The sequence below is a fragment of the Antechinus flavipes genome, chromosome 4, assembly GCF_016432865.1.
Source record: "Antechinus flavipes isolate AdamAnt ecotype Samford, QLD, Australia chromosome 4, AdamAnt_v2, whole genome shotgun sequence".
NCBI lineage: Eukaryota > Metazoa > Chordata > Mammalia > Dasyuromorphia > Dasyuridae > Antechinus > Antechinus flavipes.
Genome location: NC_067401.1, coordinates 218654642 through 218711620, shown reverse-complemented (window position 1 = coordinate 218711620; position 56979 = coordinate 218654642). Strand labels below are relative to the sequence as shown.

The 56979-nt window shown below is 34.3% G+C and overlaps 2 protein-coding genes across 2 annotated transcripts in view; both read left to right on the top strand.

Annotated features, from left to right (window-relative positions):
- Positions 1–4779, top strand: part of LOC127561853 (glutathione S-transferase-like) — an 11953-nt gene extending 7174 nt beyond the window's left edge. Inside the window, exons 4-6 of the mRNA XM_051997153.1 lie at positions 1620–1761; positions 2409–2540; positions 3738–4779. Of these exons, the coding sequence (XP_051853113.1) occupies positions 1620–1761; positions 2409–2540; positions 3738–3890 (427 nt within the window). The 3' untranslated portion in view covers positions 3891–4779. The remainder of the gene's footprint in view (positions 1–1619; positions 1762–2408; positions 2541–3737) is intronic.
- A 32264-nt stretch (positions 4780–37043) lies between these two features.
- On the top strand, positions 37044–51978 carry LOC127561852 (glutathione S-transferase-like). Its single transcript, XM_051997152.1, has 6 exons — positions 37044–37219; positions 40064–40115; positions 43144–43276; positions 45656–45797; positions 50129–50260; positions 51261–51978. Exons 1-6 carry the CDS (start codon positions 37133–37135, stop codon positions 51429–51431), a joined length of 717 nt encoding a protein of 238 aa, XP_051853112.1. The 5' UTR covers positions 37044–37132; the 3' UTR covers positions 51432–51978.
- Positions 51979–56979: the final 5001 nt, after the last annotated feature.

Sequence of the window (56979 nt, the reverse complement as noted above, 5' to 3'; positions counted from 1 at the left end):
TTAAAATATCATTCTAAGAAAGAGTATTTGGTTATAACTAGATTGCTAATGAAATTTATAATTAAAAAGCAGGTTAAAAATCTTTGGATTAGAGAAAAAGCAGAAAGTGTTCAACATAATAGGATCAAAGATGTAGAGTTGAAAGCAACCTTAGAAATCATCTACTCCAATTTCCTTATTTAAGATGAGGAAAATAAGTTTCAAAGGAATAAATTTCCTATTCAATTTGAATTGCCAGTGCTAACTGCTCTTGAAATGAATAAATATATTTCAAGGGAAAAGCAATAAGAAGTAGGTAAATAGTAAAATAGAGTACCAGCTCTGGAGTCAGAAGAGCCCTCATTCACATCTGATCTTGGACACCAAACACTTACTGGCTGTGTGACCCTGGGCAAGCCACTTAACCCAGACTCCTTTGGGAAAAAAGAGAGAAGCAATTTTTCATCTAATTTTTTCTCTGTGGGTAGGTTTATTCTTCAAGAGATAAAAAGTATTTAGAACTTCTCTAAGAAGTCTTTGGGCAAGTGCCTGGTAGAATGAATATTACAATTTTGGGACGCCTATGATTTCATTGGCAGAGGGAATTCCAGTAAGAAAATCTCTTCTAATAATACTAATTAGCAACAGTTATGTCTTAAGAGTCTTAGGGACTTGCTTTCAGTGACTTCTCGAGTCATACAGCCAGTGCGTGTCAGAGATGAGACCTGAACATAGGCTACCTGATTTGAAAACTGGCTCCATAATGAAAGGTATATTTCATGGGTATTAATTATATTCTCTACATTTATTAATCACTGAAATTGACATCTTTTGAGATCCATATTTCTTAATATTTCTGGAGAATGGACATTCTTTTTCACACGCAAAAAAAAGCCAAAACTGGTTAGAGATAGGAGAATGCCTTTTAGGGAGGAATAAAGTGAAAATATGGAATAATAGATTGAGGATCATAGTTTAGAGAAGTAGGAAATCTTGGGGATTTTTAGTCCAAACACTTACTTTTATAGATGAGGACCCTGAGGCACAGAACCTTTAAATAACTTAGATTACTTAGCATAGCATAACTAGGATATATTTTAGACTTGAAATCAGGATACTTAGGTAGAGTAGTGGAAAGAGTGCTGGCCCTGGAATCAGAAAGACTCATCTTCCTAAAGTCAAATTGGACCTCAGACACTTTGCCTCAGTTTCTTCATCTGTAAAATAAGCTGGAGAAGGAAATGGCAAACCCTAACCTCCAATGCAATCACAAAGAGTCAGATATGACTGAAATGACTGAACAACAAGGAATACTAGGAAAACCAAGTTCACACTTTGCCCCTGATTCATACTATCTTGGGCAAGCCATTCTCTGAACCTCAGTTTCCTCAACTCTAAAATGGGAATAATAATATCTATAATATTTAACTTATATTATTGAGAGGCTCAAATGAAATCACATAGGTAAAGAACTTTGTAAATTTTAAAGCTTTTTTTTCTGTATCAGTTATTATTAGATCCTTCTTCAGTCATTTTCCCTAGTAATCATATTTTTATTTTACTTTTCTATTTTTCTATTATTTTTCTATTTTTATTTATATTTATTAATATTTTCTATTATTTCTATTTTTCTTTTCCAGTATTGACATGTATGTGGAAGGGATGAGGGATCTGAATGACATGATTATGTTCTTCCCATTTTCTTTGCCTGAAGAAAAGCAAAAGAATCTCAGCTACATCCTCGAGAGAGCCACCGAAAGATTCTTTCCAGTATATGAGAAGGTATGGAAAAGTGAGGCAATGTGAGATACTTCTGAATAGTCACTGAATTCCACATTCTAATATCTGCTGGGGTTTTTTTTCTTCCACTGAGATTCCCTTTTATTGCTAATTTGGTATCTCTTGTAAAATTCCATATATATTACACAACATGACTGCCTGTGGGTTATTACCTACATGGTATTGACTGCTGTTAAATGATACTACTTAGAGTTCTGTTATTGATTACACAGTTGTTGAATGTAAAGCGGCCCTGAATTCGTTGTTATTGTCTGCTTTATTGCATGTTGTTGCTTGGGTATGTGTATCTGTGCTCCTTGATTATTATTACCCAGACAAAACTATATATTTTTTGTTTGCATTTGTATTATTGCTCTATTGAATACATTTTAAAATAGAATTTGAGCCAACTGGAAGTCAATACTTTAGACATTTGGTGTGTACTCACTGAAGATTTTTAATTTTAGTAATAATATTAGCTGTTCACTTTACAAATTTCATTTCATTTGATTCTTACAATATTCCTGTTTAGATAGTCTAATATGTGATGGGCAGAGGTTAGTGAGTGTACAAACTGAAATGTCTGATCAAGCTTGAAAAAAGTTTTAAAAAAAAGTCAAGAGGTTCTCTCTTTGTCACTGGTCCTACAGGCATTAAAAGATCATGGGAAAAATTATCTTGTTGGCAACCAGTTGAGCTGGGCAGATATACAGCTGCTTGAAATCATCTTAATGGTTGAAGAAATCAAGTCTGATGTTCTCTCTGGATTCCCTAAGCTTCAGGTAATTCCATCAAAAGTGTATCATGTACATATCCTTTATTTACATGTTTCTTCCCCTTTAGATGTAAGCTTCTTAAGGGCAGGAATGGGTTTTATTTTTTCTTTTTATTTCCAAAATTTAGTATAGTGCCTAGAACACAAAAAATGACTAATGTATGCTTGCTAATTACTTGACTTAAAAGATTTCCCTTGTGTGGATCCTTTTTCTACTGAACCTAACACTATCTTACAAAGTCTCCTTCATAGATGGTATTCATAAGCTGCTGTGACCCAAAACAGTCATCAATTATTGAGCATACTTCTGACAATAAGTCTTAATGAATTTAGCTGTAGGTGTTATCAGATAGTGAGCAAATAGTCCAGGAGTAGGCCCAAAGCTCAAAGTATTTCCACCTAAAACTTTCATTTTACAAACATTTTTGAGAATTATTGGTCTCCTCCATGCCACTTTGAACAAAGAGAAGAAAATTTTAATGGAAGACATGCTAAGGCAAGACCCTAAATTTGAGAAATTTATCAATTTATATACTAATCAATCAATAGCACCAATAATGCACAAAATACTGTGCCGGTGTCTGGGAGGATGGATAGGTAAGTATAAAAATGAATTTCATGATCTTTGTTCTCCAGGGGACTACTGTCTATCAAATTTTGCTAAAACTTTCCTTTTAGATTTCCTGTGTAGCTGTTTTTATTATGGGTAGGAGTGGTTTCAAGCCATTGTTAATTGGTGTAGGGAAATCCTGTTGGACAAACTCAGTCTATAAGTGAAAATCAACATTCTGTAGTTTATAATACTAGAAGACTGCTGGGAATAATAAGAGTTTAAGTGACATGCTCTGCATTTGGAGACTAATAGGTATTCCAATCCACTACCTCAAGTTACTTCGAATTTGGCTTTTAACAAGCCCATACAAACAATTAAGAAGGAAAAAAAAACCATGTGGGATACACATTTTTTAAAAAAAGAAGGCTGTTTCTTCATGTATTACATTAAATAACTGAAAAGTGGCCTTCCACATTTGTAGAGCAAGGAGTTCCTGGACTTTCAAACTGCACTATCCATAGGGTGAAAATGCTTGTCATATCTTTTCCCCAGGATGAAATGGTTTCCAAAGGGTCTTGACAACTGCATTGTGGGGACCCTGCTTCAATGTACAAGGCTTTATAGATGGTGTCATTTCTTTTTTCATTTTAGGAGTTCAAAGCTAGAATCAGCAAACTCCCCAGGATTCAGAAATTCCTTCAGCCTGGTAGTCAAAGAAAGCCGCCAATAGATGAGAAAGAGTTTGAAGCTGCAAAGAAAATATTCAAGATTGATAAAGATTTGTTTCTTAAACACATGAGCTGAATATTCTCAAGTAAAGAATTCTAAAGAACACAATTAATACTTTAGTTTCCATCTATAGTCATGCCCATAGAAATATTAAGATATGCATCTGTCACATTCCTAGGTTCAATAACTAGCAAATATGATTCCTTCCTATAGAGCTAAATGAAAATCAGAAAAAAAATTTTGCTTATTATAAAACTTCATTTAATTAGAACCTCACCTTACTCAGGGCTATAGAATCATAGATTATCTTCTCATTTTTATTCAAAATTTAATAAACAGCTAAATTTAAAGCCAGAAGAAATCATAGAGATTGTTGAGCATTCTCCCTGCCCCAACCCATCAGAGTGCTTTTTATTGGAACAGAAATTGAAGCCCAGAGTTAATAAAATGATTTACTCCAAGTCACACAAATGGTAAATGATAGAACAAGGAATTCAAACTCAGGTCAACTATAAAATGTGGATAATAATAGCATTTACCTCCCAGGATTATTGTGAAGATTAAATGAAAAACAATTGATTAAGTACCTGGAACAAGATGCTCGAGAAATGCTTGTCCCCTTCTCTGATCTCTACCCCTCTTTTCATTCCAAGTATTCCACTATAATGATACTTCCCCTCCAATTAATCCAACATTTTCTGCATTCTACTTTTGGGGGAAAGTTACAAATCATGAGTATATAAGATAATAAAATTTATTTTAAAAATTATCTGATGATTGATTAGGTTCAATATAGATTTGAATGTTTAATACTTGTCCTTAAGGACTCTCCACAAAAGAAAAAAATATTCAGTTATATTCACTCGACAGGATTTAGGCAGGAAAGTAATCTGATAATATTTTTTAAAGATTTTCAATTTTTAAAAAAATGTTACTCTATTAAATAGAAATTTCAATGAAAGAAGATGCCCTTGTTTCTCTCTCATTAATTAATCATGGTTTTATTTGTATAAAAAAAGATTATTTTTAAAACTATCAAGGAAAACAAGTGAAAATTAAATTTGAAATTTTCCTCTTTTAAAATAGCTATTTACTTGTAAACTTAAGTGATAGTTTCAGGGAAAAAATCCAGTGTTTTCATTTTTTCCAAGCAGATAATTTATCTGTGCACCATTTTGTTATTACAAAACAAATTAAGTAATACTTAGAAGTAGGATCAAGGGAAGTCTAGGTTTTTATTTGGGTTATCTAGTTTTTTGTTTGTCTACTTATTCAGTGTTATTTATTAAAGTTCAATCTTGTAAGCCCAAAGTAAGTGTAATAATGGTAGGGTAAGATCGAAAAGGGTTTGGGAGGAAAGGGCTAATGACATGAACTTCAGGCTATGCTCAGATTTCAAATTTGGAGCCAGAAAAAGTTGAGACAATAATGTATATCTCCTTTGGGCTCCTCCAGCTCTTGGAAATTAGTTGGCCCTCAGCAGATACATCAAGGCAGATTTACAGACTTCCCCAGGGGACATGTGGAGCATCTAGTTGGGGAGAGATCAATGCTCATTTCATCTGTCCTACTTAGAATGATTAAAATAGATTTTGTCATAGGTAGCCTTATAAATACATTAGGGACAGCAGGAAAATTTACCTGACCATTATATCAAGCCTCCCTATCTGCTTTGTGTTATCTGAAATCCTTTTAATAACACAAAAGGTTTTCAACAGTTAGAGGGTAAATGCCTATAATCATTGATCCAGCAATACAACTATTAGGTCTGTATCCCAAAGAGATAATAAAAAGGGGAAAGAACATATATGTACAAAAATATTAATAGCAGTTCTTTCTTGTGGTGGCAAAGAATTGGAAGTTGAGGGGATGTCCATCAGTTGGGGAATGGCTGAACAAATTGTGGTATATGAATATAATGAAATGCTATTGTTCTATAAGAAATGAAGAACGGGCAGATTTCAGAAAATCCTAAAAAAATTTACATGAACTGATGCTGAGTGAAATGAGCCGAATGAAGGGAACATTGTACATAGTAACAACAGCATTGTTTAATGATCAACTATGATAGACTTAGTTCTTCTCAACAATACAATGATCTAAGACAATTTTAAAAGGATCATGATGGAAAATGTTATCCACATCCAGAGAAAGAACTGTTGGAGTTTGCGCACAGATTGAAACACAGTGTTTTCATTTTTGTTGTTTTTTTTTTCACGTTTTTTTCCTTTTGTTCTATGTCTTCTTTCACAACATGACAAATGTAGAAATAAGTTTTACATGATTACACATGTATAATTTATATCAGATTACTTGCTATCTTGGAGGAGGGGAAGAAAGGGAGAAAAATCTGGAACTCAAAGTTCCTTGCCATCACTGTCCATTTGTACAGAGAGATAGGAACATCTTTGAGCTTTTAATTTAATTTGTTTAGTTATTCTTACATGCAAAGCACCTTCAAAATTGCTAAGGAATCAAAGGTGGTAATATTAGTTGTAGTAATTAAATTGTAATTGATTGCAATAATTTAAAAAGGAAGGATACCAAAATCTTAGAAAATATTTCAGTTGTTATTCTTCCATCCATCTCCCAGTAAAGTGACCAAGAAAACATCAATGACTCAAATCATAGACCAAAAATTTTTTTTGGAAGAACCTCTCTACTAAGGCAGATTAGCAACTATCTTTGAATTCATAGCTTTAGATCTTATCTGAGGCAGTTTAACTAAATGATTAAATGATTTGCCCAGCTCAGATCAATGGTATATGTCAAAGACAGGACTTGAACTCAGATCTTATTCAAGCTCTGCCCACTGCACTTTATTCCCTACTTTTATAGCATTATATGATTTTGAATGATAATGATTTATGTTAAGCACATCTTTTATTTAATTTTTTTTTGATGAAGCAATTGGGGATAAGTGATTTGCCCAGGGTCACAGAGCTAGGAAGTGTTAAGTGTCTGAAATCAGATTTGAACTCAGGTCCTCCTGACTTCAGGGCTGATGCTCTATCCACTGAGTCACCTAGCCCAAGCACATCTTTTATAAGGTTGGTATGCAGACCCCATTATTACAGTTATATAAATGACTGAAAAATAGAGCAAAAAAGAGCTCTTGTTGTGCTTTCTGTTTATCAACTACCATCACATTGCAGTGGAAAGGACACTAGAGGGAAAATCAGGGGAGCAGCTCTGCCCCTTACTACCTGAGCAACATAGGGAAAGCTATTAAATCTCCCTCAGCCTCAGTTTCTTTATATAATGAGGGGTTTGAACTAAATGGCCCATGAGATCCTTTCTAACTCTATGATTTCATTAAATTCTATATGCACAAAGTAATTGTAAACCCAAGCTTGGCCAGATCCTGGCCTGTCTCCAATCTGTTTATCACAAAATCATGATTTCAGTTTGTTTCTCACGGACATCAAAAAATAAGCTGAAATTCTACTTTGTATTCTAATGCTCCATATGGGCAAACCCCATTGTGCATTCACCAGAACAGATATACCTTGATGTGCCCAGGCCATAACCATTCCAACCCTACACTCAAATTTCCTTCCATGAAGGGGATTGGGCCATAACAACATGCCAAGGATTATAGCGAAAGGATTACAGCTTTCCTAGTTTAGGAGATTATTTGCACAAAAGAGCCATATGAGGACTCAGTGCTGAGTCACCTTGAAAGTCCAGCTGTGGGGAGCAAGAGCTGGACCTTGCTATTGCCAGGCCACTCAGATTACCAGCTTTTAGCTAACGGACAACCCAAGCCACCATCATGTCCAATCCAATTAAAACGGAGCCAGAATGCCTCATGATTCATTGTTCTTATTAACTGTTTTTCCTGACTTGGAAGGATGTGTAATTTCAGATCTGTGGGAGTGCATGGACCCAGGCTTTTAGAAAAACAAACATATCACTATATCAGTCCATTTTGTGATGTCCCACTAACAAGTCCATGGGTTTAATTATATGTATGAGTCACTATTGTGCTCAATTGAATATATATGCTTTTTGAAAAAAAAATTGTGTAATGAAAGTTCACATTTTCTTATACAGTTCTCTTTTTTTGTCATTTGAATGCTAGAATATTCATGTTTGATGTTAAGTTGTTAAGTTCATAATAGAAAATGCTAAAAACAAACAAACAAATAAACAACAACAAAAAAACACTAATTGGTGCAGTGGATAGAGCCCCAGCCCTGAAGTTAGAAGGACCTGAATTTAAATGTGAACTCAGACACAACGCTTCTTAGCTGTGTGACTGTGGGCAAGTTGTTTAACCCCATCTGCTTCAGCAAAAACAAAACAACCCCCCCCAAAATAATGGGGAGGTGGTAGGCTGGATTGAGAAGAGGATCTGGGTTTAAATTCCAGCTTTGACATTGTCCAAATTAAGTTTCCTAGATGCCCCCAGGGTTCTATCTCTCCTATTTATAATTTTATTTGGTGATTTCATCAGCTCCCATGAATTAAATTATCTTTTCTTTGCTGTTGATTTTCTGATATCCAGCCCTAGCCTCTCTCCTAACCCCTACACTTTTATATAGTTTTATATAGTTTATAGTCTTTTATGTAGTTGGAGATGTCTCCAACTGCCTATTGAACATAATAAAACAGCTGTCCCATAGACATTATTCAATTTATCCTAAATAGAAGTCCTTGTCTTTCCCTTGACTTCCCCTTTCACTCTTTGCAAACTTCCCTTTTACTACTGAGTGCATCACCATTCTCCCAAACCCTAATCTAAGTTACCTTTGTCTTTGTCTTCTTTGTGTCATCTTTGACTTCTCACTTTCATTACCTATAATCCACTCTTTTTCCAAATCCTGCCAATTTTACCTTCTTATATTTCCCATACATGCTCCCTTCTCTCTGACATTTCACTACCCTGATATAGGCCCCTATAACCTCATTCTTGGACTATTGCAAAAGACTGCTTATTTTCCTTGTTTCAAGTCTGTCCTCTCCTCACCTTCCACTTGGCTCAAATCAATCTTCTTGGCTTCTAGCCTACAATTCTCTTATTTAACTATTATAAACCACCCAAAGGAAAGCTCGTTTTCATATCTGTTGAGTTTAAGCATAATTAGCAAGAGAGTTATATTCAATTCCCCAGATTACTTTATTTAAAAGTCAAATGGCATATTCAAGTCCTAACTGAAATCCCACTCTCTACAAGAAGCCTTTATAGATTCCCCCTAATGCTGCATTCCCTGTGTTGATTATTTCTGGTTTATCCTTTGTGTATGTGTGTGTGTATGTTGTGAACACCTCAAAAACAGGGATTCTTTTTCCCTTTTTGTATCCCCAGGATTTACTACAGTGGCACATTGTTGTTCAATCATTTCAGTCATGTCTAACTCTTCATGATCCAATTTGGGGTTTTCTTGGCAAAGATACTGGAGTGGTTTACCATTTCCTTCTCCAGTTCATTTTACAGATGAGGAAAGTGAGGATCACCCAGCTTGTATGTGTCTGAGGTTGGATTTGAATTCAAGAAGAAGGCCATGAATTCAGACCAGCTTCCTATCCTCTATACCTGCCCAGCCTGGCACATTAGTAGGTGTTTTTAATCATTGCTTGTATATTTGGCTAAAAGTGACTTTGGAAAATGAGGAGGCTGAACTAGATGCACAAGTTCTTTTCAAGTTTTAATGTTTTAGCCAATCTGACATGAAACTCTGGATTTTTCTTTCTCCTGACCCTAATCTACCCTACTTCCCACTCCATCTATCTAATCAAGTCATTTTGATTCTATCTTCACAATCTCTTTCACTTAATTTTTGTGATCCACATTCAGGATTGAATTATCTCCTGTTGGTACTCTCCAAGGGGTAGGGACCTTGGACTTGAGGAGCTGGAAGTACTTGTAGTTCTTCAGCTATTAGGAACATCATGATTAAGAAGCATTTTTCTCTATATATGATAGACACCTGCAGGTGAGATTCCTGTTCTCTGCCTGACCTAAGATTGATGAGGGAGAACTGAAATAATTTATCTACCTTCTTTTTTACATTCTCCTTGTCATCCCTCCCCTGTTTTTATTAGCCTGACCCCCTGCATCCTTTCCTTTCCTTCTTTCCTTTCTTCTCCTATGTTAGGGCAACAGAATACTAATTAAATTTATACTTCTCAATGCATGCAAAATTTATTAATCAAAACTTACTTTTGCTAAAAAAAACCACTACCACCACCACCATTTTATAAGATTTTTAAATTTCCTTTTTTCATTTTAGTCCTTTATTTGATCTAAATGAAGTAGCGAGTATTAATTCATTCTCAATAATCTTTAATATAAATTATTTTACACAAATTATCAATCTCAGGGTAATTTCTTCTAAACTTTGACAAAATTTTAGTCTACAATTCTCATATTTAATTATTATAAATCAACCAAAGAAAAGCTCATTTTCATATCTGTTGGGTTTAAGCATAATTTGCAAGAGAGTTATATTCAATTCCCCAAAATATTTTATTTAAATGTCAAATAGAAATTACTCAGAGATTAATGACTAATTGGGATTATTCATGGATTGGCTACATTCCATAGCAGTAAATCCTAATTTCAGTCAATACTAGAATTTTTGTTCTTCCTATATGATTTCAATTTAAAATCTTAAAATACATATACAAAGGCTTTTATGTGAAAATGAGACTATTTACATAAAGGTCTACTCAGAGTCAGGATGAAGCATCAATTTGCCTTAGGCAAGGTTTAAAACAATTTTTTTAAGAGTGAAAATATTATGTTGTAGTCCACATTTAGTTCCCACTGACCTTTCTCTGCAGATGGCTTTTTTCATCACAAGATCATTGGAACTGGTCTGATTCATAGGTTTTTTTGTTTTTTTGTTTTGTTTTGTTTATTTTTTAAGGCAATTAGGGTTAAGTAAGGTCCAGAAATGTCAAGTTCCTGAGGCCACATCTCAACTCAGATTCTCCTGATTCTAGGATTGTAATGCTCTATCCACTATGCTAACTTGCTGCCTTAGGTTCACTTTCTGCCCAAAGGTGAAGTATATCTTTCCTTAGTGATCTTCTGCCAAGTCTCCAAATCAGTATCAAATAATCAGAATTGCTCTGTAGCTATCGGATTTGCTTCATTGTCAAGAGTGGAATAGACAGAAGCCAGTTCTACTAAGAAGTAAGATAGTAACTGGGATCTCAAGTGGGTTTTTCTATATTTAATTAGTTAAAGTTGTTCATCAAAAATTTGATTGGTGTTTTACTTCTAAATTATTAATAAAATTGTATCTAATATTTTCTCATTGGTAGACTGACTTATAGCAGGGTCTCCAGATGTTAATGATTATTATTATTATTTTTTTTTTTTGCCGAGACAATTGGGATTAAGTGACTTGCCCAGGGTCACACAGCTAGGACGTGTTAAGTGTCTTAAGAACAGATTTGAACTCAGATCCTCCTGACTTCAGGGCTGGTGTTCTATCCATTGAAACACCTAGCTGCCCCTAATTATCTGTTTTTTAAGAATAATTTGTTGTTCAGGTGTGTCCAACTGAATATGTCAGCACTTCATGACCCTATTTGGATTTTTTAAGGGCAGATTCTAAATGCTTTACCATTTCCTTCTCCAGCTCATTTTATAGATGAAGAAACGGAGGCAAACAGGATTAAGTGACTTGTCCAGGGACACACAGATAGTGTGAGGCCAGATCTGAACTCAGGAAGATGACTCTTCCTGACTCCAAGTTAGGTATTCTATCCACTAGCTGTCCCTTAAGTTTACACATGTATTGTTTATTATATCATACCATACTGATGTTAAAAACAACAATTTATAGAAAACTAGCTTACTAAAAACAACACAATTATAAAACCAAATAGAATTAGTTTTATTAAATCTGTGAACTATTTTATTAAAGTAATAAAACTTATTTTCATGAATCTTTCTTTCCCTCTATTCTTTCTCCTCCCCCTTCAAGTTAGTTAGGAAAATGGTTTCCTCAAGCATGTAAAGATGACCCTCAACAGAATAGATAAATAAGAACAATTTGTTCCAATGGCTATGAAAACAACTGAAGCTCTGTGGAGCTCTTAGAGCTTGATAAGGCCCTGAAGATGCAAGGCCATCCATTGCATTCCAGGCCATTGCCAGTCATTCTGACTTCTATCTTATCCTTGGACTTCAGCGATTGGAAGAAAGAATGAAACTGATAACTTTGTACAACTCTGTCTCACTCAAGTCCAAATCACATGTAAGTCAAGGCATCATCCTTATGATGTCATCGGTCCTCTTAGAAAATGAAGGCTAAATCACAATAACAAATTTTAAAATGAATTGTCATCATCTCTTCGCGGTATTCATACTCCCCAATGTTTAGCTTGGTGAAATGCAACAATTGCCATAGTATTCACTTTCTGAAAGTTCTTTGCAGATTATTGCCTTCCCCTTTCCAAAGAGACATCTGCCATGTAGTATTCAAGAATTCCCAAAGTCTCTTTTATTTCTTTTTTTTATTATTATAGCTTTTTATTTACAAGATATATGCATAGGTAATTTTTCAGCATTGACAGTTGCGAATCCTTTTGTTCCAACTTTTTCCCTCCTCCCCACCCACTTCCTCAGCTGGCAGGTTGACCAATACATGTTAAATATGTTAAGGTATAAGTTAAATACAATATATGTATGCATGTCCAAACAGTTATTTTGCTGCACAAAAAGAGTCAGACTTTGAAATAGTGTACAATTAGCTTGTGAAGGAAATAAAAAATGCAGGCAGAAAAAATAGAGGGATTGGGAATTCTATGTAGTAGAATTCCCTAAGTCTTAATGATATTTTCTGTGATTCAATTCAAGCAAAGTTTTATCACATGATTTCTATATAAGAAAAATTGCCCTTCTCCAGGTTATATACATATATACACACATATATGATATATATATAATATACATATCACATACACACATATATAACATATATATAACACACATTTATATATATGCTTTCTGCTTTGAAAATCAAAGAAAGTGATATATGATCTGAACTTCTGGGTCTTAATGAATTTCCCACAGCATCACTTCACCAGTTCTGCTCAGAAAAAACCCTCAATTTGAGTAGCTACAGTAGGAGCCACAAAAGACTGTATATTTCAACTGTGAAACATAAGATAAACTTTGATTTGCCAAGTGATATCTTTTTTTTAATAACTTTTTATTGATAGAACCCATGCCAGGATAATTTTTTAGAACATTATCCCTTGCACTCACTTCTGTTCCGATTTTTCCCCTCCCTCCCTCCACCCCCTCCCCAGATGGCAAACAGTCCTTTACATGTTAAATAGGTTACAGTATATCCTAGATACAATATATGTGTGTAGAACCAAACAGTTCTGTTGTTGCACAGGGAGAATTGGATTCAGAAGATATAAATAACCCGGGAAGAAAAACAAAAATGCAAGCAGTTTATATTCATTTCCCAGTGTTCTTTCTTTGGGTGTAGCTGCTTCTGTCCATCCTTGATCAATTGAAACTGAATTAGCTCTCTTTATCGAAGAGATCCACTTCCATCAGAATACATCCTCAAACAGTATCGTTGTTGAGGTATATAATGATCTCCTGGTTCTGCTCATTTCACTTAGCATCAGTTCATGTAAGTCTCGCCAGTCCTCTCTGTATTCATCCTGCTGGTCATTCCTTACAGAACAATAATATTCCATAACGTTCATATACCACAATTTACTCAACCATTCTCCAATTGATAGGTATCCATTCATTTTCCAGCTTCTAGCCATTACAAACAGGGCTGCCACAAACATTTTGGCAATACAGGTCCCTTTCCCTTCTTTAAGATAAACACTGCTGGATCAAAGGGTATGCACAGTTTGATAACTTTTTGAGCATAGTTCCAAATTGCTCTCCAGAATGGCTGGATGTGTTCACAATTCCACCAACAATGTATCAGTGTCCCTGTTTTCCCACATCCCCTTCAACATTCCACATTATCTTTCCCTGTCACTCTAGCCAATCTGACAGGTGTGTAGTGGTATCTCAGAGTGGTCTTAATTTGCATTTCTCTGATTAATAATGATTTGGAGCATATTTTCATATGTCTATAAATAGTTTTAATTTCTTCATCTGAGAATTGTCTGTTCATATCTTTTGACCATTTATCAATTGGAGAATGGCTTGATTTTTTATAAATTAGAGTCAATTCTCTATATTTTAGAAATGAGGCCTTTATCAGAACCTTTGATTGTAAAAATGTTTTCCCAGTTTATTGTTTCCCTTCTAATCTTGTCTGCATTTGTTTTGTTTGTACAAAAACTTTTCAATTTGATATAATCAAAATTTTCTATTTTGTGGTCAATAGTGATCTCTAGTTCTTCTTTGGTCATAAATTCCTCCCTCTTCCACAGGTCTGCAAGGTAAACTATCCTATGCTTTTCCAATTTATTTATAATCTCATTCTTTATGCCTAGGTCATGAACCCACTTTGACCTTATCTTGGTGTACGGTGTTAAGTGTGGATCAATGCCTAGTTTCTGCCATACTAATTTCCAATTTTCCCAGCAATTTTTATCAAATAATGCATTCTTATCCCCAAAACTGGGGATTTTGGGTTTGTCAAACACTAGATTATTTAAAGTTATTGGCTGTTTTGTCCTTTGAACCTAACCTATTCCACTGATCAACTAGTCTATTTCTTAGCCAATACCAGATGGTTTTAGTAACTGCTGCTTTATAATATAGTTTTAGATCTGGTACAGCTAGGCCACCTTCATTTGATTTTTTTTTCATTAATTCCCTTGAAATTCTTGACCTTTTGTTTTTCCATATGAACTTTGTTGTTATTTTTTCTAGGTCATCATTGCCAAGTGATATCAAAGAATATGTTAGTTTTATGGGTTGTGTATAGATCCCCTTAGTCCTGCCACTTCATTCTTCATTGGGAAGAATATCAAGATTACCAAGGATTTGGTAGGTTTTCTTGTTGAAGTTAAAGAAGGGGAGCCATCATAACTAGAAAGCATGGCTTACCCACATCACCATAAGGGCAGCAGCTGTGGACATTCTAAGAATGGTAGATTAAGCAGAGGTTTTGGTACCAGAGAGTATTGACAAAGTAGTAACAATACCAGTAGTTCTAGTTTTCATGTAGTTAAGAAAGCAAGAGTCACAGTGGTGGGTGATGGTGGTCATGGCAACAGGAATATTTGCTGGAAGTGGCCATCCATGATGGATATGGAGGAAATTATTATTCCCAAGGTTTAACTGATGAGGCAATTGACTCTGCACACAGCAGGTCACCCTACTAAACAGATATATCTTATGTAGTTTCAAGAATTCACAGCATATTACCATCTATGATTTGACACTGAAATCTTTAGGAAAGCTCAATGTCACAAGACAAAATGAACGTAATTATCATCAGCTCTATTCACAAACTACTTTGAAGATTTCATTGCTATAGCTTGGATTAACTCTTCTTCCCCTGCCCTTCAGCATTTATAAATTTGTGATTGAGGATTGTTTGTTTATTAAGGTACTGTGCCTTTAACTTTAGACAACTTTTATTTTTGTGACCCATTGGTCATTGAGGCTCAAGATAGCAATTGTTTGGACAACATAAATTTACCACGGTTTGATTTTAGTCTAAATGCAGTAAAATTATATTGTCCAAACAAGTTTCTGCAGGTTAGTGACATTCTTTTTTGAAGCTGGGGTCCTCATTATTTAAAAAGGCATCTCTATAATGGGGAATAAGTCATCTAAAAAGAGACATGCTTCTGTGTCTGAAAAAAGGACTCCCACATTATTCACTCAAATTCACTATTGCTATAAGACTTACAATTTCTTATACAGATGACATTTTTATACTAGAAATGGTCTTGCTAAGCATTTTCCAAAAGAAAGAATTCTTTTATTTTGATAAAATAGAATATTTTAGAAATACCCTTGAAATCCTGCAGCTTTAAGATGAAAAAGGGTGAGTCAGAATCTATTTTGATCAGTGTACAGCAGCTGCCATGAAATTTCCACAGTCAAACTTTGGAGGTTTTAATGATTCTACTCAATTCCAAGGGCTCAAACAAAAATATGCTTCTAGCCAATCTGTTCCTCCTCTGCTGGCTGGAGAGAAGGAAAGAAGGGAGGATCTTTTAAAACTTTACAAAGAACCTCAGCAGATGAGAAAATTTCCTATTGCTCCTTTAGAGCCTCTTTCTATTTTTTATTTTACCTTCTTCCTGGACATTTTCTCTGGTTGCAGGTCACACTAGGAATTACAAAAAATTTTCCCCTTGAAAATGAATTAATAATAAATGAATGCTAGATGGCATAGTGTACAGAGCACCAGCTCTGGGGGCAGGAGGACCTGATATTCATTTGACATATACTAGCTCTGGACAAATCACTTAATCCCAATTGTCTCATAGAATCCCCCCCCCCCAAATTAATTAAATATATATATATATATATGTATCCATAAAAGGAACCCAGTATAGTTTCTATCTCTTTGGCCCAGGTGAATTTAGTTATGGAATTTCCTAATATTAGGGAAGCACCTAAGAAACTAAAAAGAAGTAACAATTGTCATGAATTGTTATAATCCCTTGTTGGCAATTATGAAACAAGTTTTACATGGCATGTAGCCCAAAAGGCAAAAGATTAATGGAAAGGCTGATGCTGTACAGGGTCAGAACTTTGATCAGGCTCAAGAGGAATTGCTCAATGGTCTGTCCTAAGTCAACAAGTTAGGAAAACATTAATAACTGCAAGCAGAATGAAAATGAGCAGCCAACAAGCTACTTAAAATGTGTAAGGACATTTATTTTTGAGGCAATTGGGGTTAAATGACTTGCCTAGGGTCTCATACCTACTAAGAGTTAAGTGTCTGAGGTCACATTTAAATTCAACTTCTCCCAACTCCAGGGACGTGCTCTGGCCAATATTCCAGGACACTTTTTGAAAGGCACTTTATCCCTGATGAACCAATTGACAATGCCAAAGAAGTGGTGGCAGACCCATATATCCAAGGTCTCTTCCCAAAATTCAGAAGCAGCTGTGTAATTGGGTAGCAGACTAATAGTCTCCAATAATTTTTAGTAGTAGCAGACCAATCTACCTTGTCACTCCTCAATTTCTTTTCATTTTCTCTCTCTCCCCCCATTCCATATCCAATTAGTTGCCAAATCTTGTTAATTCTATCTTCACTGTTATTTGGTCAATTAGTCATGATTCTCTGTGATCCTATTTGAGATTTTCTTGGGAAAGATCTTAAGTCATTTGCCATTTCCTTCTCATGCTCATTTTATAGATGAGAAAACTGAGGCAAACAGGATTAAATGGCTTGCTCAAAGTAACATACCTAGTTAAGTGTCTGAGGCTGGATTTAAACTAAGATTCTCCTGGGTTGAGGGCCAGTCCACACTGCACTACCTTGCTACCTCCGTTATATTTCTCATATGTGCCTTCTGTTCCCTGACACTGCCAGTGTCCTGATGTAGGCCCTTTTCACTTCATCCTGCATGATTGTAATAACCTTTTGATTATCTTTACACACTTGAGTGTAATCAATTGTCAGATTGGCAATATTCCTAAATCAAGAGTTTGACCATACTGCCCCCTTATTTAAAAACTCCAGTTACTCATCACCTTGAAAATCAAACTTAAAACCTCTGTTTGGCTTTTAAATCCTTCCAGATCTGTCCTAACTTTCAAATATTATCATATTCAAATATTCCCCTCCATGTATTCTGCAATCCAGTGACACTGACTTCCTGAATGCTTCTCACATCTAAATTTCCATGAATTTTCCGATTCTGATTCTACCTTATGCATCCCAATATACATCTTCTGATTTTCCTGTGTTCTTTCAGGTTTCAACTAATATCTTATCTTCTTCACAGAGCAGAACCAGGAGAACATTGTGCACCGTAACAGCAATATTGTATGATGAATAAGTGTAAATGATGACTATTCTCAGCAATACAATAATTCAAAACAATTCCAAAGGACTCAAGATAGAAAACATAATCCATGAACTGATGGAGTCTGAATGGAGATCAAAGATTACTATTTCTTTAAGCTTTCTTTCTTTTTTCCATTTTTTTCCTTTTAGTTGCATCTTTTTTTCACAACATGACTGAACATGTGGAACTTATATCAAATTGCTTAGTATCTCAGGAAAGGGGAGAATAAGGATGAGGGGGAGAAAATTTGGAGCACAAATTTTTTTTTAATGAATGTTTAAAATTGTCCTCACATATAATTGGGGAATTTTTTTTTTAAAAAAGAAGCCTTTCACAGACTAATCTTAATCTTTCCTCACCTCCATTTTGTCCCCAACACATTTTGTTTACACATAATTAGTTGCACATTATCTCCCCAGTTAAAATGTGAGCTTCTTGAAAAAAGGGACTAATTATTTTTCATTCTTTGATTCCCCACCAGCACTTAATGCAGCCCTTAGCACAAAGTACTTAATAAACTTATTTACTTAACTTAGCAGAATAGAAAAAGGAGTATCTAGTGATTCTTAAAGTCCTGAGGCTTCCATTCATCTGATCCAATGGCCAAAAAATAAATAAATAGAAAAAAAATTTAACACAAATTGGAGCCAGAAACAAGAGTATCTTTTAAATACGTCCCACCCTGTTGTGATCCCAAGCATGTTACTGAGATAAGATGCATTTTAATGCAGTACCACTTATGATACCTTTGCCCTAGTTCATCCTTATCCACTGTGCCTAAAAACAGAGAAAGATATCAGCCTGATGATTATTATTCCAGCCACTAGACCTTGCAATATTCCATCTATCATGAAATCTGGAAGGAGCCCTATTAATCAGTTAAAGACATAAAAGATGTAAATTCTGTAGTTTTGCATGGCTTTCTACTTGTCCCAAACCTAGTCACCATATAATGTTGCATTATCCAAATGAATATTATTTGGGGATTATTAATTTAGATTCTGCTTTCTTTTCTATCTCCACCCAATACTTGTTGCCTTTCACCAAGCAGAAGCTGTAATATACTTTCATGAGGCAGTCACAGGATTCTATAGAATCCTCTTCTCTTTTTTCACAGGTACTTAAGCTTTCTTTAATGATACCCTTTCTGCTCTTATTCAAAATGTTGATAGCCTCCTTCTTGGCAAGATTAATTCTTTGCATTTCATTGGCTCTCCAATCTAGCCACTTTTATGAAGGCAAATAAGATCCTCTTTTGCCACTGACCCCCAATCATTCTAGAGGAGAGACCAATGACTTTGTTTAGCTGTCTCACTTCAATCCAATTCATTTGCAAATGAAAACATCACTCTCCTGATATCATTGGTCCATAAAGATTCTAAAGGAAAAAGTTTCCTTAAACCCTCTTGGGCAAGTCCCATCATCATCTATAAGAGGAAAGTTTAAAGAATAGTATCATTGCACTCTAAAATAATGAGGTTTTAGAATGTGGGGCTACGTGAACAAAGCTACAAAATTAAATAGCATATTTTGTGTGCATGTATTTAAAAACTGAATTATTTTAAAAGGCCTAAATTAGAGGTAAGTGATAGAGAGCAAGGAAGGTTGACCTCCAAGTTAAGAAGATCTGCTTTCACATCCTGCCTCTGACAAGTACCTCTGTATGACCTTGAACAGGTTACTTGGACAAATTCCAGGGATTCCTTGTAGGTTCACATAAAAAATCTTCTGTTAAGCATTTCAAATCCTTCAAAATCTAGTTCCAATAACTTTCTAATTGCATATTTTTTTAAATTTTTTATTTAATAATTACATTATATTGACACTCATTTCTGTTCCGATTTTTTTTCCCCTCCCTCCCTCCACCCCCTCCCCTAGATGGCAAGCAGTCCTTTATATGTTGGATATGTTGCAGTATATCCTAGATACAATATATGTTTGCAGAACCGAACAGTTCTCTTGTTGCGTAGGGAGAATTGGATTCAGAAGGTATAAATAATCCGGGAAGAAAAACAAAAATGCAGATAGTTCACATTCGTTTCCCAGTGTTCTTTCTTTGGGTGTAGCTGCTTTTGTCCGTCATTTATCAATTGAAACTCAGGTCTCTTTGTCAAAGAAATCCACTTCCATCAAAATATGTCCTCATACAATATCGTTGTCGAAGTGTATAATGATCTCCTGGTTCTGCTCATTTCACTTAGCATCAGTTCATGTAGGTCTCTCCAAGCCTCTCTGTATTCATCCTGCTGGTCATTTCTTACAGAACAATAATATTCCATAACATTCATATACCACAATTTACCCAGCCATTCTCCAATTGATGGGCATCCATTCATTTCTAATTGCATATTGATTCACCTGATATAATCTGCCTTCCAGGAAAAAATGGCATGCTTACTATTCCTGAACCACAATGTTCTATCTGCCCTCTCTGTAGATTGAAAATATTGTCCCTTATGCCTAAAATGAAATCCTCTTCATCTTTACACCTTAATTCCCTCCTTCCTTCACCCTCTTATGATCCTAGGCTTCCTTCAGAGTTCAGCTTGAATGCCACATAAGGACTTTCTGATTTCCTAACTACAAGTACTCCTCAAATTACTTTATATTGCATCCATATATATGCATATATAGGCACAAGTATATAGTAAGTGTAGTCTGAATGCATATTTAGTAAATAGAGTTTATTTAGTAGATATTTTAATTGACATTTATTTTATATATTTAGTAGATATTGTAGTATATATAATTATATTATTATTTAGTATACAACATATAATATATAAATGTTATAATTTAGCATATTATAGTTTTATATATTATATGGAACAAGAAATGACAAACCAAAATTAAAAAAAAACCCTTATATGTTATTACAAAGAGTAAAATACTTCTGAAAAAACAACATATATAGTGTAATTTAGTATAAATTTACTCCATAGTAAACATACTAGTCTGATTCCCTTATCAAGTGATTTGACAAAAATTGCATGACATAGTAAACACCAAGCCTAGATTCAAGCCAAGGACTTTTAACTCTAAACTTGGTAAGCAATATAGAAGGAAGAAAAGATAAATTTTGGTTAGATTGCACAGGGCCTTGCTCATTGCCTTAGGTTCTGTTGCTTGTCATTGGATGCTGTTTATAGTATCTATCTGAAACATCAACCTTAAGGATATATATTTCACTACATCTTCAGGTCAGTCCAAATGTTTCCTCTACCAGATTGCTTGAGTCTAAACTAGCTGATTTAGGATGACACAACAATTTTGAATGCTAGACTGTTTTTGCAAATTGGAATCAAATGTTATGTTTGCATATTACTGTTGACTAATGATTTTAAGAGATTAGAATTGGATACTTTCCACCAAAAGATTGATAAAAAAATCCCTTTGAATTGTAGAACTGTAAATAATCCTCTAGGATAATTTGTTCTTGGCCTTTGACTCTAGTATTGGTACTTCTTTTTCCCTTTAATTGGACTTGAAATTTCACTGAGGAAGGGAACTTATCTAACTTATCCCCTTCTACAGTTGAGAAAACAAGTCTCCTCTGCATGCCTCATACGTGACATTCTATCTCCTTTCGTGACATCTTTGCACAAACTATCCCTAGTGCCTGGAGTGTACTCCTGCCTTCATTTCTTAAGATATCTCACTTTCTTCACAGTCTTAAATTGGGTCTTTCTTGATTCTCTCAGGAGCTAATGATTCCTTCCAAATTATCCTATATTTTTACACATATCCCCAAGAATTTTCAAATAAAAATTGTACTAAGACTTTTGGAACATCCTGTATATGTGCACATCATTTTTTTTTCTCAATAGAAAGCAAGGCAAGCACAGATTTGTTTTTGTCTAAGAATCCCTATTGCCTTGTGCAGTGTCTAGCCCATACTAAATGTTTAATATTTGTTGAGCAATCTGAACTCTCATAGCTCTGTATTTTTATTTCTTATGCACTTAAAAATAAATATTTTTATTTATGAATATGCTTTATCTATTCCAAGGTGAAGTCCTATAAGGGGCTTAAATCTTATTTATTTATGCATCTTATCTATTTATGTATCCTCCTTTTAAATCAGAAGAAAGATTTACCTATAGTCACTTAAATGATATGGTACAATTGTTCTAATTTATATTTCTAACTGGAAAAAAGATACCCATGGATGAGACTATAATAAAATATATAGTTCTGTGCACTCAGACAAAAAAGGTGGAGCCAAGTGAACCATTAAAAAGTAGAATGATCCCTTGGCCAGATTCATAGGGCAAAATGTCCATTTTTAGACTCATAGGCTGATATCCAATTTTGATGATGCAAAATTAACTCCTGCTTTTTCTACTTCCCCTATTATCTTGCTCTCCAAAGCCTTGAGCTGGCTTGATATTATGCTTCCACGTACTAAATCTGGATTTAACATTATGGCTTCTGCTTCCCAGTCCTTTGACAAAAACAGTGTCCTTATCTCTCTTCATTTATCATTGCAAGGTGAACTTCTGAAATTCATCTCCTCAGTATCCTTTGACTCTGCAACCCCTCTTTCTGATTGGAGAAAATGGAAGATGAACATTGGAGAACTCCTCCCAGATTCTCCCTCTAAAGAGATCACCCAGTGGAATCATCTCATCATTTTCATAACCTTCTGCAGGTCTTCATTATGTTCCTGGCTGGATACCCTTCCCTTGATCCTTTACAATTTCTTTTATATGTTGATTTTCCCTATTAGATTATAAACTCTTTGAGGGCAGGGACAATCTTTTTCTTTTCTTTGTAGACTCAGTGCATAATACAGTGCTGGGAACAGAGTAGGTGATAAATATGTTTTTTTGACTATTAATTGATTGAAGGTCTACCATCTTGACAGACTAGATGAAGTCCCCAGGGCACTATCTTGAGAAGTACTTTGAGCTGATGGTCATATTGTTTTGGTATTCAGAACAGAGACTCTTCAGACTAGAGAAACCAAATATAGTTCTGTATAATGTTTGTTAACACTTTACAAATGTGAAAGGATCACAGAAATCCCCATGTCATTGCTGATACCTTAGCTAGCAAAACTGCACTAATGTCAGCAATAAAGTCAGATGAGCTTTTCAGAGTAAATTATGCAAACAAATATCCACATAATTCTCATAAAGGATGAAGGGTTGTGGAACTCCCCACTCTTAGGAGCAATAGATGCACATACAAATCCTAGTCTAGTTATATCAATTTGCTATTTCTTAATGGCCACTATAACTGACTGTTACTTAATGATTTTCTTAATATCTTCAAGTTCTGGATCCTGTGAGCAACAAAATGGTGAATTAGAAATTTTTTGCAGTCCCTGTGACCTCTTAAACCTCTCTGTGATAGAAATATGTGCCTAAGATAAAGCAACTTTAGCTGTTTTCCATGCTCTAGGACACCCAGAATCCAAAAGAACGTTTAAAAAAATCCCTTGATACCGTCAAACAGTCCTAATCATAAGTTCTAGGGGAAAGATAATGAGAATACATCATATAGAATACTTTTGTGCTATAAGAAATGAGTAAGCAGATTTCAGAAAAACCTGGAAAGACTTATATGAACTGATGCAAAGTGAAATGAGCAGAACCAGGAGTTGTTACTGTACATAGTAATAATAACATTATACAATGATCAACTATTAGCTATTCTCAGCAATACTATGATCCAAGATGATTCCAAAGGACTCATGATGAAAAATGCTTTCCACATTCAGAGAAAGAATTGATGGAGGCCGAATGCAGACTGAAGCATAATATTTTAACTTTATATTGTTTGTGTGTGGCTTTTTTGTCTGTTTCTTCTTTCATAACATGACTAATATGGAAATATATTTTTGCATGATTGCACATATATAACCTATATGAAATTGCTTCTTTTCTTAGAGAGGGCAGGTGAGGAAGGGAAGGGGGGACGGAAATTTAAAACTCAAAATTTTGAAAAATGAATGTTAAAATTGTTTTAACATATAATTGGAAAAAAATAAAATACTATTACAAAAACAATGCATTACAAAATTTTGCTAAGAATTAAAATCAAACTCGCTGGCTTATTGATAACAGCTTCTTCACTTTTTGTAAACAGTGATCCTCTAGTCCACTTTTTTTCCCCTTGATCATTCCAAGATTACCTACAGTAACTTAGCAGTCATATATACTCATACTTTCAGTACCCAGAGATATAGTTCATCCCAGCCTGGTGATTTAAATTCACCTAGGACTCCTACGCACTTATTATCTTTTTATATAACTTAGCTTCTATCTCTCCACTAGTCATTTTGTTCTGTCCTTTCAAGTTCAGAGATCATTCTCTTGATTGAAAAGATAGAAGCACAATCAAGAAGTTTTACTGTCTCTCATTCTGTTAGCCACTCTGATTAGATCAATCTTTTTTTGTTTCTTCTCTTTCTCCTATATAAATTAAAAGAACAACGGGGCCCAAACCCATTTTTTTATTATCTTTGGCATTTCTTTCCAGCCTTTTGAATTAACACTATTCTTTTAAGACATTAATGTTACGTTACATATTTTTTGTACTTATTCCCCCTCATCTACCTTTGCCTTTCATCTTCTCTACAATACACCTCTTAAAAATCTGAGTTTGACAAAGAGTTTCCTGTGTAGTTGTTATCATATGAGGTTCCTGGTTCAAAAATGGGCAGAGACAGATGCTCTACTTAGAGTGGGAGCATATATATGGCACCAGATTTGGAGGCAAAAAGATCTGGGTTTAAATTCCATCCCAGATACTAGTTGTATGACTAAGCAAATAATCTGATTTTAGTTTGCCCATTTAGAAAAGAAGGGAGTTGGACTTGCTGGCTTCTAAGAAAATCTCTTTTAGCTATAGAACACATAGTCCTTTGATGACATTTTTATGTTGTATAAGTTTATGTATCCTAAAGTATCATCTACAATTGATCCTAGGCTCATTGGGACTTTTCCTCTTATGAATATTGCTTTCTAACTGGGATAGTCCATAGAGAGAAGATATGACAACCCTTTTAGTCTGCAAGGTACCCTGTCATATTTGGCACACAGTACAATTTTGTTTAATCTATGACTGCTATTTGCCTATAAAATAATACACATATAATTCCAATAGTAGTCCACTGCCAAAATGTATTTTTCCCTCAGAAAAAAAAAACTCTAGCACAAGTCAGTCAGCAAGCATCTGCAAGCATTTACCATGTATCAGGTACTATCCTAAAGCAAAAATATGGTCTCTGGCTTCAAGGAATTCTCCTTCCTTCCTTCCTTCCTTCCTTCCTTCCTTCCTTCCTTCCTTCCTTCCTTCCTTCCTTCCTTCCTTTTTTCCTTCCTTCCTTCCTTCCTTCCTTTCTTTCTTTCTTTCTTTCTTTCTTTTTTCTTTCTTTCTTTCTTTCTTCTTTCTTTCTTTTTTCTTTCTTTCTTCTTTCTTTCTTTCTTTCTTTCTTTCTTTCTTTTTTCTTTCTTTTTTCCTTCCTTCCTTCCTTCCTTCTTTCTTTCTTTCTTTCTTTCTTTCTTTCTTTCTTTCTTTTTTCTTTTTTTTCTTTCTTTCTTTCTTTCTTTCTTTCTTTTTTTCTTTCTTTCTTTCTTTCTTCCTTCATTCCTTCCTTCCTTCCTTTCTTTCTTTTTTCTTTTTTTCTTTCTTTCTTTTTCAATCCAACAAGTATTTATTTGTTTGTTTGTTTTTCTTATTTGTTATTAAAGATTTTTATTTTCAAAATATATTTATAGATAATTTTCAACATTCGCTCTTACAAAACCTTGTGTTCCAATTTTCCCCCATTTCCCCACCCTCTCCCTAGACAGCAAGTGATCCAAAATATATTAAACATGTGCAATTCTTCTATACATATTTCCACAATTATCATGTTGCACAAGAAAAATCAGATTTAAAAAGGGGAAAAAGGAGAAAGAAAACAAAATGCAAACTACAGCAAAAAGAATGAAAATACCATGTTGTGATACACACTCAGTTCCCACAATCCTCTCTCTGTATGCAATTGGCTCTCTTCATCACAAGACCATTGAAACTTGTCTGAATCATCTCATTGTTGAAAAGAGCCATGTCCATTGGAATTGATCATCATATAATCTTGCTGTTGCTATGTACAATTATCTCCTGGTTCTAGTCACTTCACTTAGCATCAGTTCATGTAAGTATCTTCAAGCCTCTCTGAAATCATCCTGCTGATCATTTCTTATAGAACAATAATATTTCATAATATTTATATACTTTATTTAGCCATTCTCCAACTGATGGGCATCCACTCAGTTTCCAGTTTCTTTCCACAACAAAAAAGGCTGCCACAAACATTTTTGCATATGTGGGTCCCTTTTCCTTCTTGATCTCTTTGGGATACAAGCCCAGTAGGGACACTGCTGGATCAAATGGTATGCACAGTTTGATAGCCCTTTGGGCATAGAAGGAATTCTCTTTCTAAAGGGAGGAGACAATATGTGTAAATAAACCATGGATTTATTATATAGAAAGAGGGAAAGCAAGGCAATATCAGAAGGAAGAGAGTAAAAGAAAGAAAAAGGAAAAAAAATCCACAAATTGAATTTACCTGAAGAGCCTCAATATATTTTGTATTCTCTCTTTTTTTCAGGAAAAAAAAAAGAGAAAGCATTGAATTTGGAGTTGGAGGAGCTAGATTCAAACTATAATTTTGTTATTTACTAGCTTGGGGACATTGGGGAAGTAACTCTCTCTAGATCTCAGGAAAGGAGAATATTTGGGTTGGATTCTTGATTTTTAAAGATCCCTTGCAACTCTGAATCTTTGATCCAATCGTTCCTTCATTTTTTTTCAAATTAAGTTTTTAAAAAATTAACTTTGTTGTATATTTAAAAGGAATAGCAAGTTGTAGGTAGTAGATTTGTAGTTTCATGTGCAATCACTTTTTTATTATATTATAGAAATGTGTTTTATTCCATAAATTAAATATAAAATAAAATTTTTAATGAATTAAATTAAAATTTAACTATAAAAAAGATTCTCAATTCACAGTAATTTCTAAATACTTTTTTCTTTTGATATAATAGCAATTTACATGGAAATTCCACATTTAAATTGAAGAGAATGTACCTTTTTATGTAATTCTGTTGGATTTGGAGGTGTAGTCATTCACTGGTTAGGGGTGGGGAAAAGAACCATGTTTTGCCTCAAGATGCTATTTAAATAGAACTTTTTTCCCCAATAAATTCTTTGAGAAATTGAAAAATGATCTATGAAAAACACCTAAGTGGTATGATGGATAGAACAGTGGGCATGGAGGCAGGGAATCTTGAGTTTAAATTCCATTTTTTTTCAAGGAACTCTCTTTCGAAAGGGAGGAGACAATACATGTAAATAAATTAGGTATTTATTATGTATGTGGAACATTTACTAGCTAAATGACTTAATCCTTCTAAGCTTCATTTTCCTTAATGTAAAATAGGGATAATGACCAGACCTATCTTTCAGATTTGTTGTAGGAATCAAGAGATAACATATCTAAAGAGCTTCATAAACCTTAAAATGTTATATAAGGGTCAGCTAGTTAGTATTAGTAGTTGTTGTTGTCATACTAATAGTAGTAATAGTTATGATAAAAGTGGTAAAAAATGAAGTAACCTTGACTCCACTAGCCATTCCATATTAGAGTGAAATTTTATTGTGTATAAGGTGTGAGAATAAGGAGAGAATTTCTGTTATCCATATCTGGTATATGTTTGTTGTCCTGTACATAATAGCAGAATACTACTCATTGGTAATAGAAATGGATTAGTACACAACCACTCACATTCTCTTGCATAGTTTCTCTTGATGTTTGCAAAATCTCTTTAATAAAATATCTTCCTCCTTAGATTAGTGTAATGTCATCTTCCCTCCTTATTCTAGTGCTAAGGCACCAGTCCCAATCAATAATGATGAAATGGTGGGAGAATCCTCTTCCTGTCCAAATACTGAATTATGTGTGTCCCCAGAGGATGGGCTTGAGCAGAATTTTCAACATACAGTAAATTACCCCAAGACAATATTATTGCCTCCTTAGTACAGACTGGAACTGGCCAAGAATACATGGAGAGAATATTCAGAATTCAAAAGGTCAACTTGAAAAGTTTCATGTAAACATGATAAACTCCTTATTCTGCATATGGTTTTGCTCCCTTTTAATTTTTCACTTAGACTGCCCTGGGGTGATGGGATAGAAAGAACACTGAAATAGAACACTGAACTTGCTAATTCAAGTTCTACTTTGGGGGTTTGGAGAAACCCCTTTTTATGTACCTCTATTTTTTTATCTGTAAAATGAAGTAGTTGGACTAAAGTTCCTTCCAGTTTTAAAATCCTATATTCTCAGCCAAATTAAAAAATTATCGATCACATTAATATAATGCATTGCTTTACTAAAGTTCTCCTGTGATGCCTCCTGATGGTATGGAAGTGATTCTGGGGTGTCAAAAACTTTATCAGTAGAATTCAATGTCTAGCAAACTGGAAAGGCTTTTAATTCAGCGTGCATTTATTATGCTCTCACTGTGTGCCAGCCTATACTGAACGACAGAAATACAAAAGCAGCTTGCATATACTGAGAAACCTTATCACAACTTATACTCAGACAGATGAGTTGGGTAAGTCAATACATAGTTATTAAGCTCTTGAGCAGGTTGTTCAGGGATGACTAGCACCTCTGGTGTGAAAGCTTGTCCTGGTAAAGTCACCTTGGAAGATAGGCTAAACTAGGTTGAGGGTAACCTGCAAGCCTCAAACCTGTCAGTTGAATTAGGGGAATGTTTACTCCAAACATGGGAAGACTTCCCCCAACAGGAGGGGTAGATGAGATGATTTTTGTTCAAATGGTCATGTGGAGCGTTTAGAGCTTGGCCAGACATGGAAGACTCCAAGGTCATCCCCTGAATCTTTAACTATGACCAGATATTTTAACTTTTGTCCTGGTATTGAATTTGGTGACTCTGATAAAGAAGGAGGCTGACAACTTGGTGGAATCTGTCTCACTTAAATCCAAATTCACCCACAAGTCAAGACATCAACCATGATGTCATCCTTTTCAAAAAACGAAGGACAACATTAAGGATCTGTTATGTGAGAGTCTATACTAAATGCTAGAAACACAAATGTAGACTATAAATTAGCTCTGGGAGTCTTTATTCCAACTCACACTTAAACTGATGAGTTGAGTCATTCGATAAATATTTATTAATTGCCAATATGTTCCAGGCACTGTGTTAAGTGCTGGGGAAACCTAGAAAGGCAAACAAAACAAAACAAAACAAAACAAAAAACCAGTCCCTTTTCTCTAGGAGCTGATAATATGCCTTTTCTTCAGAGTTCTCGGAATATTTTGGCAGGGCAGTGATGTGTTCTTTAATGATCTGTGCTTTAAGAATATTGATTTGGCAGCTGTAAAGAGAATGAATTACAGAGGAGAAAGACCTGCGGCAGGAAGCCCAATTAGGAAGCTATTCCAGTTTAAGCAAGAAGTAATAAGGGCATGAACTAGCATGGTAGAGAGAAAGGGATAGGTACTCTGAATGTAGTCCTAGCAATCTAATATCTGTCAGCCAAGGACCAGTTTTGTTGAGTTCAGAAAGACTTACCTCCAGGTTAGCTATGTGGTGATACATTTTTCAGTAGCTGGAAGATTTTTAAAACAGAAATTTAAGTATGCAAAGAAAATCATAGATCCTTAAAAAAATTTTTAAATCCATTTACAAGCACTTTATGCACATCATCATCATCATAGCTTGGCTGTTGAACTTTGTTCTTGAAGAGAAGCAAAATGACATCACTGTGCCAGTGTCGCGTTAGGGTATGTCCAACTTGGCTGCTCAGCCAATGTGAGCTCAGAATGCTTTTCTGCAGGGCGGGCATAAATAGTCCATATGGACATTTGGGATGGCTTCTCTAATTTGCGCATCTCGTGTTTCTTTTGGGTTAATCCAATTCTTTGCTCATAGAGCACAGCACCTTCTCCAATGAAGGCACGTTATGCTAGACAGTCCTGTGCCAAGTTAGCTTAGTCTGGTTTCAAGAATTGCCTTTTACATATACTGATTGTGTGAGTAAAAAAAATCAGGATGGGTTAAAAAAAAAAAAGATTTCTAATCTAAATCGATTCTAATGTTCTTAAGAGAGACCTTAAATGTCCTTGTATTACTTTTTCTGTCTACTGTGTGAGGGCTTGCCCTATGTGAGTTCTTCATAAAAAAGTTTTTTTGGCAAATGTACATTTGACATTTGAATAATGTGGCCAGTCTAATGGACTTGGGCTCTCCAGTAGAGTTGGAATGCTTAGCAGTTTAGTTCAAGAATGGACCTCAGTGTCTGATTATCTTATCCTTCCAGGTGATCTTCAGAATCCTCCTAAGATGATTCAAATGGAAGGGTTTCAGTTTCCTGGCATGGTGCTGGCATACTATCAGGTTTCACAGGCATCCATCAATGAGGTCAACATAACAGCTCGATAGATTTTCAATTTTATAGTCAGTATAATACCTCTCCTCTCCCACACTTCCCTTCAGAGCCTCCCAATGAGCTTGTTTTGTTTTATTTATTTAATATTTTCCCTAATTATTTAAAACTTTTTTTATATTTGCTTTTTTTAAAAAAAAACTTTTAAGTTCCAGATTCTCTCCCTTAACCCCACCCCCAGCCCCTATTAAGAAGTTATGCAAAACATTTCCATAAAAGTTTTGTTGTGAAAGAAAACATCTCCCACCTTAAAAAAACCCTCAAGAAAATGTATGCTAGAGTCAGCTCTAACTTAATGTTAGAGAGACAGAGAGAGACAAAGAGACAGAGAGACAGACAGAGACAAAAAGAGAAGGAGAGAGACAGAGAGACAAAGACAAAGAGAGACAGAGATAGAGAGACAGAGAGACAGACAGAGACAAAGAGAGGGAGAGAGGGAGAGAGAGACAGAGACAGAGAGACAGAGAGACAGAGACAAAGAGAGAGAGAGAGAAAGAGAAAGATAGAGGGGAGAGAGAAAGAGAAAGAGAGAGACAGACAGAGACAAAGAGAGAGACAGAGACAGAGAGACAGAGAAACAGAGACAAAGAAACAAAGAGAGAAAAAGAGAAAGGAAAAAGAGAGAGAGAGAAAGAGAGAGAGAGAGAGAGAGAGAGAGAGAGAAAGAGAGAGAGAGAGAGAGAGAAATCTGTATTGAAACACAAATTCCTTCTCTGAATATGGGTAAGATTTTTCATCCTAAGTCCTTCAGAGTAGTCATAAATCATTGTACTGCTGAGAATAGCAAGGTCATTTACCGCTGATCATTCCAAAAGTTGACATTACTTTGTATACAGTACATTTTATTTTGCTTAAGTTCATGGAGGATTTTCCATGTTTTGTTTTGTTTTTTTTTCTGAAAGAATCCTACTCATCATTTCCCAAAGAACAATAATATTCCATCATAATCATATGCCACAATTTATTCAGCCATTCTCCTCTTGATGGGCATTCCCTCAATTTCTAATTTTTTACTCTGAGAAGAAAGTTGCTACAAATATTTTCAAACATATTGGTCCTTGCTAATGAATACCTTCAACTTAACTAGTGTATAGAAAATAGACACAAGGTCCATCCCTCTACCACTACTCCATACTGTTTTAAGTTCTGTAGAACCTTCCAGAATTTGTGTTCTAATGATAAGAAATCAGAGATAGTGAGCAGAAGTCTATTGCAGCATTATCACTATCTGGTACCATGGGCGTGCTGGTAAATGTTTAACAACCTCAGGAAACATACTTCTTGAGTTTAATCTGCATTATTAAGACTTTCTGAAGTCTAAATAATCAACAAAAGAATAAATCAAGCCCAGATAGTTAGCATCCGCTGATTCCTGAGGTATAAAAGTTCACATTAAGTTAGAGCTGACTCCAGCATACTCTTGTCTGCTACTTGGTGGTAGTGACCTGGAGTCAGTTCAAACTCCCAAGAAGTAATAAAAAAAGCTTGCCCTTGAACTTAGATTAGTCTAGGTTCAAAAATTGCCTTTTATAAAAACTGATTGTATGAGTAAAAAAAAATCAGGATAGGTTAAAAAAAAAAGTGAGTGGAGTTCACAAAAATATGGTATTTACATCTGGTTACTATAAACCAGAACAGATTCTTTCTGAGAAGTCCTTATCTTAAAAATGGGACAGAAAACTATTAGACTAATCAATATAGCCCATTTCAGTTCTAAAATTTTGTTAATATGTGATAGAAATGGAAATTTGAATTCAAATACTGTTTTGCAAGCCTTTATACATGGATTATCTTCAGCTCCAAAACAAAGTTCATGCAAAGAGCATTTCACATTGTAATAAGGATCTGTTGCCAATTGCCAATCAATCAATAAATATTTGTTCATGGCTAAGGGGTTAGGACACTGGATTTGGAGATCTCTTCAGATATTTACTATCTGTATGATGCTGGATAACAAATTTTCCCTCTCTGACACTGTTTCCTCAACTGTAAAATGAAGATGCTCAATGGTCTCTGGGGTCCCTTCCAGTTCTAAAATTATGATTTAGACTTTCTGAAGTCTAAATAATCAACAAAAGAATAAATCAAGCCCAGATAGTTAGCATCCGCTGATTCCTGAGGTATAAAAGTTCACATTAAGTTAGAGCTGACTCCAGCATACTCTTGTCTGCTACTTGGTGGTAGTGACCTGGAGTCAGTTCAAACTCCCAAGAAGTAATAAAAAAAGCTTGCCCTTGAACTTAGATTAGTCTAGGTTCAAGAATTGCCTTGAAATACAGAAAGAAGCTATGAACTAAATCAGATAATTAGGTGGAAAAATGAGAATAGAAGTCATTTTTCTTGACTTTTAATCTAGTTTCCTTTCCATTTTACCTCTTCGGTAAGATAAGCCTTTTCTCTTCCTTACCTGAAGATTTTTAAGAAGGTATAGATCCTTAAGACAACCCTGAGAGGTAAATGCTATTATTACCTCCAATTTACAGATGAGGGAAGTGAGGTAAACAAAAGTTAAATGATTTGCCCAAACTCACACAACCAGTAAGTAACTATCTGAGACTGGATTTGAACTTAATTTTTCCCACTCTAGGACTATCACAATATTCACTGTGTTGTCTACCTGCTAAACTAATCTAGTAACTCAAGTTAGGTCTGTGCTGGAGTCAATGAGTATTTGCACTTTGGAAATTGTCAAATGCTACAAATCAGGACTTGATTTATTGTTTTGTTAATTGTATGGAATTAAGAAAGTAATGAAGAAAATATTAATAAATATTAATGCAGATTTAAATATAAAAATTGTGCCATGAGTTTATCTCTCTTCCCCATATTCTCTCTCTCTCTCTCTCTCTCTCTTTCTCTCTCTCTCTCTCTCTCTCTCTTCTCTCTCTCTCTCTCTCTCTCTCTCTCTCTCTCTCTCTCTCTCTCTATATATATATACATATGTATAATATAAATGTTGCTGGCATAGTTGTATCTCACATTATTATTTACTAGCACATGCTTGAATATTATTAAAATTATTGTAAAATTAAAAATTAGAAATAGTTGGTAGATTTCCATAGCTAGATTAAATTAGTTTTTTCCTAGATCTCAAAAATTAAACAAAATGGTTTAATTTGTAAAACAGATAGGACTATACTAGATTATAATAAACTAGCATAAATCAAATAAGAGACAATATAGCATAACAGTTGCGGGCTGGGCTTTGAAGAGAGAAAGACCTGAATTCAAATCCTGCCCCTGATATTTATTGGTTGGACTTATATTTTAGAAAATTCATATATAACTGAAACAACTAAATAACACAGAATATTCCTAGAAGTTGAAGTCAACTCACTGATCCAGAATTCATAATCATTATTACCTTTTTCTTTTTTTTCTTTTTCTTCTTATCTTTGCCAAGAAAACCCCAAGTGGGGTCAGAAAGCTATTATATATTCAATCAGATATGACTGAAAACAACAATTTTTGCTGCAAATGAACCATCCAGTTCTTCATTATCTCTTGTTCTTGTTGGAAGTTCTTGTATCCAATAGGTATTAATTTCCCTTTTTTCAGATGAGGAAATTGAGAATCATGAGCTAAGCTCCTAGTACTAACTGTGATGAACCATATATTGTTCATCTTCGGCAACTGGCTGAATCATGTCTCCATATTATGTTTGGAGAAAAAAAATTTTATGTGAACCTGAGCCTTAACTCCATATTTTTGAAGATCCATCACTTTGGAGAGGAAATAAATTCTGTGTAGGGCAAACTCAATAATATACTTGGAAGTTATTGGGATGATTTTACTCAGCATAGGAAAAAGCATTCTAGCAATTTTATCTGTTGGTTCTAAGACAATAATTTCCCCATCACAGGAAGTTTCCAAACAAAGGCTGGATTACCTTTTGTCAGTGAGGCAACAAGGAGATTCCTATACTGGGTAGAATGTTGAAATTCAATGTGCAACACATTTTAGTGTATAACACAATTTTATGATAAATTTTCTTTTATTTCCTTAGAGCTATTATTTTTTGATCAGTTACTCTATAGTGTTTAATATAATGTACCAGATACTCAGTCTTTTTTATTCAGAAAATTTGGATGTCAGTGAATGAGCAATTCCATTTGAACTTATCAGTTGAAAAAAGTTCTTTTAGAAAAAAGATAGGGTTATTTAAGTTCTGTGATTTTTTTCAAGATCCCTTATGTAAGCATGTTATATCTATGCTGCTTTTTATCTCAAGATTTGTTTATCTTGGCTGCTTTAGTTGCTCTTTGCTTTGCTTTTCTGACCTCTTTTGTTTGACGCCTTTTATTTTGCTTACTAAACAGATGCCAGGATTCCTCAAAATGTTTCTTTCTACTGCTGAAAATTATATTGAAACCACAAATATTATCTGTTTATGATGTCAGATATGTACCCTTATTATAGCTCATTAAAAACCTTTAATACAATTAAAAAAACCTGAAAAATTCTAGTATGTCAATCATACCTCCTGATGATCAAAAATAGATATTTTTAATGACTAACAAAAGGTTAGATATTATTTTTTCAGGCTTCCATTTAGTATAAACCAAAAGCAAACACTTAAATGTTTATTGATGAAAAAAATCAATTTAGGACCATAGATACCACTTTCAATTGTGCTTCCAATGCTAAAAAAATAGAGTTCATAAAGTAAAGTTTCAAATTAATTCAACAAACATATATTGAAGTCTAACCTAGGAAGTATGTTAAGCACTGGAGAAGTCAGTAAGATTTGAGTAAAAAATCTGATCTCAAACACTTACTAGGTAAGTGGGACAGTGATTTAACATCTATGTGCCTCGGTTTTTTCAATTATAAAATTGGAATATTGATAGTAACTATCTCTCAGGGTTGTTGTAAGGATCAATGAGATAATAGTTGAGTTTTTTAATTAACTTTTTCTGTTCAAATTCTCACCGTTTTACACGAAAAACTGAAATTAATGAAATTAGATTGAGATAAGAGAAAGGAATTTCAGAGTTAAGGCTAATGTTGAGGACACATAGAAGTGACTTTGGTAAAGAGTGGGATTCTACTCTTTAGTTTAATAAATATATTGACCAATAGATAATTAAGTTATGTAATGGAGAGCAGGTAAGTGTTGTAGTGGCTCGAGTATGGGACCTGGACTCAGGAGGACCTAAGTTCAAATCTGGGTTCAGTCACTTACTAGCTGTGTGATCCTGGGCAAGTCACTTAACCCTATTTGCCTCAGTTTCTCATCTAAAAAAAAAACAATTTTAAAAAAGATTGTTGAGCTAGAGAAAGAAATGGGAAACCACCCAATTATCTTTGCCAGGGTAGGTCATGAAGAATAAAACACAGCTGAGATGGCTCAACAACAATAACCAATGAGGTCAGGGTCTTGGGTGGAATGACAGGAATGCAGAGATGAGGTTGCTAGTTCTGTCCTCACATCACATAATGTTCCTAAGTGGCTCCTTGAAGGTAATTACAGTTCTGATATAATTTAAAGTAGCCCTGACACTATCTGCAAAACTCTTCCTTTTTTTATTTCAACAAATATTTATTCTTTCTCTTGTATACAAGATATTATGCTTGATGTTGGGATTTAAGGAGAAAATTAAAACAATCTGTTTTATAATAAATTATACTATGGAAACACAACATTTATCTGCAAAATTCTTGATTGGAATTAAAAGGAATTTGCTTTCCCCACCCAAAATATCAGGGAAGCTTGGAGAATTCCTTTGAAGGAGGATGTTGAGCAATGTTAAAACTAAAAATGACATTCAGTCCAAGCATGTTGGCTGGGCAGACTCACAAAACACTTCCTCCAAAGAATGAGATCCAATCTTAGTCCCAGATGAAAACTCCAGAAACTTTAGAAACAGCATAAAACATCAGGGGGGCCAGAAACAATTGTCTGGGAAGGGAACCATTAAGGATATTCTAGCTTAGCCATAACTCTGAGACCTTATGAGTTGTATAAGTAATACTATATGGAGAATGCCATTCTTATTGGCAATACGGGAATCTATGAGGAATTGCATTTCTTTATGTATTTTGTTTTTTTTCTTGTCAATTTGAAATAAGTCCTTATGGCAAGGTAACAATATATTTTATTGGAATAGAGGAAGTTGAGAGGAAAAAGAAGTGTTATGTGTACATACACAAATCACCTCAACCTCAGGAACACCTACCTTCTAATTCTGCCTCTGATTTCTACTGGCTGTGTGACCCTGGGAAAATTGCTTAATCTATCTGTGTACCAGAAAACTCTGAGATTAAAATCCCCAGGACAATGACAGATCTATACAGTCAGAAAGAATTTCCTCTCTAGAAAGCTTAGTATATAAATCAAAGCACAGAACTATGTGATTTATTTTGGTATTTGTCCTTAATGAAAACTTCTCTATTTGATTAATGGTTCCTGGGTGTTGATAGTCAATGACTTGGTTATGGTTTGAGCCACATCTGTATAATTGCAAGAGATTTATATAGGATCCATGATTTCCAGACTTGAAAGACTAACTTTAATAAAATGATAAAAATTATCCTAGGAGATATTCCTTATGCAATGAAAGAAGTTCCATCTTTTTATTTTAAATATCCTATGTAGTTCAGATTCAGCTGATCAGTTACTAATCACAAAAGGTCCAAATACATTTCCATCAGTTAAATAGATTCATGCTTAGCTGCTTCAGCTTGTTTTTTTGGGGGGGAAATGAGAAGTCTGAATCCTACCTTTCACATGATTCTCCTCCCCCTTCCATCCTGCCCAATCTCCTCTCTGAATCATTGGCTCTCAGTGTTTGGACTTTCCTCATATATTCCCAGTGGAGTCAAGATTACAAAAAGGACGGCTTGTATCTAGGTCTTAGCCAGATTGTTTGTTCTCTGTTATTTTTCAGAAAACCAGGATTTGAAAAATCATGGCTGCGAAGCCCAAACTTTATTACTTCGATGGAAGAGGCAGAATGGAATCAGTGCGCTGGCTTTTGGCAGCTGCTGGTGTAGAGGTAGATGTTTAATTTCCTAGATGTATTCTTTTTCTTCAGATTGACTGAATATTTACTAATGGGGAAGTCACATTAAACTTACTGAATGACTCGCTTCACAAAAAGGGGTCTAATCATTGTAATTACCATTTTCCTTCTTCTTTTTTTAAATAGTGAATTGTCATAGGTGCAATTTGAAAGACAAATTTATCTTGATAACTAAGTGTTAATTGAGTTCTTCTTCTGAATGTAGAATCAGAATCTAGTGGAAAACTCACTGGACTTGGATTCAGCAGATGTGGCTCCAAATCCTGTCACAACTATATCCCAGCTATATGTCGTTAGGCAAACTAGCCTGTATTTCTGACTCTCAATTTCATCACTTGTAGAATAAGAGGCTGGAATTATATTATTTCTGAGATGCCCTTCTAATTTTAATTTTCTGTGACTCCTTAAAATTTTTTTTCTATGCCTTAACACAAAGAATAATATTGGTACCCATTAATTTCATTAACTGCCTGGTTATTATTGCTTAGTGTTGTCATTCATTTGAAAACCCATCATTTTGACAAATTGAAAAATACCAAGGAACAGAAGTTGGGTTAGTGTCTACAGAAACTTTAACAATCTTCATTTTTGTTGGCTTCCTTTTTGTTGGGCAGAAAGTGGAGAAGATTTGAATTCATTATATACAGGGTCTTCATAAAATATGCAAGAAATTTCTAAACTTTTAAACATTCATAATTTAGGTTGACATGCTAGAAATTTTTGTAATAATCTTTCAGATGGTAATGAATGCTTTCTCCTGCTCCTAAGTGATATTAGTAAATCATTTCACCTCTCTGGGGTTCAGTTTCTTTTTCTGTCAAGTGAGGGGTTTGGATAAGATGGCCTTCAACATCCCTTCCATCTCTGCCTGCATCCTAGGATCTGAGGGACTTAAGTTTTGCTAACCATACAACCCTATTCTGTCACAGGACTGAAAATAAGACTACTTCATGTACTTTATCACCACATCATTTAGTTGCCTTGTAAATAAATTGAGTTTCAATTCATGAGCCTGTGAGCAGTAATTACAATTATTAATAAAAGACATAATATTAATTAGGTAGTGTGACAGTGAAAAACATGGGTCCGGGGGACCAGAGATTCCTATTGTAATGATGGCCTTATCACTAATTAGCTGTGTGATTTTTTTTAAATTATAGCATCATAGGATGATAAATAGAGAGCTAAAAGAGATCATGAGGGCATCTAGTTTGTGTCTCCCTGCCTCATTTTATTGACAAGGAAAATGAGGCACAAAAAAGTTAAATGACTTGCCAACGTCTCTCATAAGTTACAGAGACAGATTGTGAACCCAGGACTTTTGATTCTAAGACTATCTCTTGCAGAACAGTCAATAAATTGCAAATAGGAAGGATTTCTTCAGCAAGAATTCCCTCCATCAGTGGTGTCAAATGCAAATAGAAAAGGGGACTATTAAATTATTTATAAGCATTTCCCAATTACATTTTAATCTGGTTGGTAATGTACTCAGGAATTTTACAGGCAACCTGTTTGATACCTCTGTCCTATATCCATGAAATCACAGATCCAGATACTTCTGTTCTCTCTCTTTCCAAAAGTTAGGATAGCCTACGATGATGGTAGTAACAATACTAAGCCTACAATTAGGAACATTTGGAGTCAAATCTTGCCACTGACACTTACTAGCTGCATGACCCTAGCAACAGAACTTACATATTGTCATATGATTACCAGAATCACAGATCTTTTGTATTGACACATTGTACTCTACCAGATACAAAAATGAAAAAGTACAAATTGTTAACCTCTAGGAACTGATAATCTAAAGAAATAAATCTATTTCTTTATGACTCATCTTTTAATTAAAAAAAAATGAAAGGGAGGGAAATTAGATTAGAACTGTAGTTCTCAAAGTATAGTTTGAAGCTCCCCAAGATCTTTTCAGGGAGTCCTTGAGATCAAAATTATTTTCATAATAATCCTAAAATATAATTAAGCAATTAAAATACTTTCCCCTTTACTAATTCCACATCTGTGTGGAGCTGGATTTTGTATATATACACATAGGTGTGTATATGTAATATATGTGTATCTATACATGTATATCGTGTTTATGTATACATATGTTTATATGTATAGATACATATATATTTAATCCATAACAACATATTGCAACAGACTGAAAACAATGTAGAAACAAATATAATAATTTATTAGATTAAAAATTGAAAAGACTTGCAAAAATAGATAAACCAATGGTACTCTAATTTTTTTGTTTTGGAAATAATCATCTTTCATTAAAATGTTACTTATATTTTATTTTTATTTATTATTATATTATTGTTTATTTTATCTTTATTAATTATATAAACCATAATAGATTATATTATATTATTATTGATATTGGGTATATTTTAAATGAATTATTGAACATTTATAATATTTTAGTTTTATTTTTTAATATGGAAAATATTGATAGATAAAACCCACATAAACAGAAGCTCTTTGGGTAAACCCTCAGTAATACTACATTTAAGAATGTAATGGAGTTCTGAAATAAAAAAGTTTGAGAAATGCTGGAGAAGAACATCAGAATCATTGATGTAAACTTGGAGTTCACTTAGTGCCAGGTCTTCAGAGAAGTTAAATGACTTGTCCAGAGTCTCCCAGCTAATAAATATAATATGTACCTAAGGTAGGATTTGAACTCAGGTCTTTGTGATTCGTACTCCTGCCCATTATATCACCCAATTATCTTGAGGTGATTTCTAGGATTCCTTCTCAATGTGAACATTCTATGATTCTGATAGTCTCCCGTGTCCTTCTCCTTTCTAGTATGAAGAACAGCTTTTTGAAACAGCTGAAGAATTTGAGAATTTAATTAAAGGTGAGTTAAAGCCTTGCTCTGTTGTACTAGGCCATGAAGATCAGATTAACTCCCATTGCTTTGCCTGAAAAGATATACAAAAAGTCTCTTAAGTTTCCTTCAAGCCCTAAAATTCTGTTTCTATTGTTGTGAAAAGGTATGTTTACAAATCATAATACAGATTGGGAACTACATGGGATAGTACACAACTGTGCTTCTCTGTACCCCAGAGGTAAGGCTTAAATTTCAAAACAACTACCAACAAAGAAAGTAAAGTGTTTTTTTTCTCCTGAAACAAAGGTAAAAACCTTTGCTTTCTATAAAGGAATAATGGTGCAAGAAAAGTGATGGGATTGAAGACTAGAAAGATTAGCTTGGAATTGATTCATGGAGGAATTTGAAAGTGAGGAAAGAATAGGCAAGGTTGAGTTATTGACGGGTATTTTTTTTGTGAGTGAGCAAAGAAATATCTTGATAATTGTGTTTCAAAAAAAAAACCTAGTTATGAAAGTCTGATTTGGAGTAGACAGAAACTGGAGATATGGAGACCAATCAGAAACATTAAAAGATTTAAGTGGAAGGTCCTGACCTAGAGTATGGCAGTGGGAGCTAAAGAAATTAACCAATTGATCAATAAGCATTTATTAAGCATTTACTAATACATGAGGTATTAATCAAGTTACTGGAGATACAAAGATGAAAAAATGAAACAAGACCTTCCCTCAATGAGCTTATATTCTTTAGGGGAAACATCATGCATAAACATCACAGCCACTGTCTGTTTATACGCTTCCAAAGCATTTTACAATATTATCTCCTTTGATCCTCATGACTTCAGGAGATAGGTGCTATCATTATTCCCATTTTACAGATGAACAAACTGATGCTGAAGGCTTTAGTGACTTACACAGGATTATACAGCTAGCAAATCAATATCCAAGAAAACCGAACTCCTAACAACACTATTCTCCAAGTTACCTAGCTACTTATATAAGTAAATATAGAATATATTCAAGTAAAAAGTAATTTCAGGGGAAAAGTAACCTTTGTGTGTGTGTGGGGGGGGAGGTGCTAGCAGCTAGAGGGATAAGGGAAGATGAGGAGGGCATGAATTTCAGGGATTGAGTCAGCTCATATAAAGGCAGGGATACTGGAGGGGGTGCAGAAAAGCAAGTAAGACAGTTTGTCTGGGAGGCAGAATGTGTGTGTGTATGAACAAGAGTCAGGTATAATGAGCCTAGCTGCAACCAGGTCATGAAGGGCTTTGCATATAATAATAATAATATTAATAATAATAATTTGTATTTGAAGCTAGGGAAGCAGAAAAGAGCAGATCAATTTGTAAGATAAGATTTGAAGGCAGAATCCTTTAAGTGGAGAAACACAGATTACCCAAACAGATTGTATAGAGTTGCCATTTGGGTTGGTAGTGGCAGTTCCCACTTAAGGAGAGTTCCCTACTCCAACAAGATAACAGATAAATCCTTAGAGATCCTTCCAGTATTCATGTACACCATTCATAGTACTTAGCATACTGAAGTACACATTAGGTTCTCAAAACTACCCTTGTTAAATAAAGGCATTCCAGCAGTAGCTTTCAGTCAGTCAAGAAGCATTTATTAAACACCTACTATATTCCGGGCGCTGCACTAAACACTGGGGATAGGATGGTTACATCTTTTTTTTTTTTTTTTTTTTTAACAATTCTATTTTTTTCTATCCTTACTATGCTATGGGAATGTTTATGTTATTTTTTAAGTTCTAGAATAAATAAAAATAAGAGAAAATGCAATGAGAAAAATTAAAAGTTTAAAAATAAACAACAGAACCTGTTTCCTAGGAACTCACAGTCTAATGGGAGAGACAACAAAATATGAATAAATTAGGTATATCAGGGTAAAATGCAGATAACCAATAGAGGAAAGGCACTAGAATTGAGCAGGAGATCAGGAAATACTTCTTGTAAAAGATAGGATTTTGGCTAGGATTTGAAGGAAACTAAGGAAGATGGGAGGTAGAGATGAAGAGACAGAGCATTCTAGACATGGGGGATACAGACTCAGAATGGCCAAAGTCAAAAAATTGAAGTATTTTGTTTGAGGAACAACAAAGAGAGTAAGAGAATCATTCCTAACAACCTTATTTGGTAGCCAGCACCATCTCATTTGCAGGGTGGGAAACAAAGTCTCCACAATGAAAATAACCTTCACTTCCTATTCCCAAAGGGTTATAAAACTGTGCATACCCTTTGACCCAGCAATACCACTACTGACTGTATCCCAAGGAAATCATAAAGGAGGGAAAATGATTAATTTGTGCAAAAATGTTTGTAGCAGCTCTTTTTGTGGTAGCAAAGAATTGGAAAATGAGTAGATGCCCATCATTTGGGAGAGGGTTGAAAAAGTTGTGGTACATGACGGTAATGGAATATTATTGTTCTATAAAAAATGATGAAACAGTTGATTTTAGAAAGATTTACATGAACTGATGGTGAGTGAAACAAGCAGAACCAGGAATATACTGTACACAGTAACAGCAAGATTGTGTGATGATCAACTTGGGTTTCCTCAATGCTTCAGTGATAAAACCCACTAAACTTTGGAATGGAAAATGCCATCTGCATCCAGAAAAAGAGCTATAGAGATTGAATGTAAATCAACACATGCTATGTTCACTTTTTTTGTTATTGTTTTTTTTCTCTAGTGATTTTTTCCATTTGTTCTCTCCCAACATGATTTATAAATAAATGTGTATTAAAAAGTTAATATATAACCAGAAAAGAAATAAAACAATTTAAAAAATAACCTTCACTTCCCTTTTGGAAAACAGTGTGGAGTGAGACAGTGGAAGAAGCATTGATTCTAAAATCAGAGTTCATAGATTCATATCCTGCTTCTGAAATTTAGCCGTATGATATTAGCTATATATTTTGTTTATATAGAAGAGTTAAACTAAATAATTACTGAGGTTCCTTCTGTCTCCAGAACTATGATTCCATGACCATACTCTAATGAAGGGGAGTAATTCATTGATTTGACTTTTTTTTTAGGTGGAAAATTAATGTATCAACGAGTGCCTATGGTTGAAATTGATGGAATGAAGATGGTAGAAACCAGAGCCATCCTAAGATATATAGCTGCAAAATACAACTTATATGGGAAGGACCTGAAGGAGCAAGTCCTGTACAGTAATCATTGCATGTTTATAATAAAACATAGAAGTCACCCTGTTTTATTTAAGGAAATTTCCAGTTAACAATGGACTCTGACAAATGATTTGCCCAGGGTCACACCATCCAGTAAACGTCAAAGGCAAACTTGACCTTAGGTCTTCCTGATTACAAGGCCAGCTCTTTATCTATTATTTCCCCTGCTTCTCAGTGAAATTATGTTAAGAAATTCCTATTAGTATTTATGAAAGTAAACACATGAAATTTTTAACTTCTTTTCCCACATGACCTAAATCCAAGATACCCTAATGAATATATCTCTAATAGATGATATTTACAAAGTAGTGGGCAATCAAAGGAGGAAATTAAATCTTTAATTGCTTAGTAGAGTGTTGACTATAAAGTGATGATACTGGCTTCTGTAAGCTGCTTATCAATCAATCAATCAATCAATACCTATTAAGTACCTACTATGTGCTGGGCACTGTTAAGTGGTAAAGATACAAAAAGAGGCAAAAGACAGTACCAAAGAGCTTACAATCTAATGACATGTTTATGGAACCCAGTCTTAACTTTCTACTAACATGTTAAGGCTTATATATAATGGACTGGCCCACTCACATACAAAGATGAGAGAAGAAAAGAAATACTGGCTTTGGATCTCAAAATAGAATAACTATAATTTTGAAATCATTTTTAATGATTTATAAAAGTATGATTTAAAAACAACTCATAAATATATTATTAGATTAATGAAAGTGAGGATGTTTAAAAATTAGCTTCTATATGTATTAACTCATCATGGAGAGGTCATGCAACCCATATTGGGGTAAATCAATCCATCAACAAGAATTTATTAAGTGCCTATTATATATGCTGAAATGGGCAGCTTAGGTGGTGCAGCAGAGAGTGTTGGGTCTGAAATTAAGAATCTTCTTCCTGAGTTCAAATCTGGACTCAAATACTTGCTAATTGTGTGATCCTGGGCAAATCACTTAACTCTGATTTTCTTCATTGTACAATGAGCTGGAGAAGGAAATGGAAAACCTCTCCATTATCTCTGCTAAGAAAATTCCAAATGAGGCAACAAAGAGTCAGACCTGATTGAAATGATTGAAATTGGGCATTCTGCCCAGGCCCTGATGATACAAATACAAAGAATGAAAAATCTTTCTGACTTTAGACTTAGATTTAAGTCCAAACTTAAACAGACACTACCCATGTGATCCTAAGAAGGATATTTAACTTCTCAGGGCCTCCATAAAAGTATAAATGAACTATAAATGAGAAGTGACTTGTCACTTTATCTGGTTAATGTTGCCTCTGCTTAAAACATAAAAGCAAAATAAATTCATTGGTGAATTCTGCTTTACAATAGTGATTTTGCATGTTTGTCTAAACTAAGTGAAAGTGTTTTAAAATAAGATTTGATATTTTTAAAGCCCTGAATAAAGCCTTTTTTCTAGTTTAAGGAAGATCTCAGATGCCAAACAGGAGATGGACCATTTTCAGCATCTGGGTCTTAATGTACATATGATTAAGCACTATTCTTATCCTAGGCCTGTGATCTTGTTTATTTAAATATTTTGATACAATATATCAATTATATTTGATACAATAATTTGATATATAATCAAATTATATGATTTGAAATAATTTTGATAATATATAAACGATATATAATTTTATATTCTTTAATATAAAGGAAATTTGTTTCCCTTTATAATCCTATTTAATTTTATGCTTTTAAAAATATTAATCTCAAAAGGGGTCATGACACATAAAAAATTTAAGAAGCCCTGCTCTATATCTTCTACTCCATGGTGCCTTTCAATGTTTGTACTATAATGATAAATTAAAGCTTGTTTATGATATTCTTCATTGCTATGTAGTAGTACCTTACATTTGCATGTCAGTATTTTATAATTTTAGGGGCATAAGGGAATGACAGGTAGGTTATACAGTTGATAGATGGCTGGGCCTGGAAGGAAGAAAATTCATCTTCCTGGGTTCAAATTGGACCTCACACTGCTAGCTGTATGAGCCTGAATAAGTCATTTAATCTAATTTGCCTCAGTTCCTCCTCTGTGAAATGAGCTAGAGTAGAATGATAAACCATTCCAGTATCTCTGCCAAGAAAACTTCAAATGGGTCATAATATAACTGAAACAGTGAACAACAACTATATATATATATATATATATATATATATATATTTTAAAGCATTTTCACATATAATATTTTTATTTGCTCCTGCATTTAATAATAATGATATATGTTTAAAAAAGCTTTAAAGCTTTCAAAGCATTTTACGTGCATTATTTGATTAGAATCTCAATAATACAATAAGCTAATAATCATATTTTTATTAATGCCTTTTTTCCTTTTCCAGTATTGACATGTATGTGGAAGGAATGAGAGATCTATATGACATAATTATGTTCCTCCCATTGTCTTTGCCTGAAGAGAAGGAGGAAAATATCAGCTACATTGTCAAGAAAGCCACTGACAGATTCCTACCAGTGTATGAGAAGGTATGGAATGAACAATGTGATCTTCCTGCAGAGTCTCTGAAATGACAGCTTTTTTATTTCAATTTGAGCGAATACATGACAATGCAGAAACACTGGGGGCTCCATGGTACAGAAGAAAGACCACTAGCTCAGAGAATCTGAGTAATGTAAAATAAAGGCTGGAGGCAAGTTGTAAAAAAGCTTTAAATGTTATAATAATAGCATTTACATTTATCAAGTGTTTTAGGATTACTAAATATTTTTAAGCATTATTTTACTTTATTCTCCTAACAATCCCTTAATTGAATAGTATAAGTTTTATCCATATTTTATGGATGAGCAAATGGCGGCTCAGGAGTCAGCTACCTACCCAATGTCACACAGTAATAACAATGCTAGGAGGAGAATCAATCTTTCATATTTAAGATTGAGAGTTTTCTTCACTATGCCATATTTTCCTGCATGTCATCCATAACATTTCTTTTTAACATTTTTTCCCATTTAATGCTATTTTGTTTTTTCAAATTATATGTAAAGATAGTTTTCAACATTCACTTCTATAAAATTTTGAGTTTCAAATTTTTTTTCTTGCTGCTTCCATTCCCTCTCCAAAATGTCAAACAATCTGATATAGGTTATAAATGTACAATCATATTAAACATATTTCAAAATATTTCTTTATTAAATTATTAGATTGTGAGGTTATAGGTTATAGTTTTATTAAATTAGAGGAGGTAGCATGATATAATAGAAAAAAAGCCACTGATATTATTTAGTTGTATATCTTGGACAAATCACTAACTCCAATAGGCATCCATTTCATCATCTGTGAAATAAAGAACCAGATGATCTCCAGGTTTCTTCCACAACTGAATCCTATGATCTTGAGTGTTTATGAAATGAATGTTTACACAAATATTCAATTGTGTCTCTGTTTCATACTTAGCTTACATTACATTTGTCTATGTACATTTTAGTATTTTCCTTCTGGTAGGTTACAAGTTCCTAAATGACACATACTAGATTGGTTTTAGTCATCACCATACATACTGTCTTGGAAGAGACTTTTAATGAATGCATATTGGTCTATTAAACAATGTCCAAAATAGAATTTTGTTGTGACACTATCCAATTGCCTAGTTTTCTGTCACAGTGGAAAAAATATGTCTTAGGGTCAGGCAGTTTTGACAGATGATAAGAGGTAATTCACAGAAACCATTGTAAGAGACTATCTCTAGAAATATTTGTTGTTGTTTTTTTTTTAAAGGTGTTATAAAAGGATATTAGAAACAACACAGTCTCAGTAATTTACAACTCTTGAGAATAAATTGTCAACACAATCTGAAGATGTAGTCAGTCCCACTGGATTCTTAATATGACTAAAGGACAATAGAAAAAGAAAAAGGGAATCAAGTTATACTATAACCTGGGTCTAGGATATGTCATATGTTTTACTGATTGTCACACTAGAAGAGACCTTAGCTTATCCTCGGGATTTGTTAATTTTATTTTTGAAGTTTTATGAGTTTTCTTGAGCTTAAAAATGTTTCTTTATGTCTGAAATATCTTTCATTTCATCAAAAAGCAATTCTCTTTTAAAACTCATTTTTCCTCCTCTATTCTTCACCAGAAACGTTTCTCCAACTCCTCATCTCCACCCCACTCCTTCCTCAGTCTGGGATTTGCTGGGTTTCTTTCTCTTTTGGGATTTACTTTTATGGCTAATTCAGTGATTTCTGTAGGATTCCAAATGTATCATGCAACATGACTGCCGGTGGGTTATTGCCTACAAAGGTACTGATTTGTTAACCTTAGCTTATCCTTGGGATTTGTTAATTTTATTTTTGAAGTTTTATGAGTTTCCTTGAGCTTAAAAATTTCTTTTGGACTGAAATATCTTTCATTTCATCAAAAAGCAATTATTTTTTTTTTAAACTCAATTTCCCTTCTCTATTCTTCACTAAAAGTGTTTCTTTACCGTCTCCCCTCCTCCCTTTCAGTCCAGGATTTGCTGGGCTTTGTTCTCTTTTGGGATTCACTTTTACAGCTAACTAGTGATTTCTGTAAGATTCCAAATGTATCATGCAACATGACTGCCTGTGGGTTATTTCCTACAAAGGTATTGGCTTGCTAATAAGTACCACTTGGAGTTCTATGTTATTGATTACACAGTTGTTGAATTGCCTGTGCCCCTGAATTCATTACTAATGCCTGCCATATTGTATGCTGTTGCTTTTGTGTGTATATATGATTTTTAGTTTTCATTGCTACACACTACTACATATATTTTTTGCATTGGCACTAGTGCTTTGCTGAATACATTTTAAAATAGAATTTAAATAAAATGGAAGTAAGGACTTTAGGCATTTAGTGTGCAGTGATACCAAGAAAAACTCCAAGAGGATTTTAAATTATACCAATAGAACCTGACCATAAAAATAAAGCCATTGTAAAACTATTAAAGAATATTATAAAGGATTTTGGATAAATATGAGGTGATCGTTAACAGATATGAGAAGAGAGACAAGACCTTATATGTTTTCTGTAATTTGTGAGAAATAATTATTCAGAAAATAAGAAATTACTTGGACATCAATTATTGTTTCCCTTTGAAGAAGGAAGGAAGGAAGGAAGGAAGGAAGGAAGGAAGGAAGGAAGGAAGGAAGGAAGAAAAAGAGGGAGGGAGGGAGGGAGGAAGGAAGGAAGGAAGGAAGGAAGGAAGGAAGGAAGAAAGGAAGGAAGGAAGGAAGGGAGGGAGGAAGGAAGGAAAAGAGGAAGGGAGGGAGGGAGGGAGGAAAGAAGAAAAGGAGAGAGAGAAAGAGGAAAGAAGAAGAAGAAGAAAGAAGAAGAAGAAGAAGAAGAAGAAGAAGAAGAAGAGAGAGAGAGAGAGAGAGAGAGAGAGAAGAGAGAGAGAGAGAGAGAGAGAAAGAGAGGAAAGCCCTCCTTATCTTTTCAGCCTTCATAAAACTTACTCCCCGCCACTGGCTTCCTTAAGGTTCCTGGAACAAAACATTTTGTTGCTTTCCTCCTTTTTCCTGTGTCTTCCAAGCCTGGAACCTTCCCCCTCCTCATCTGTACCTCCAGACTCCTCTGGCTTCCCACCAAGTCCTGCCTTCTGCAAGAAGCCCTTTCTAGTCCTCCTTCCTTTGAGGAATATCTCTAATTTATCATGCAGGTATCATTTCTACCTAGTTGTTTCTACATGTGTCATTTGCCCCACTAGACTGTGAGCACCTTGAGAGCAGGGACTGTGTTGTGCCTTTCTTTGTAATCCCAGTGCCTGGCCTGGCATATGGTAGATGCTTAATAAATGTTTGTTGACCAGCAAAATGGTAATATTTTCTCAAATTTTTTGTGTCTTCTAAATTATCTTCTTTGTATATTTTTGCTTTTTCTATTATATCATTAATTCATTCAATAAACAATTATTAAGCACTAGTGATACAAAAAGAGAAAAAAAGATAATCCCCTGCCCTCAAAGAGTTTACAGTGTAAAGAAAGAGACAACATGTAAACAAATACATACTAAGTAATCTATGTACAGGATAAATTTTGTTGTTTAGTTGTGTCCCATGAGTTTTTTCTTTTCTTTTCTTTCCTCAATAGTATTTTATTTTTCCAAATATATATATATAAAGATAGTTTTCAACGTTCATTTTTGTAAGACTTTGTGTTCCAAATTTTTCTCTCTCGTGTTTCTCCTCCACAAGACACTAATCAATCTGATAGAGGTTAAATATGTGCAATTCTTTTAAACATATTTTCATATTTGTCATGTTGTATAAGAAAAATCAAACCAAAAGGGAGAAAACCATGAGAAAGAAAAAGCAAACAAACAAAAAGAAAAAATACTATACTCTGATCCACAATCAATTTATATAGTTCTCTCTGGATGTGGATGGCATTTTCTATCCCACATGGGGTTTTCTTTAACAAAGATACCTGAATAGTTGCCATTTCCTTTTGCAGGTTATTTTTTACAGAGGGAGGAACTGAGGCAAGCAGGGTTAAGTGATTTGTCCAGGGTAACACAGTTAGAAGGTAGCTGAGGCCACATTTGAACTCAGTTCTTCCCGATTCCAGGTCTGGCATTCTATCCATTGCCCATAGAATAAATAGGAAATAATTAAAAGAGAAAGCACTAAACTTCAAAGGTTTCCTGGAGAAGAAGGAATTTTAGTTGGAACTTAAAGAAAGAGAGATAAGTTATCAGAGTGGAGAAGGAAGTGTTCCAGATATGGAGGATAGCTAGAGGAAATGTTCTGTCTTCAATTTTTTTGTTGTTGTTGTCTTCAAGTAATGTGCCAGATAGTCCCACAAAATCTCTACTCTCCTTCTCATTAATCCTGTAGGTATTAAAAGACCATGGGAAAAATTACCTTGTTGGAAACCAGCTGAGCTGGGCAGATATACATTTATTTGAATTAATCTTAATGATTGAAGAATGCAAATCTGATGTTCTCTTGACATTCCCTAAACTACAGGTAATTATATCTAAACCACTCTCTCTCTCTGTCTCTCTGTCTGTCTCTATCTCTCTGTCTTTGACTCTCTGTCTTTCTGTCTCTCTTTCTCTCCCTCTCTCTCCCTTTGTCTCTGTCTCTATGTCTGCCTCTCCTTCCTGTATCTCTGTCTCTGTCTCTCTCTGTGTCTCTTTTCTTTCTCTATCTGTTTCTCTCTCTCTGCATTTCCTTCCTGTCTCTGTCTCTCTCTTTCTGTCTCTTTCTCTCTCTCTGTTTTTCTCTGTCTCTGTCTTCTATCTCTGTGTCTGTCTGTCTGCTCCTCTCTCCATACATATATACACATATATGTATTTAATGTACATGTTCTCTTCCCCATTAAAATATAATCTTTCTGTGAGCAGGGATAGTTGTTTGTTTGTTTTTTGTATCTCCAGAGCTTAGCACAGTACCTAGCACATAGATAAGCAATCAATATAAGTTTGTTGAAAAGATTCGTAATTTTCTTTGTGTCCCTTTTCTCCAAGGACACAAACCCTCAGATAGCCTTCATGAGATGCTGTGACCCAAAGCAAAAATCTGTTGCCCACCCTTCAGATGATGAGGCTGTCTATACTTTTAGACATTTTTAAAATGTCTTTTCAGATGGTAGACAGGAAGCCCACAGACAAAACCAGAGCTCAAAGCCTTTTCGGCAATTAAGGAAAAAAACCTTAATGCATTTAGAAAAGAGAAGGCTGTTTCTTCACAAGTTATGTTATGTTATACTATACTATATTATATTATATATTATATAATAAATATGTCACATTATAGTATATTATATTATATTACATCTGAAAAACAGAGGCCTTACTCATTTGCAAAACAAGGAGTTCCTGGACTTTCAAATATCACTGTCTAGCAGGTGAAAATGCTTGCCCCGGCTTTCCCTCAGGATCTTGCCAAGAGCATCTCTGGGATCCTGCTTCAATATGCACAACTAATTATTTCCTTTATGATGGTATCATTTCTTTCATTTTAGGAGTTCAAAACCAGAGTCAGCAAACTTCCCAGGATTCAGAAATTCCTTCAGCCTGGCAGTCAAAGAAAGCCTCCAATGGATGATGCAGGTCTTGAAGTTGCAAAGAACATATTCAAGTTGGCAAAAGGCATGTTTGTTAAACATGGGACTACCATAATAGGTGAATTGTAGTCAGGGCCACCAAAAAACTAGGATGTGCTCCTGCACCATTCCTACGTTCAATAGCTAGTAAATATGATGCCTTCCTATAGAGCTTGTTATAAATCAGAAAATGTAATTTTTACATTACTTATTATAAGCCCCGGAGTTTGAATTTTGATTCCTTGTTTTCAAATTCAACCCCTTTTCAACTATTATACTGTTTCTTCTCCAATTAATCTCATTTTTTCTGGAAAGTGGAAACTTTTGGAATAAAACTGAAAGTCATATAAAAAGATGATCATAAAGATTTCTTTAAGAAAAACAAAACAAAACAAAACAAAACCCTACTAGATGCTGTATTAAATTCCTTTTAGATGCAAATCTTTTGCACCTGGCCTAATATTCTTTAAGATCCTTAACAAAAAAAGTAATGTTCAGTTATCTTTACTCCACGGAATTTAGGCAGGAAAGCAATCTGCCAAAGATTTTCAAAATGAAAAAAAAAAAACAGAAAAAAATGCTTATTTCTCAGTTAAACAAATTTAATTAAATAAAATACCCTATTTCTTTCTCCTCATGACATTCTTTAATCATGGTTTTATTCTTCTTTTTAAAAAATGATTAGTTTTAATACAAAGAAAAAACTTGAAGATTAATTGAAAATTTCCATTTTTAAAAAAGCCCTCATCTTGTAAATTTACAAGATATATTTTCAGAAGAAAAATCAGTGTTTTTATTTCTCCATGAAGATAATCTATTGTGTACCATTTTGTCAGATGTTATTATTGCAAGGTAAGCTAAGAAGAAACTGATTAACACGGAAGCAGAATCAGAGAAGGCTTAAAGTTTTATTGTCACTTTAGCAGAGTTGTTCAGTTTTAGTTCATTTTGCCATTCCATTCTGATTGGAATACAAAGGGAGTCTAACTGATCATCTGTCACACTTGACAGAGGATTTGTATGATTGGAAGAGAGAGTGAAACTAAGGACTTTATGTAACTCTGTCCTTCTTAAAGCTAATTCACAACCAGGTCAAGACATCTTGATGTCACTGATTGGAAATGGAAAATGAACAACAATCTCTCTCTGTTCCAGAAAGATGTAACAAAAGAAATCTAAAATTCCCTATTTTTCCCCCATCCTATTTCCTGCCCTTAAGCTCTAAATCTCTAGCTAGAGACAATACTCTGCAAATACTTCAGTGTTAAATCTCTCTCTCTCTCTCTCTCTCTCTCTCTCTCTCTCTCTCTCTCTCTCTCTCTCCTGGGATACTCCCCTTCAATTGTTTCCTTTCAAAAGCAATCCCAAAAAATACATACAAACCAGAAAATGTCTGGAATAACCCTGTTTTCATAGACAAAATAAATGTTTAAAACAAAGAAAGGCAAACATTTTCTTCATATCCAAAGAAAAGGGTATCAGGCTACCATGATGAAAGTCCAAAGGGATAAAGAAAATATAGAATTATCGAGTTGTCAAGTTCATGTGGATGGGATAGCAAATTATGTGCTTTGTAGCCACCAGATGATGTGATTTAAGAGAGCTTCAAATGTTGAGGTTTGGTCATGTGAAGAATTCACAATAGTCATTTGGCAAAAGGTAGATTTATTTAGGGAAATAGGTTACAGGCAAAATACAATGTGCACCGGGAATGGTGAATATGGAAGAGAATTGAGAAAGTATGTAGCAATAAAAGGGGTTTTAATATTAATGATGGAAAAGACAAGTTCCCTAGTAGAACTTAAAAATAGGCAGGAGAAAGGAAATATTCCAAGAGTGCTCTTAGCTGGCAGGCTAAATCCTAAAAGAGATTTGGCACCCTGAAAGAGTTAATTATAAGGAGGAGACAGATATATAAGGTATGATGGAGGGATGAAAGGGGAAACATTATGTGGCATGGGAGAGGGGTGAGGGGAAAAACACCATGAGGGAGGCATTGACCCCACGGGATTCAGAAAGATGCCATGGGTCACAAGTAGATTTACAGGGGACATTTAACCTCAGGGACATGACTAGGATTTGTTGGCTGGACACAACAAAGAGGGGTTGCCCACGATCTCCATAAGGGTTTGACATAATTTGGTTTTCTGACTGAACAACCTCCACAGAAAGTAGGACCACAAAGCTAAATTGATTCCTCTCAGTGCCCTTCCCTGCCTGCTCTAGAGAGCAAATCCATCGATATTTCATTCTTTCTCTGCCAACTATACGCAGTTCATCAAAATCATTTGACTTTTCAGCATCTCTACAATAAAATATACAATATATACATTATATATACAATATAAAATATACAATATCAAAAATACAAATATAATATACAAAAATACAAAAAAACCCTCTACAATAATAAAAAATTAGATGACTTCTAAGGTTTCTAGATCAATGATCTTAAGAGATTATAAATTGAAATTTAAAAAAGTAAAATTCATTTTTAAAAATTAAAAATTATTTTTAATGAAAATTGACAAAAATGAAAATGAAATAAAATGAAAAATAATTTCAAATTTTTAAAAGGCATATTATGAGAAAACATGACTACAGTAATCAAGTGTTTGATAAACTCAAAGACTCTAACTTCTGGATAAGAACTAATTATTTGACAAAAATTTCTGGGAAAACTGGAAAACAGTATGGCAGAAACTAGGGATTAACCAACACCTAACACCCTATACCAAGATAATGTTGAAATGGGTTTATGATTTAAACATAAAAGATGATACTCAAAGCAAATTAGGAGAACAAGGGATAGTCTACCTCTGGAGATTTGTAAAGAAGGACGGAATTTATAACCAAAGAACTAGAGAACATTATGAAATATAAAATGGGTAATTTAGATTACATTAAATTACAAGTTTTTACACAAACAAAACCAATGCAGCCAAGATAGAAGGGAAGCAGAAAGCTGGGAAACAACTTTTGCAGCCAGTGTTTCTGATAAAGGACTCATTTCTAAAATAAATAAAATAAAATAAATATATGGTGTCAAATTTGTAAGAATACAATTTATAAATCCAATTGATAAATGGTTAAATTTTCAGATGAAGAAAGTAAAGCCATTTCTAGTCATATGAAAAAATGGTCTAAATCACTATTAATTAGAGAAATCCAATTAAGACAACTCTGAGGTACCACTACATACCTCTCTGATTGGCTAAGATAACAGGAAAAGATAATGATAAATGTTGGAAGGGATGTGGGAAAACTGGGACACTGATACATTGTTGGTGGAGTTGTGAACTGATCCAACCATTCTGGAGAGCAATTTGGATGCCCAGAAGGCTATAAAACTATGCACATACCCTATATACCAGCAGAGTCTCTACTGCATATGTATCCCAAAGAAATCATTAAAAAAAGGTAAAGAGCCCACATATACAAAAATGCTTGTAACAGCCTTTTTTGTAGTGGTGAGGAATTGGAAATTGAGTATAAGTCATGACATATGAATATAATGGAATATTATTATTTTATAAGAAATAATGAGCAGGCTGATTTCTGAAAAACCTAGAAAGACTTACAAGAAATGATACTGCGTAAAGTAAGCAGAACCAAGAGAACACTTTACACAGTAACAATAAAATTATGTGATGACCAACCATAATGGACTTAGCTCTTTTCAACAATGCAGTGATTCAAGGTAATTCCAATAGACTTGGGATGGAAAATGCCATCCTCATCCAGAGAGAGAACTATGGAGAATAGTATATCAACAATTCTTTTTCTTGTTTTTTTTTTTTTTTTTCTTTTCGTGGTTTTTCCCTTTTGTTGATTATACTCTTCCAACATGATTCTTTTTTTTTTTTTAATGTAGCTTTTTATTTACAAGATATATGCATGGATAATTTTTCAGCATTGACCCTTGCAAAAACTTCTGTTTCAACTTTTCCCCTCTTTCCCGCCACCCACTCCCCCAAATGGCAGGTAGACCAATACATATTAACTATGTTAACATATATTCCCAACATGATTCATAAAGAAATGTGTATTTAAAAAATTAATGTAAAGTCAAAAAAAAGAAAGAAAATGGTTTTTAAAAAATGACTTGTGTAGGATCATATAGATAATAAATGGAATTTGAACCCCCTGATCACAGACCCAACATGCTTTTCCATTGTATTGTCATCTTGTATGAAAACAGTCTGGCTGGAACTTATCATGTATTATTTAAAAAATCTATAACACAAAATGGGCAAGCACAATTTAGTGACTTTTGGTGCCAAAAGCCCAATTTGTTTTTGTCATTTCAAAACAGTCCTACAAAAATATCTCCAACTACTCCTCTCTGCTGGCAAAATTCAAGCATGGTTCAGGATCATTGATTAAGAAGAGATCTTTGAGGTCTTTTAGTCCAACATTTTCATTTCATAGGTAAGAAAAATGAGTCCCCAGAAAGGCTTAAGTGACTTAACATTACATTGAACTTGAATTTGAACTCAAGATTTCTGACTCTTAATTCAGAATTCTTTTCACACAACCATGGTAATTTGCTAAAATGATGTTTATACATTTCCTTCCAAGCTTTTATCAGCTTAAATTGAACTCTCCCTAACAATACTTAGTTCTTTTGCCAAAAACACATCACTAAAGATGCAAATTGGCAACAATTTTGGCAAACTGAAAACTATTTTGGGTTCTACATCATAGGTTTTTAACTTGGCATCCATGTACCCAGAAAGGTTTATGGATAGAATTCAGGGGGGGAATTCATGAACATAGATGTGGGGAAAAAAAATCACATCTTTATGTACATTAACTTTTTTTTTTTTTTGGCTGAGGCAATTGGGGTTAAGTGACTTGCCCAGGGTCACACAGCTGGGAATTGTTAAGTGTCTGAGGCGAGATTTGAATGCAGGTCCTCATGACTTCAGGGCAGGTGCTCTATCCGCTGCACCACTTAGCTGCCTCTGCCCATTAACTTTTAACTGAAATTTAGTATTCTTTCAATTATGAATTTTAAAAAAAATCATCCTGAGATGGAATCTGTTGGCTTCACAAGACACCAAAAAAAAAATGTTAAGAATCCTTGTTTTAGAGAATCATACAGTTTAGAAATGGAGGCTTAGTACAATATTTGGCAAATAGTAAGCACTTAATAAATGCTTATTTACTTGACTTGGAAGCAACCTTGGCGATTATTTTGTCAAAACTCCTTGATTTTACTGAGGAGGAAAACAAGATTCAGTGACTCAAAGTCATGTATCAGAACTAGGGGTTTAAATTAAATTAAATTAAATTCCAAGACCTGATCCTTTTCAATTATGTGCCACATTTAATCACTGACTGAATACCTACCACTATATAATCAATTGTCCTCCTGAGATAAGAAATGCAGCTTACATAAAAGTTAATTTTGGGCTTTTGTTATTTAGTTATTTCAGTCAAGTCCCCATCAAGGTTTTCCTCATGACCCCATTAGGGTTTTTTTTGGCAAAAAAAAAAATACTAGAGTGGTTTCCCATTACTTTCTCTAACTCATTTGACAGATGAAGAAATTGAGGTAATCAGTTAAGTGTTAAGTGACTTGTCTAAGGTCACAGGCCTATAAAATATACAATAGAATCAAAGGCCTCTCAAA

Coding starts and splice junctions, on each gene's coding strand:
- LOC127561852 (XM_051997152.1), top strand. CDS start 37,133: ATGGCTGCGAAGCCCAAACTTTATTACTTCGATGGAAGAGGCAGAATG. Junction 37,220..40,063: donor TGGCAGCTGCTGGTGTAGAG/GTAGATGTTTAA, acceptor TCTCCTTTCTAG/TATGAAGAACAGCTTTTTGA. Junction 40,116..43,143: donor ATTTGAGAATTTAATTAAAG/GTGAGTTAAAGC, acceptor CTTTTTTTTTAG/GTGGAAAATTAATGTATCAA.